A 72,089-nucleotide genomic window follows, 5' to 3' on the forward strand; every position below is an offset into this window, starting at 1 on the left:
GTGTGAGAATAATTTACCATCCTGCACAGCTCGACTATTTCTCATGGGGAATTCATTTAAACCTAGCTCAGTTTTTTCTCCAGTACATTACAGAGAAGATGTACCCTCAGATGTTATATTCTATAGGTTTATTTTGCAAGATGATCTGCCCCAGCAGATTATTGTATCTAAACAGCTTAGATGACAAAACCAGGACTTATGTCTTCATAAACTCTGTTTGCTATCCATTCTGTTCAAATAAACTGCAGGAATATGAGGCGAAGTTAAAAATGGTCACTGTAGCTTTATCCTACAGTGTAATAAAAATGTCCCTAATTGAAAGTTAGTGCAAACCCCTGAAGCAATTTCCTTCCACTGCTTTTTACATGATTCTCATTGATATCAGAGCACCCAGAAAGAGAGGGCCTTCTTTTGTGAATTTATCTTTGCTTTTGGCATGTTACTCTAAAATCTGCTTGATCATTTGTTAAGTATTTCCTTCAATACTGAAAAGCAATGCAAAATGCATATTTATTAAATGTAGCACTCTACTACTCTTCCCTTTTGTTAAACTGGGCTGGAAACAAGAGAGAGAAATTGCTCTGGCTTCTCTGCAACGCATAGGATTCATGTCACTGCAGAGTCTGGACCTTCATTTTCAAGAATTCTGTTCCATCATGATAGCTTAATGAACACAAAACACCAGGATGTTAGTTTTACAGCAAAGTTGAAGTTTGCCCTGTAAAATATATGGCTATCAAAACTTCTGACTTCTCTAATCACTGCACTCAGTATCTTAATATTTCTATACTTGCATAGCTTGGCTGGGGAGTCAGCAACACAGAAGCAAGATTTCTTAAAAGACATCTAAAATTGCAAGAAACAATTTTGTTCTAGCTGTAAATCACATTTTTAGTTACACATTTGAAACAGATCAGACAAGCTGCACAGTACACAGTTGCAAGCATAAAGTCATATACTTCTGAATGCTAAAAGTTGTAGTCACAAACATTTGCTTAGGAAAAGTTGGGCCTAAAACTTAAAAACAATTTAACTCCCTTCTACAAATCTGCATACAAATTACGCATTGGAAGCAAAGATAAGGATTAAAAAAAAAGGAAAGCTACAAGTTGGATTGAATCTTGAAATGATTTTGTTTACTCAGAGATGATGTCCCTGAGTATTTGGAAATATTATAGTTCTTTTTTAAGTGGGACGGTCCTATGAGATTGTTGAACAGAGTGTCTCTTAAATAATGCTTACATAATCACTAGTATGTGGTTTCTGATGCTATTTGACCACTCATTTTTTATAAATCTAGAAGTTCAGCTTGCTTTCATCTAAAAATAAAATAAACATCAAACCTTAGGTTGATGCTAATACTTGGACCTTTCAGTCATAATTTGCTGAATATCTGTGCCTCTTTGCAACAAATGTTTATTGTAGTGGTTAGTTAATATTTCTTACAACAAATTTTCTTCTATTCTTAACGAATTATAGACCATAGTTTTAGCAACACAGTTATTGAAGCAGATAGTGTTTGATTCAATATATTAGAAGCCTATTATATTCCTACATCATAAGGGGATAATAATTGCTTTCTTATTAAAACATGCTTTTCATTCTGACAGTGTTTAATGCCTTTTCTGAAATCAGTGCAGCAGCATAATATTGACAGAAAAGCTAAAGGTTATGTGGACAGCAAAATGTCACGTGTTAGCATTATACTACATAGAAAGGTTTCCATTTATAGATTTCATTATTAACTGCATTTTATGTTCAAAATATTTAATCTTTTTTATCACAGAATCCCATGTTGACCTTCATCTTTAGGAGGATTTAAACTGTGTACAATGCTGCTGTTCAATATCATTATTTTAGCTTTCCTGAAAATAGTCTATTAAAAAACAAAATGAAAATGTTGAATTGTTATTAATTTTCTTCCCTTTCTGTCATGGCTTTTTTAATTTATTTTTTTTTTAAGAGCGGGATCCTGGCTGGTTAGGATATCCAGTACTTACATTGCCTTTGTACAGACCATACTGTAAAACTGTAATTGTGTAAAAAGTAGAGACTTTAGTGTCTCTGCGTGTTTCAAACATATTCATGATAAACTTTCCATGTACATTTAGGAGTGAAGAACAGTAAACGTGTGATCAAAGTGATTGATTCTCCTACCAAAATGAGCCTTAAATAAAAAAGCACATTTGAGGTCACTTTTACAACGCAACCACAGTATATTATTACACTTGTGGTGTTGTTCTAAAGAAAGTTTTTTTCCAACTAGGTGGCCACAGGCTTTCTTCTGTTACCTTATTGCCTGGTGAGTAGTACAAAATAAAAGGACTTGCCAAGATTTGTATTTATATGCTTCCATAAACTAGTGTTTCTAGAAGGCAGTTCTTCAGAGACTGCTTTGGTTTTTTTGAGAAATGCTATTATATAAGCATATAAAATTCCTTTAGGAAATAAAATTTGTAAATGGAAAGATAAGAAGATTAAGGGGACAATCAAGAAGATTAGTTCACTAACCTTGTCCAGATATGCCCCCACAGTGTAAGTTGGCAACGTGCCACCGATTCTCATGTAGGTGTGCCAAGGCAGCTAAAGACTTGACCTGCTATATTCACATTTCAACTTAATTTAAATTGACCCCATCATATACCTGAAATAAAATTTTTAAAAAATTAAAAAATCACTAGTACGTTATTAGAAAGTTCAAGTGACACAAACACACAAAGTACAAGACAGCTTAGAGATACCAAGGCAAGCTATTTTCAAAACAGTGTGTAGAAAATGGGTTAACAGGTAATACTACCAAGTGTCTTGGCGAATAAGAAAACTAAACCCACTTTAAAAATTGCATGGCTACTTAACCTAAATTCTACTGACTGCCAATGTGCCTGAATGTCTTCATTACACCTGAAAAGAGGTTTTGGTACTTAACTGCTATATACAAAACAGAATAAAGTTACTGGAATGCTGACTGCTGAAGGGCATATATGCCCGTGATGTCGGTTGCAATCCATGGTCCCTTGTTACGTACCTATGCTCAGGACAATGGAGAGGAAATTAGATGCCTACAAACTGAGTCACGAAAAATACCCTGTATGGAACATATTGTCCAGCCATTCTGATATGCTAGAAAGGCTTATGGCACAGTTCTTGCCTCTCAGTTCTTGTCGTTCTCTCAACTAAGAGGAAACAGCCCACTTGGAAATGATGAAAAGATTCATAAGGGATTACATAATGCTGGAAGAGACCATGCCTCAATGCCTGTCACTGAAACACTCTCTTACTCGTGCTTTCAAAAAGTTTCAAGACATGTGTCATCTAAAGAGTCGGTAGATGAAGCATATTTCAGTGGAAGACCCAAAAGATTTGGTGAATCTTGAATACATATTACCTTAAGCCTTTGACCTACTAGTAAGCTTCATTTCATCATGCTCATTCTGAATAGGTTTATATAGTGCCCAACTGCTTGGAGAACACGTGGAGATAGCAATGCTGATTAACACGGGTGCTAGAATGACTCAAGGAACTCATTCGCAAAGGTTCTCTTTCTCAGCAGTTAGGACCAGACAGAAAAGACACTGGAGGCTAAATTATTTGCCTTAGTAGCTAGAAAAATGTCTTACAACCATCATCTTCCCTGAAGACATCTTTTCCTGTTCTAATTTGTGACCAGTCCATATTCATGATTTGACAGCAAAGGCACTCATGGAAAATGACTGTAGGTCAGGTGAATCCAAACTGAATCTGGAATATGGGTGCAGGTTAAGTTTGATGCAGGGACTGAAGGTATTTGTTCCTTCAGTTAATGACTTCAAATTCCAATTAACATTATGGACATGTGTTATTAACAGAGACTAAGATGGTCAGATCAGGCCAATGATGTGATTTAAACAGACGAGTAATAATGTTCTGTTCTGAATACAGTATTAATCAGAACAGGACAAGTTTTTCACTTTTATTTTGATGGGTTTGATATTGTCAGCTCTAGGACAGTTTGTCTTCTTTTTCTGCTGACTTAAACAGTCTGTGTAAAAATACAGTAACCAGCTGGCATTCACATACTAAGAGGAAAAATAAATTCATTTAATGGAAGCATTTGCTATCACTTCAGCTTTTATCCATTTTACACAGATCAGAAAAAAAAAAATATATATCCAAATCCATATCAAAAAGAACATAAAGCATTATCTATGCAAAGGACTTTCTAAACAAAGTTTACTAATTAAAATACATTTTCCAATAATCAGAAGGAAACTATTTTAGCCTGCAAAAATGTTTTCCAGCACAGTGATGTAAACCATATTACAAACAAAGCCCTCTCAGAATGGCTGTTGATAAGTTCTCAGACTTTTCTTTTTCATAGTAAAATTAATAAATAACTTGCGATGCATAGTGGATGTCTCTGTTTTGCTCTTCTCGCTGCATGGTCTAAGGGCTATTTAGAAATTCAGAAAAGGACCTTACAATGAGGCATGCATCTGCTGAAGGAAATGCATCTGTGCACTCTGTTTATCTACATGAATTTCTTCATATTTTACAATGTAGACAGATTAAAACAAGGTGCTGCAATTCTAATATGTACGTATTTAATGGGTCGCTTCTTGGTGAAAATGCAACCTAGAGTTATTACAAATGGCCCACGGAATTGTTTTGAAGTTAATGTAAATTTTGTGTCTTAATGGATACATTTTTGTTTCTAATAAAACCTTTCCGTAAGCAAAATTAATTTTAGGATTAATAGTCAATGATAATTAAAAACTATTTAAGATTAGTAATATTCATCAGTTTATGTGAAATTGATTTCAAGATGTCTGGTCATGCCCCCTTGGACAGAAATCTGCATTATCATTTCAATTACCCAAACACCCCTATGTTTTCAGAAAGGAACGAGCACAGATTGACTTTGAGGAGAGGAGTGAGAACTGAGCAGTCCTGGCTCTAATGTGACCCAGAACAAGCGCCTTAAACACTGGTTTAGTCTCCTGCTGTTCACATAATTTAAAAGACAAGCAGTGAAAGTATGCTGACACACTAAGATACTCACAGAAAAGATTCTAATTAACCAAAAAACCAGTTTGTGCTTCTATTATAGCTCTTGGGTAGGTAACAGCAAATATAGAAACAGTTCAAGGTGACAACCACCAAAAAATCTAAACTATACTCATTTGATCAATTTAAGCTAAACAGCCTATACATGCAAACGCAAAGGTTTCTAAGAGTCTGAATTAGGTAGTCCGTACACCGTTAGCAACTTTCTTTTTTTTCCCCCTCTGCCAACCTCTGACCTCCCAAGAGTCTTGCGACTCACGTTGAACTTGCAACGTAAGACTTTCCTCACTAGAGGTCAGTGTTGGGCTGACAGAGGCGCTGCCACTGTACACGAATAATGAACGTTAATTAATCCTCCAGCCACACAGAGATGGAGGCAGGAGGTTGATACTAATTTTACAAAAGATCAGGAAACACTGATGGCACAGCAGTTTTCAAAACAACAAAAGCCAGAAGCTGGAAAGGAAAAAGCCAACAATCCTCACAGATATGTAGGAGTTTTGCAAAGAGTCATGTTATTTCAAAAGCTGCGTGGTGCAACTCCACTGCAGAACCAGGCCCAGGTGCGTCAGTAGAGGAAGAAGGTGCAAACTGCAAGTCAGCTTGCCAAGGCAGCTATTAGGGATGATGGGGACTGTGTGACACAGCAGTTTGTCAGCCAGAGAAAACTAAACAGGGAAAGAGGTTCACTTTCTGACTGCACAACATTTTGGATACCCATTTGTGATTAGTCAGCTATTCAAAAACCTGTTTGTTGATCTTTGCAGCGACTTGAAAACTTAAATGATAGAGGCAAGGGAAAAAAAGGAAAGACAAACCACTTTTCCTTGGCTATTTCTACCATGTAGCCACCTTATGACCTGAAATATGCTGGAGCAATGTGATTGAAGCTGCCTGAGTTATGCTGAACTGAATTTAGTGGCAAGACTTTTTTTTCCCCTGCAGTTATTTGTTTTCAGTCATTTGTTTTCATTCATTTGAGAATCTGGTCTGAGGTACTGCCTGATGGTCTTGGATTTTGCGGAACTATTTATGTCTTTTTGTCTGGTAAATATGATGTACATACTATTGTTCTGCAACAAACGTGCAAATTTTTATTTTTTTACTCTTTAGAAAACAATAAAAATGAAACACATTTCAGTCACTGATACTTCTCAGAAACTTTAAATACATTCCATTTGTTTCCTTCAGTGCCTTTCACAGTACCTTTTACTGTTGGCACCCACTGGCATCAATGGAATGGCAAATGTTATTTTGGTATTTCTTTTTACTAACTGCTGATCCTCAAAATGTATAGAAAATGCCTAGAAAATGTTGAGGCATTAGAATACACATAATTTCCATGTTTTATTTAATGTTAAAAGGACTCTACCCAGTATTGCTATTTCACAGAGCTTTTAAAACCCTGTTAATTCATTTTCTGACTGATTTTGCTGACTCAGCAAAACCTAGTGCCTTTCAGGAACTCCCCTATCAGATGGGTAGGTTACCCTAAAAAAGCAGTAAAAAAAGATTTGTATTGATCAGAAGCTACTCAGGAAAGAAATCTTCTCCTGGCAAGTGTACATCAACAGTTTCTATAACTTTTCCCAAATAGATCAACAAGGTAAGCTGACTTTTCTTTGATGGGAGACTTGAAGCCTCGTGAAGAAAGGTGGATGTGCATCTCTCTAATGAGATTTCAACACCCTAAAGGGATAAAGAATATTTTCAGTGATGTATATCCAATTTAATAGGGGCTAGTTCCCAACTCAGAAACAAAAAATACTTCATATTTATTCTGCTTCCTGAAACTGCTCAAGGGCATCTGAAAATCCTGGGACACCTAAAAGAATATAACCACTAGTATTTTTACAGACTACTAAAATATGTATTTTCCAGATACAATTTTATATATTAAAGTCACCAAAATGTATTTTTGGTTTTAGCCAATAATTTAGAAACTTAAGCCCCAGAATTTAATCTCTTTTTCTTTAAACTGTTGTGCTCTAAATAGAGGTTTTCTCTTCTGCTTTAATCTCCTAGACATTTTTTCTGTAAAGGAATCCTTGGTCTTAGTATTTCCATTTTTTCCCCAGTGTTATTTTTCTACTTTTCTTGGAACCTGCTTAAAAGACTTTACTGACTTTGCTTTCAGATTCATAAAATTCTCCCTTTCACTCATATTATTCATTCTTAGTTGTATGAGGAAGTATACTTACAAGAAAAAATGTCCATCTTTCTCTCCTGTTGTCTCTACAGATTCATGCATTCTGTATGCCATTCTCCTTTCAAATTAATGGTACCAAATAAATTTCCCTGAATAAATGAGACTAATAAGTTAATGGCATTGAGTATTTCAGAGAAATGTCATCCTATTCAGTTTCATGGCAAAAAAAGGCCTTGAAAATTAGTGACAAAATTTTGTGCAGTTGTTGAAGACACATTAAAAAAAAAAAAGAATGGTCTAAGACACCTACCTGAATCTGAAATAGATGGCTATATAAAGCAAACAATGAAAATATAGAGGTTACTCTTTTTAATAACAAATTAAAGAAATTAGTAAATTAAATAATCTCTTAAGTATTCATTTTTCATAAAAGGAATCAGTTCTTTTATTTAGCTATACATCTGGCAGGCAGCAGGGAGAAAAACTATTACAGATGGATATTATTGTTGTCATTAGTCTCTAACAAAAATAAGTACATCTTTACTTAGTTTTGTTATATGTTAATTAAGTTCTGCTTCAAAAAATTAAAATAGGACATTAATAAAATGAACTGTGGGGTTCACTTAGAAAGTAGAGATATTTTTATAATCTTTTTTACCAATAAATAAATCACTTTAAGAATAGCTAACCTCCCAGAAATGCGAATGTCAGGATAACTGTATTTAAAAGTACACTAAGCCTGAATATTTGTACTAAATTCCTAGTAAAGTCCATGAAAATACTGTCTCTGTTTTCAGTGGAAGTTGCAAATATCCTAAGATCCCTCACCCCAACTCAATGGAACATAGAGCATCAGATCCATCTGTGTTTAATGTGCTAATATCAAAGTAATTCTGTAGATATGTTTTGTCACACACTATAAAAACATTAAAGGGCAGGTACAGATTTCCCAAACCAAGAGATTGGTAATGAAATGTTCAAACCATTTTCACTGTTGGATATTAGCCAACAAATTAGATTGAGAAAAACATTACGTTTCTTCTCCTGATAGCTGGGGATAAAACCTTTTCAAGATTTTATTATGTCCTGATTTTTCACTAAAGATGCAAAGGTATAAACTGGGTAAAAGACGCAAATAATTTTTGTTCAAAGTTGCCTTCTTCTCTTTGTTAAAATGGATATTGATACAACTTAATAGATAATTTACAATATTTTGCCCAGCTGTACACTGGTACATTGATTTCTTGATCTTGCATCATTGATGAATGCAATTCCATTGAAAAGATATGAAAAATGCCTACAGCTAGACAGACCTTTCACAGCAAAGAAATGAGACTAAGAAAATACGCTTTCTGCAGTATATTGAAACCATCCACTTCAGTGAAGTGTACATGTTGATACTTAATTGATTTTGCTGCACCTGAAGAGAACAACAAGGCTCACAGAACTTTACCATTAAGAACACTTAAGCCCACATAAATTGTGCTTCAGTTTTGTCCAGAATTCTGTTGCTGCTGCACTGAGAAGCTGCTTAGAATAAGCCCCAAGAGGGGAAGAACTAAAACAAATAAGCATTCCTCAAGTCTCAGGCACCATAGAATTGTTTCGTTTACTGGTGGTAGGAAACATACTACTCGGCATCTAAAAATTAAGGGCTTGATGGCTTCCCAGTTTATTCCTTCAGGTTCTTAAAAAACGTTCTTATTTACAGTAGATTTTCACATGCAGTATCTGCATTAGGTTTAGCTTAAGGCCACAGCAGTGAAAGCTCTCTGCCTTGCAAAGGTGAATGATAAGAAAAAGAAAATCAGAAAACTAAGTCTTAACAATTCAGAATATTTCATTGGATTCTAGACATCAAAGTGTGACCTGGAAAAGAATCTCTGAAGGATATAACTACATAATTTTTTGGAGAAAACAAACCAAGTACTGGAAAGGACATTTTCAGTATATTTGAAGAAAGGCAAATAACTAAAGAACACAGACAAAACATCCAAGAGGAAAGCATGAAAATCTGCATTGTTAGGTTTCAACTGTTCTATACTGGTATCTCAAATGACAATGATACAACTATGGTACACCTCCCCAAACTCTGTTATTATATGACCTCCACAATGTTATCTTTTAGACTTGCCCTAAGATTACTCCTTTATTCAGGATATATGAGATAAGTAATATTACCTTTGGCATCCATGTCTTCTCTGATGAATATGACTACCCCAATTTTTCCAACACTAATCAGTCTGTTGATAAGTAACTTATTTCCATCACTAAGTAATCAGTCACTATTGGAGCTTCAGAGAGAAGAGCTACTATTATGCAACAGGAGATACCTTCCCAACTCTAAGGAAGAAGATGGGTACAGATCTACCAGCAAAATGCAATCATATAAACCATCTAATTTCACTGTTTTCACCAGCATTTAACAATAAATTCTTATTAATTTCACTTTTCAGGAATACAGAAGAATTCATATACATTTATTTAAATATGAGGCAGATTCTGAACATGTATGAACTTCAAACACAAGAAAGAATTAAAGGAATTTTAATCTAAACAAACCAAATTGTTTGTTTGTTTAACAGCAATTCCATTAGTCTATGATTTTATTGCTCCTATTTAAACCAACATAATGCTGGAATATCAAAGTCTATATTTATCTTTTAAATTCTGTATTATGTACACAAACCAGTACTTCTAAGACTTCAAGAAACCTGATCTTGAACTTCAGATTTATTTAAAATCTCCAATTCTCTGTTGCCTTCACTGCATTTTATAATGTGTCAAAAGAGTGAATTTAGCAAGAAAATGCTGCCTGAAGTAGAACCTTAATCACCTTCCAACAGCCAGCATTTTTTTTTTTAATTCCATATGACTACAACCTATGTCTTCTGTTCCTTTCTTCACATCTTCTTCAGGTTTTCAAATTGTATACAAACACCTATAAGATTGCACTGATCAACTACTGCTAAAACTAGAAGTCTCCACTCATTAAAGCATGTTGAAGAGTACTACTGGTAAGAAGAGGACAAGACTGACTAACTGTGAATGATCATCAAACCTCTTCTATCCTCAAATTCGGGATCAATATACAAACAAGCTTCAAGAAGCTAACAGGTTAATGATATGGATCAGGTGTTAAAAGCCTGGAATTACAGTAAGAATTTTTTAAAAATAGAACAGAATGAGACTAAGTCACCTACTGGAGAAAACAATGGGTCACTAAATAATATTGGCCTGAATCTATGTTCAAGGCTAAAATGTGCCATTAACTTCCCCCATTTTTTTGAATGTGTGAATTAAATCACTTATTCTAGAGAGAAATACACATAGATGGATTTCTACTATACATCAGTCCTTTTAAAAGTGCCCTAATGAAGTCCCATTTTAACGGAAATGTTAATTTACACTTCTAAAAGTGACTGCTGTCATAAAATCAGGGTTGTATTTTGTCTCCATTGAATACCTCAAACATAATTTTTAATCATTATGTTTGCAAAGATACTCTATTATTAATAACAAAAAAAATTCAATAGATAACATTCCATAAGCAAAGTACCTCTGATCGTTCTTCTCTGCTGACAGAAATACAGATTTTTAAGTCAATTAAAGTCTGTTCATTCGTCTGAGAGAATAATATTTGTTGGGTATTTCACATATTCACGATAAATCTATCTACAGTAACTGACTGGATTTTGTTTGAAAATATGCTGCAAAGCATTAATGAATACACCAATGTAATGAGCTGCAGCTGTTTGTTGACAGCAGTGTATAGTATATTATGAAGATAGTTACATCTCTGATTAGAAAAGTCCTTTCTCACACCTTTGATTACTAAGAAAAGTTAAATTTTTGCCCATGAGACTGTTTTTTTAGTCTACTATGTAAGAACTTCAGTGACTGACAAAGAAAATGTCTGACTATTCAGTTCAATTCAAGACCAACTTTATTTGCTTCAGAGCCAAATTCTCCTTATACTGTGCTGGTCAATTTTCAAGATCATACAAAATAAGGATAGCTCTGAAGGATTTATAAGGCCCAATACAAAAGTTGATTGAGAGAATTCTCCTTCCACAAAAAAGAATATGGATGAGGATTTTGAAGAGCCAACAACATTGCGTGGTAGTCATTTGACATCTTGCCACCGATTCAGAAGTGCAGTCACCCATTTCACACTTTTTACCTAATGCCAGTAGCAGTTTAGGACTCCAGAATAGTCTTGACATCAGTTATTTCTCTAAAGACAAGCACTTTCTTAACAATAAATATATGAAAATTATTGTCAGCCTTATCAAAACCCTTCTCTCAGAACTGACAGCTCCATTCTGTTGGTTCCTTTATAGAAAAAACCAAAACAAAACAACACAACATAACACCAACAAGCAGAAAAACCCCATACAACTCAGAAATCACCCAAACACCCACCATGAACTTTTCTGGGAGGAAATGCTCTCCTAAGAGACTCTCCAATCTTCTCATTCATTTTTTTCATTAACATACATGTACTCACTCATCCTCCAAAAGAAAATAGTGTTTTCCTGGTCACAAAGAAATGGCATCTAATGGGTTAGAGTTTCAAAGCTATTTATGTACCCAAGACAATTGATAGGAAACTACTTGGATAGTAGATAATACCTATGCAGGTTACGTTCTTGGCTCCCATTGGAAAGAGTAATGAGTTATGCAATAAAAATACACTTTGGCATAAATTACGCCAATCTGCCACATGCTGTTTTCATATTACAGCTGTAAAATACACTACATTTGTCCAACAGTTATTGCTTTGAATCACTTCAAATCTCTTGATCTGGGGCCAAAACCCTTAGTTTTACCAAGGTCAGTGCTTAACATTTCATATGGCTTTAATCAATTTTCTTTTTCTACAGACAGCTCACCATTATTATTGTCATATGATTTTTACTGAAAATTTTTACAAACCAGTAGTATTATTTCCAGAGCTGATAGGTCATGAAAACCCTGAAGCTCTCATTAAAATTCACAAACATTCTCATGTGGACTATTTTACCCTATACATATATATATATATATATATATTGCTGCAGGGTGGCTCAAAATATGACAGGTACAAAGCTAAAAATATACCTGAACAGCATTTTAATTTTGTATTTCTCATATTCATATTTCAAAAGTGTTTTCTTTCTGCAAAGTAATTTCTAATAACAACATTACAAACATTTTCAGATCTATAAATAATTGCTAATCCCTCTCCAGGTCATAAAGTCTTTAATTTCTTTTGAGATATATCTATCTGCAAGGGGTTTTTCCATTTTAAAAACCATATTTTCTTCTTAATACCTTGTCCTTAGTGCTTTTTGGAGAAAGGGGGTTTAGGATTTCATTCAAAGCATATTCCTGAAATCCTTGTCTACACATAACGTGCACTCTTTATATTGAAAAGAAGGCTGGCTCTAATGCTCACTGAAGTTAGAAAGAACCTACCTTTGATTACTGTGGTCCTAGCTTCACAGTAAAGGTCTCCTTCCTTTTTTATACTAACAAAGTCCTGCCTTTGATTATCCTTGGCTTTGCTTTTTAACTTTCCTTTATCCCAAAGGAAAAATCCTGGAGACTGGATTTGATGCCTCAGAATTGTGTTTTACTCCAGTATTACAGATAAAATCCTGGAAAAAAACTACAAGCAAATTAATAGAAAATTTCAATTGATTTTAACGAGGCCAAAACTTTATCCTACATATTTTTGATTTCTTTCCATTTAAAGCAATGAGACCTTTAATTTAAACAATTACATAAACATGCACAAGCTTCTCAATTTAAATATTATACAGCCAAAAATCTATTGTTGTAGCCTTGAGATCCCTGACATAGACCAGTAAGCTAAATTCAAACTTTTGAAAATAGAGACAATCATTTGGGCGATAACCCACATGTATAAACAATAGCAAAAACTTTCTGTGATAACTATCAGTGATAGCTCCATACTACACTGAAGCTCATGATCTCAAGCAACACCCTATAGATTCAATATTCCTTGATCTTCCTCAGAAGCAGCTGTTTTGAGTGCAAGGCAGCTGAGGCTGTATGGCTCTTGAACGGTTTAAGTACCACGCTCCCAGACCAAGGTTGTACCATTATCAGACAATTCTGCTGGCACAGATTTGGCTTCTTAGTAAAGCAAATACCAGCTGTGAGAAGCAGCAGTTATTAGTGACTCTTCAGTCTAAGATTGTGGAGTTATCCTGGTATGCATCTATCCAGCCATCCCACTATGAAGTGGTGGGAATCATAAATATCCACATGATCTAGTTCAAAACACTCCTCTTGGGCTCACAAGGTGTTATATGTCATGCTGCCTCCAACAACATTTTGCAGGCAGCTTGTAGAATCAGGTAGGCTGGGTATTTCCAGATAAAACTAGGGAGGCACACTCACATTGGCCTTACCCTATTCCCATGTCTATTTGCCCAGAGTCATGGGGAGACACCAACCTTGGAGATATCCAGAATGTGGATAAGCAGAGCCCTGCTAACTTGATCCGATTTTGAAGCTGGACTAGATGAGTGCCACAGAGACCTTCCAACCTTAATTATTCTATGATTAAATGATTCCATCAAAGTATGTGGGAAATCTCCATGAAGTGCCAATCCATAACTCCATCCTGCAATATTCAATTTACCTGTTCTGCTCAGAGTTCTAATTTTAGGTATCCTAATTTTAAAATACTCTTGGGCATTTTATAATTGAGGAGAAAAAAAATTAAACTCTGAACCTAGCAGTTCCTTCGGGAAAATCAGAAACAATAATTAGTTATGCTGTAATTTCATCACTATACCCATGATTTTCCAAACATAAGAGAGTTTAACTTAACAGTTAGATCAGGGTTGTTAGGTTTTGCAGTTTTAGTGCCATTCTGGTGATATCTGAAGGTTGATTTGATACTTTTAGATGCAGCTTCTAATGTCTCCCTTTCATTAAAAGAAACATCTCCTTTGGGCAATATGTTATGCATGGGTTAGCATCAGAAAAACAGAAATAATCTTTTCCTTTTAAAAAAGACTACGTTCAACATTGAGAAACAATTTATATATCTGAAATGTTTGGGACTGGCAATACTATAGCACAGTAAATATATATGAACATTGGTCACTTGGTATTTTCCACAGACATTATTTATCAAGCTACCATACATTTTTCTTTCAGAGATCATGTATTCACCAACCATTATCTACCTACAATAACATTTGGAGTGTGTAACATACCCTGGCTGAAGACAGAAATGCTCATTTTCCTATTTTAAAACCATTCCAATTAAGAACTGGCACCTCAGATTATTCTTTTGTAAATTCTTACATGGAAATATGATAGAGATCAACTGAACCAGAAATAGTATAACTAAAGAGGAATTGCTTCCAATTCCTCTTCTGTAGCCAGAGCCTGTTATGAATTTCAATATGAAATACAGATTAATACTGCCAAAAACGGGTAGGTCCTCAGTATGCCAATCAGCCTTCACTGGCAGTTTATTCATTACCCAAGTGCACAATGCAAGATGCATCCAACAATATCATATATACATTAAGACTCTATTTACTGTGCATATGATACAAGATTGCTCCACATATATACTGCAGATTCTCAAGAATCTCACATTTGGTCCACACAGCTCTTAGACATCTAGAAACCCAACAGATCACTGTTCAAATAGAGAAGGTAAATCTTCAGTTACAATACAAACCAACTGAAATACTTCGTTTGCCTACAGACAACAGTGAAGTTCAGTAAATTACTTAATGGGGTGGGGCAGAGCACACAATAATGTTTTAAAAACAGAGACAAGAGAATTTTTCCAAACAGCCCAAGAGTCAGGTGAAAGCAGCTGTTCATTTGCTCTAAGTGGTAGATTGATGCCACTAAGCATGAAGGGAGAGGAATCTTTCCACTTAGGAAGGGAATTGTCTTAACTTTCATGGGAGAAAGTGTCAGCAATCAAGAGCCTGATTCAAAACAAAGTAATGAACAGTTTCTAGAAGCCAAGCACCCTCACTTCACACTGAAACCCAAATGCAAGCAGTTCATTCTGTACCTGGCAAAAGTCTGTCATGCCACAAGCCATAAGAAGGTGCAATATGTCTATTTAAGAGGAATCAGGGTTTTTCAACCTTAATTAGTAAAACTGGCTTATTTCTGAAGAAGAGATTCCAAGTCAATATAAAATAGAGATGAAATATAAAGCCATTTTATACTGTTATAAAGTGTCTTGGAAACTTAGAGCAACTAAGAACATAGTATATGTTTCATGTTTTTCCCCAAAATATATCTGTATTTGGGAAAAATTACAAGCAAAGTAACACAAATGTACACTTATAAGGGACAGCAATTTCAAACCATAGGTACCAGCACCTGTCATTCAACCCTGCACGGACTGATGAGAACCAGAATGAACTCTGAAATGCTAAACTCCAGGTTTGCTGCTCTGGCAGCACTCCTCTTTGGCTGATGACATTTGACCGATCTTAGTTTTATTACCTACTTCCCTGGTGAGGAATTACAATTAGTTATGATGACGCTTGCCCAATTACAAATATAGCAGATAGAATAATCAAGCAATAGAAGGACTAGATAACTTAAGGTTATTTTGAATTTAGAAATTATTGAAAATTACTCGGGAAGAAAGAAAATGCATTGCCAATCAGAAGCGTCTGCGATTACAGACATTTAAATTACTTAAGTGATTTTCAAAATTGCCAACATGAGTTGAATGCCCAGATTTGGCAAATCTCAATGTGATTTACTTGTCTAGATAACAGCACCAAAAGAATGAAGACTTGGAAGACTTATACCTGTAATTAGCCATACTCTTCCTCCAAACTATTTTGCAAACTGCACTTCATGACATGTTTACTACTAAAATGAAGTTATATTGTCATAGCACCTAGGACAAGAACAAGGCCATATTGTGCTAAATTCTGAATAAATTAAGGAAAAAGGTGATCCTTGATCAGATGGCTTAACATAAGAAGTACTTACACCTTGCATGTCCAAGACCAATTGCAGATTGCAGTGACATCTTTTGACTGTTCCACATCTTGAAATTTCACATTAACCAAACCACATTGAGAGGGGAGAGTAATGCCCTTTAGCAGCATTACATCAGAATGGTTTCACTAAGGCAAATATCTGAAATACAGATTTTGCCCTTGCTGAACATCTAGCTCTGAACAGCTCCTTATCTACACAAAAAGAAAGGATATATAAGAAAAAAACTTTTTTTTTTTTTATTAAATGCTCACACTATAATCAAAACTGGTTGGAAAGAAGTAAAACTCTGTATACTGGGAAGGGAAGAAACAGCAGAAACAGTTTCACCCAGTGGCAGCTTGCCACTAAACCGATAACAGGCAGTTATATAAAATGGACACTCTACATAAAACTTCATTGCCAGTTTTCTAGCTCTAAAGGGTTGGTGCTTGACTTTGTCAGTGCTTATGGACATTGTACGGCCTATAAAGTTATTGGATTAGAAAATATATCTGGAGAAAATATGGCTCCTAGTGCACGCTGTAGTTTGAAATCATCCATATTCATTTTGATGTGCCTCCATAAAGACGTATGATACTTCAGATGCACATGTTGGCAAGCCTGAGAATTTTAAAAAGGCTTTACTGAGAGAAGTGGCATGTTCAAACAGTGGAAAATATTCCCGAGTTTGCTAGGGGCCTGACTCCTAAATAACAGAAAAAAATGCCTAAAACCAGAACCATATTGTCATGCAGTTCAATGGTTTCCCAGTGGGTGGTACATGAGAAAATGGGCTTTAAACTCTGCTTCTGCTTTAAAGTACAGGAAGGGGATAAAGTATATCCATGAGTGGTAAAATATTTCCCCATGAAATCTAAAGAGAAGCTAGTCTCACTATAAAATTACATTTTAAAAGTGAAACATAGTAGAGTTTTACCCATGAAACTTAATAGCATTTTAAGACCAATCCATCTCCAGCTGAAGAATATGGACTTTCCCAGAACTGAATGGGAACAGAATCAAGTATCAAACTCTGCACTAGCAGAGATAATTTTCCCACCCTTTATTTAATGACTTATTAAAAGAACTGAAATCAGTATCTGTTTCCAGGATGTTTATGGGAAATAATAACCAAAATCACTTCACCAAGCATCTTTATTATCCTTAGTATGACAATGTATACCAGACAATCATAGAAAAAGTCTAATTCAACGACTTAAGTAAAAAGCAACCTGGACGAGTAGTAAGCATGGAATAAAGTACCATATAGCCTTTTATCTTTAGCCTTGAAAATGCTGCTGTTTTGTGTTTTCTGTAATGTTTTGTGTGATACAATCACTGATATGTCTTTGAAAGGCCAGTCTATTTGGGTCAAGGAAGACACTAAGATAGGGCCAAGGTGAAAGTTTTCATTTACCAATATTTGAGTGGATTAGCAGAATCAGAAATTTGTTTTGTCCTTAATGCTTATAGTAAAACTATTATAGTATTTCTATTCTCAAAAAATCAGTGTCAATATCATACCCGTTATGTAAAGTCACTATCGAACAATATGAATAATATTTAAAGACTTGGGTTTAGTATGCAAGAACCCATGATGTTACTGACAGTAAGTGATAGCTTTTTGATAGTAAACAGTTTTAAAGAGAGAGCCCTAAATTTATAGCAACACCTCCCCTTTGATGTCAATGTCAATTTGATGGATCATGATTACATACTCAAATAAAAAGTTAAAAGGACATTTCAAATATGGCCAACCTGAACAGACGAATGGAGGAGTAAATAGAGCAATATGACTACTAAAACTGACAGATAATTGACCACATTATCATCAGCATCAAAACCAGTATTTGTATCATACAGCAGTGAGAGCTTTCTTCAAATGAGTTTACTAAAGCAGAAGCCAACAAAGAGGAAGACTGCTAACTGGTCAAGCCAAGCCAAGTCTTTGTGAGTTCTGGTCCTGTTCCCTCAGCTACACTTTTATAGATGAGCTTGTTGTTGGCTTGATTATAGCATTAAACAAACCTGATGTACAGTATACCATAAAACATACTATTTTATTTTTCATGTATACTCTAAGGTTGGGGAGTGCCTGAAGCTTTCACTGAGGTTGAATGTGCACTTCAGAAATAGCTTTGAGAAATCGATAATTCAGGTAGCGCACTAGAAGATAAACTATGTTTCATTTTGTTTCAACAATTTCACTCTAGTTTACAGTTCTCCAGGGTCCAATAGTACTGAAGCAACTGTCTCCAGAAGCAGGTTTTCTCCATAAAGCTCAGCTCTTCTTTGGCTTAAGCCTTTCTGTGTAACCTTGACAGGGATAGACTTCCTCAGAGAAAATTGCCACTCCCTTCTTATTTCAGAGAATGAACTATAAATTGGCTTTAACTTAACCCCATAATCAATATGTAATATTTCAAGTATAGTAGATATATGGTGCTTTGGAAACTGAGCCATCAATGCACAATAGTCTGGACACTTACAAGCAGATAACACAAATTCTGATCTTTTATTGCCAAGTGTTTTTCAAATAAATGTTTTATGTTTAGAGCTTTGTACCTTATAGGTTGTGACTGCAAAGTCAACTCTACAGATTAATATCACAGATACCAGCAAAATAAACTTCCTAAAATTTCTAGGAAATCCTAGAACTTGAATGACATTTTCCAAAGACCTCTTTATTAAACAAGGTAAGAAAGATGTATGTATTAAGTAAAATTGCAAGAAAGTTTTTTAAAAATTGGTGCTGCTGAAAAAGCTACATTAACCTGAACATTGTACACGCTATAAAACTATAAGAACAGAAATCCCATATTGTCTATTAAAAAAATTTATCAGCAACCCTAAAAATTTATTTCTTCTACAGCATAAAACATAATTGAAAGGAATAAACAAAGAGGAGTTAGGTTAATAGTGCACAGCTATAGAACAAACTTTACTCTAAAGAACTGTGAACAGGAAATATAATGAATATGTTTTAAATCATGCTGCACAATAGGAATTTACACAAAAAGCAACACTGAAAAAGTGTTGCAAGGGAAATGATAATACTTAATAAACCAAATTTTCATTTTCCAGGTGTTTTTATAGATAAGTCTGCTTTTTACTGCATGTGCTGTATGTTTTCTGGTTTGATTCTAAAGTTAGGATGAGTTTGACTCACTTAACTTTTTCTTGCTTAGAAAACAGTGAAAAAAAAATCCATTCTGCTGAATTTTTTTTAAACACATCAAGGAACTTCCTCCTAAGTTTGAGCATTTTGTGAAGACATAGCTTTACACATCATATAATTCATGTATAACACGGTTAATTTTATTTCAAAGACTGAATGTATTTGAAGCAGAGCATGAGGCCAGCAATTGCATTCAACTCAACAGACTAGGTGGCAATTAGGCCAGCATATACAATGTTGAAATTGCAAGGAAGGAGAACTGATATTTGCAGATATAATAATAGAATGCAATTGATCATAGAGTTTCAGGTATAAAGGAAAATCTGAATAAATGTAAATGTTGCTGTAAAACAACATCCAAACAACACAAGAATTAATATTTTGCTGCTGTAAGATTAAACCATGTTCTTAAAATAGAAATATGGACATGAACCAGCTAAACAATTTCAGACTCAAAGCAACCATGCTACTAAGAGATAGACATATACCTAATAAGGGGTGTGGAGATACATAACATCTGCATTATACATCGTCTATAAATCTTAGGAATTCATGGGATCAAAGTTCTCAGCACTGGGAGAAGGTTACCATTGCTGAATGTTTTGTGGAGAAGCATGCTAAAAGATCCTAGTCAAGCATCCTTTCTTATTAATTTCTTCTATACTTCCAACACACAGGAGATAAAGATCTCCACTGTCCAAGTAATGAAGAGACCAACAATGAACGGCCTGTCTCTCACAGACGCCCTGCTGAGAGTTTGCAGAGTGCCTTGTTACACAACCACCACACACTGAAGGCAGCTGTCTTGTGACTGCACACCCTGGACAAGGTTGCAATGGAAGTACTGCTCGCTACAACCCATTTGTGCAGCATCGGCACAGACACTGCCACGGATGCTTGTGTTTCAAGATGTGCTAGAACTACTGGACATGGTCAGATTTTTCTTTAACATACAGATGACCATAAATCTCTTTTCTGGTCATTTTTAACTCTAATAATTCCCGTCTCTCTGGTCTGCACAACTCAGCTGATGGTAAGAAGCATCTAACTCTACAGGTTAAAGGTCTATGAAAAATCATACCAGTAGAAATAGTTTACAACTGTCTAAAATATTTCTGAAGTAGTTTGCTACAAAATAGATTTCATTTACAGAACATCCTGTTGCTGTGGGTGGAACAAAAGTTTTACAGGACCTTATATAGGATAATTAGCCAGTCATTCAAACTCATACCAATATACTTTGTGCCACATGTTCATATACAACACTGTATAAAACCCAAAGCCTTTTTCTTTTTAAAGCAAATTATGGCTGTGAAGAAGAGGGAAAACACTCATGTGAAGTGAATTATACAACTTTGAGGAGAGTAAATTCACTCTATTCATATTAAAATAAGTATTCTAGAGCAGATACCAGACCTACTTCTCAAGAAACCAAGAGTTTTCTACTTATATGGAGTGTACTGAAATCTAATGACTTTCAAAAATTACCCATGAGGAAAATGGGGCAGTTCCCACTGACTTCAAAGCACTTTGGACCAAACCCTAAGGAAGATTGGAGAGCCTTAACAAAGACAGAAGACTTGGATGGAAATCATTTACTAAACTGGTATTTGTAAGGGGTAAGAACAACAAAAGTTGTTGGGTTTTTTTTTAAAAAAAAAACAAACAAAACAACAGTTGAGCATCATAGAGGAGTTTTTAGCAGTTTAGAAAACATCCCTGTAGAAAGATAGTTGTAGATAAAGAATAAGGTACAGAGAAACACAAAGCTATTTCTAGTAGGAGGAAACAGAATTCAGTAATTTATAGTGGTCCTGATTAGAATTTTAGCATGACTTTTATCCTGAACTAGAAGGAGGAGGAATGTTAAGTATAAATTATCCATGTGGTCTGAATCAAACTTTCATGTTGAATTCCCTAGCGTTTGCTGACTTGTCCTACTTATTTCAGAGTAATTTAAATGTGTTCTGTTAAATTAATTTTATTTTAAAAATCCAAGCTGTTTTTTCTATTTTCTATTTGAAATATCACACAAACTATGTCTCACTCACTGTCTTATCTCTCACAGAAAAGTACAATGCTTTATTTTGTACAAAATGATCAAAACAAAGCATACAGAAGGCTAAATGCCTGTTACCTGAAATAGCCTGTGTTTCAAACGGATCCCATTTCAAGGTAAATAAAGGCCCATTTAGCAAGTCTGGCATTTGGTTAGCTATACAATTTACCTTGCTGCAGGTCATAGCTTTCAAGTTATCGCAGAATGATAGCTTGCATGGGCTGTTTACTTCTTAATACAGTACATTGCACTGAACAAAGACAAAGCTACTTCATCCTCAAAATGTCTAGCAACTGCAAAAGATATCATTAACACATGACACAAAACTACTTTCAAGGCAGAACAGTCCCATGGATCCAAACTATAGCTCTGCTGCTGCAGAGGCTGACAAAACTTCTGGTTGCCAAAAAATCTTTATGTATCAGCTTTATAACTGAACTAGATGAAATATAGCACTGTAGGGAAAGTCTAGATGAAATAGTTATTGATTAAGGCAGCAATCAGAAATGGCATAGTCTTGAATTTATTTCTCGGTTTTGTCACTGGGTTGTTTTTGAAATTTCACAGAAATCACTTTCGTATCTGCCAGGTTGGGAGGAGTGTACCCTCCAATGCTTGTGCAGTACCTGTCAGGAGGACTGAGGATAACAACAAATAATTTACCCTTTGAGTAGCATGAGTTGTAACATGGTAGAGCAAACTCATGGTATGCACATAGCTCCGAAGAGCTGGATTCCTTCCCCAGCCACCATATACCAGTACTTATGATTGCATAACAAATTGTCTGCAGAGGTTCAGCCATCAAGGAAGTCATCAGCAGTAGTACCTGGTGGGGCACAGCTGGCTCTACTGAACGTTGCTAAGAGACAACGGAAGTGTGAGATCTTGGTAACTAGAGCAAACACAAGGGCGATTGTCACCAACTCAGCCTGTTCTTCAGCCTTTAGGTGCTTTGTTCTGTGCCTGGTGAACATGCTAACACACAGCTGACTGCTGGTCTGACAGCATAAGATCACATGAAGAATAAATATGGAGTTTGTGCTTATCTTAGGAGTTGGAGAAGTACTGTAGTTCTGAATGTCTCCTGTACATAGGAGATCAAGATCCCCTGAATGTCTCCACATAACACATGTTCAGCTTTCACAGCACTTTTGGTGCATGCAGTTGGATTCCTTTTGATGGAAACTAAACCAGCAGCTTTTCCTTGAAAGCAGTCCAGCATATGGCTGACTAGCACAAAGTCCTCCACTGTGCACCTAATACCTTTTCCCTTCATCTTCAAACCATATATTCATAAGGTGACAGTGGATCAAGGGACCACGTAATCACAATAAACCTTTGAATCACATATAATAAGGATATGCGTAGTCTCAGCAATAACTGCCTCAATGTGGCAAGTTATATTGTAATGAAATACCTAATGTAAATAAAGCCACAATTTAACTAATTTCAAGATTTGCTACGTGGCAAATTCTAGGTCTCTGTGTCCATTTCAAAATTCGTTGTCATGGGAGTAGTAATGAAAAATTTAAAAAGTAATCTATAAGAGCACACATTTTTCAAATTGCTCTGATGATTTAGAAAGAGTACCAGGAAACAAACAAACAAAAAAAGGCATTATTCACAGGTAAGTGTAAAATTCCCATTTCAGTTAAGTGCTGGGAACATGCTTTGGTAGAACATGTTTTATTTAAGATGGTGACATTTTCTACTCAATAGAACCCGTTTCGGACTGAAGTAACACTATTAACTTGTGGGTTTAAATCAAGCTATGAATGACAACCATCCCTCACATGCCTTTCTCTTCTGAATATTTTTTCTACGGTTAATCTTTATTCCACAAAGGTCTTTTTCTTCTGTTATGCTTTGCGCTGTTCTTCTAAAATTCTTCTTTTTGCCCAGAGACATCGTTTGCTCTATAACTTCCAAACTGCCATAATTTGCCTTGCTGGGACATTCTGATTTTCTACTACTTCCTCAGACATACAGGGCCTGACTCCCATTTTATTTCCACCAATTTGTACTGCTGTTAACTACCACCAATGAACTTTCTCATAGTTTATAGTGATACAAAAGGAGTTCTGCACAACTGAGTTGTCTCTGCTTCTGCTGCCATTAACTCTTCGTAATTGCCTAAAAGTTGTTGTCTGGTTTCTCAGGACTGTAGTTAGATGGGCATCCTTCTAGTGACAAGAGAAAGATGCACTACCCAGTAGCTGCTGAATAACTGAACACCTAGGGAATATTTCTGACAGAAAGAAAGGCTTATAAATTGAATGGCTATGAAAAATGAAAGCATAATTGAAGCCTGTTGATGCAGATTAGAGGGAGGCTCCTATGATTAAATTTTATGAAAGATGAGAAATATATCTCAAGTGATCATTTGAAACTAATGGGAAATATCTTCTCCTTCAGAAAATGAGTCCTGTTCCCATCACACCCTTTTCTGACAATTTAGCCTCAGACTTCGTGTTATTTCAAGCAGCCACATAAATAAGTACGGAAAGTAATTTTTATTTCGTAAATTAGGACCTTTTAGAAGTAAGTCTTACCCATGGGTCTGTATTATGAATAAGCAATATGCGAGCTTGCATATTGCTCTTTCTTCATACGTATCCATTGAATCACTGAGAAGTAAATTTCCAGGGGAATTTATCTATAACCTAGGTCATTCCTTGGACAAGCAGTGAACAATCTGGAGTCAAAAAAAACCCTTGTCTACATAAAACATTCATTGAATAGCAAACACAGCCTCTAAAACAGCAGCATGTTCACGGGCTATTCACAGTCAAGACAAAGGGCTGATTCACAATCAGGACAAAGACAATTGGGCACCACAGCTTGTTCAAGCAGCTGTAGAACAAAGGGCCTATAGGGAGACTTAGTTTTAACTATTTTACCAATAAATAAAATACATTCTGTACTGACACAAGGGTCCCTGGGTGAACATTCCAGGTCCTTCCTTCTGCAGCGGCCTGCACTTGCATTATAATGAAAGAAAATACAAAATGAATATAATTCCTTAGAAGCACAGAACTGGCATATTGTAAGAAAATGTGAATTACCTTATTCTGCAGTTATGACCATATCAGCACTGTTTCCAGGTGGTTTTTTTGGGTTTTTGTTTTGTTTTGGTGTTTTGTTTTGTTTTTTTGCAAAATCATTGATAGCAATTCCACTACTTGAAGACACACAACTGGGGTAGACTTTCCATAACATTTTCCTGAATTAAGTTTATGCATATTTATGACTGCTATTTACACATTTTGTATATCATAGTCCATAATACAACAATAGTTAAATGCTTAAAGAATTTTAAATGTTGACAGAACACACCATTTCCTTTATAAAATTTCTAGTGCCTACAATACTGCAAGTCAACAGATGTCTGCTTTTCCATTGGACAAGACTATGGAAATGTTTCCTTCAAGAATAAAAATTTTGCATAGAATCACTACGTTTAGTGGCAAGAATGAGACAGAATGACTGGCTATGTACTTGCTCTTATGAATTTCAGTGAATACTGCATTTTTGAAGGGCATTAGCAAATGATCATACTGTTTCATTCAAAAGAGAGCGAGAACCATATACTGCAGAGAAACTGGTCCCATTGCTTAGGGCTGTTCTGGAGAATATAGATCCTACAGTGATGAGGCTGGAGTAATACCTGGATGGTTTCACACCTATTCTAAAACATATCAGTGGAGCCATGGAGAATCCTATCCACTGTTATTCAGGATCCATGGAGAATCCTATCCTCTGTTATTCAGGAACAGAGAGTATGACAGAAAGGCAGTTCCATCAGCTTTCCAATGAGAAGGAGTGTCCCCCAATTCCCAACTACATGTGCCAACTAGATTGTGTAAAAGGAAAATCCTACCAATTCCCAATGTTGATGTATTAGCATTGAAATGCTAATCTGGACATTAATTAATGTTAAATTAGTTACAGTGGAATAAAATTACATCAACATAAAAATCAAAAGAGCTAAGCATAATTTGCCACTTAAGATAAATATTTCTGCTTTACATGGGAATTGTAACAAATGATTTTTATGTCAAGTTAATTGATGCCAAATAACAGTGAAATTCCCTTGGAAGTGAATATTACATTCACATTATTTCCAATAAAAAAATTAATTGCATTGTATGCTATTAACATAAGAATAAGATTCCCAGTCTGTACATTGAAAATCAAAATACCGAACCATACACTCAGGGTAAAGCAATATACCACCACCATTTCCCCATCCAGAAAAAAACGTGAAATACAAATTTTAAAAGCTCTACTTATATTTAATGATATTTGTGAAAGTACCCATCATTCCCAATGGAGGTTTTCATCTCAGTGAACAATGGATATTGGCTTAAGCCACCTAAAAATGTTCTTGGCAGTTAATACTTGCTTTGATTTAATGAATCTAGTCAAACACATAGTAGGCCAAACTGATCTCTCACTGCTATGGCATTTTGCCTTCTTCAAGTGATGATTATCAAAACCTGATTCCAGTTAATATAATTTCTTCCCTGTAGTAGAAACAAGTTGAGGTTTTTTTTTCCTTCTAATAATTTTTATGAGTTCTAAATAACTTTGACAGCTCTTGAGGATAAGAAGAATTGTAATAAAGTTAGATAAGCATTTTTAAATAGCCTATATCCTTAATGGCATAAATATAACCTGTCTTATAAGCAGTATCTATATCTTATATGTAGTTTTACTGCTGTTACATAAAGAATCCACAACCAGAAATTCTTCATCTCTGAATATACTTGCATTAAAAATACAGCATCTTAAATACAAGCCATGTGTCTCAAAGAACTTATATTATTAGTTTATGTGCAGCAATTATTCATGAAATGTAGAATTAATTTGATGCAACTCTAGGTTAAAATAGGTATTCAAGACACATGGGATGAATCACCACCATTTTCAATTGACTGTAGAGAGAGTCTAGTTGGAATTAGACAAGTCAGATCTCATTTTGACCTTATAATTTTTCAAGTAATAGTGAGGCCTCCAAGACTTTTCCAAGCCTAGTTTTGTTAGAATACGTAATTTCCTAAGTCTTCTTTCAAAATTCTGACTTACAGTCCTGTAGACTTCAGTGAGCATGAGTGATTAATGAGTCTTAATGTTCAGGTGGAAAAACAGAATTACCTAGCAGTGGGTCACTACATCAATCATCAAAATGTATTTTCATTGCTTGAAAGAGTTTAAGGTTAGTTTAGGGGAACTGCACACACTTAAAAACATAACACACTGCCTGGAAAAACATTCTCATCCACCTCCAATTCAAGATGTCACATTTATTTTGCCGTTATACCTGCAAAAATGAACTAATCTCCCAGAACCCCTCAAGAATAAGTTATGGTTTAATGATTAAGTTTTCTGCTATTTTTATTGGAAAGAAGAAACACCAAATCCATGACATAAAAAGCATCAGACTATTGAACTATATTGTTCACAGGTATTCTGAATAAGACACTGACCTTCAATGCTGACTTGGTTTTCCCCTTTGATTTTATTCCGCTTAGTAAAGTATTCCTTTTTAGATTCTCCTCTTAATTGGCAATATAAAAAATAATAGCTAAAACTAGATTTAATTAGAAGGATTTTGGAAGTTGCATTCTATTAAAAATTGTCATAATGAACTAAAAAAGCATTCTTTACTCAGATAAAGAAGCTCTTTAGCACCCTAGCACATAACTATAATAGATTGGCATGTTACTATTAGAATAAACCTCACTGGAGTGTGCTTTTAACTCAGTATGGACACTTACACACACACACATACCTGTAAGTTAAATTTGTTTATGAAAAATGAACCCAATATTTTAGTCATGCAAATATATACTTTTTTTTTTTCCAAAATCAACAGACTTCCTTTCCTCAGTCTATCCTTGTCACTGATATTCAACCATCTAAACTAGAAAATATTACAAGAACTATGTTATGGGTAACAGTTTAAGAGTTTATGACACTGAAATGGATCTCTGCATCTGTGTATCAAATGAGAGTGGATTGTGCACCTGCTGAATATTTTCAAAAGGAAGTGCAAGCAGGGTCTTCTGTATAGTTTTACTATGCAAGCATGTAAATTGACACATAATTGCAGATTATTTTTAAGTTTATACATAATTGTGCTTTAAAAATGTAAACTTTCTTTTACCAACAATACTGAGGGCCAGATTTCCTCCCTTACTCCCACTACTTCACATCATTCTAGACCTGCAGAACAGCTATAAACTGGGATTAACAGGTTGGTTAGACAGGTTTATAAGTTGCTTTATATCCTTGCAATAGTAGATATCAAGCAAAACACAGTCAAATTTGAGCCCGAGGCTCTAAACATTATTCCAGATACAGAGCTAACCTTTTAAAAGTGGCATGTATGGGATGTCTGCCTAAGGCTGCAGACAGCTTGAAACAATCACGTGGCAAGGCATATATTATCCCCTTCATCTCAATGTAGTATTAACTCATAAATATAATCTGGCTGGATATCAACACAGTGAACAGCTTAAATGCTGTTAAATTTATTATTTTCTGGTTTATTTATCTACAAAAAAGTGTAATTTCAACAGTTAATCAGAAGATTAAGTGTATGTAGTCCTACACTTCAAGCTAGAGTGACAGTAAAACAAACTATTCCACAGATATTTCGGAGTCAGAATAATTTGTTAAACCCCAGTTGCAATAGTCCCTGGAACATTTGAAATACCATACAGGAACTACCCACTTTGCACCCTCTGAGAAGTATGTCCTAGTATCTAGTCTGTACAGACAACAGAAAACCCCTCCAATTTATATAAATTGAGTTTGAATTAATTTCTTACTTACGTTAGCAGGAAGAATAGTTCAGGCTGAGACAGGCATATTTAGTGAAAGAAGTGCTAACAGACCTTCCTATCAGAATAACAGGGCTACACACACAGCATTTCTAATTAACAGGTTGTATAAAATAGGATGTTTCTGATTTATATCGACATATTTGCTCTAAGTAACCATAATCCAGGGGAAAATATTGGGAGAAAAATCAGGAAAGATCTTGGTGTAGATGTTCACACTTATGATTCATAGATGACTAAACCACCTGTCTACCTCTTCACATGGTGTAGTCAGTTAGCAAACACCAGGGCAGATCCAATGGATACACACAGAGGTGAAACTTGCTGGATCCTACCTTTGAAAAATCAAATCTATAAATAGTGATGGAAACCATCATACTTGGCTAGTATGGTTACTAATCAGCAAGATCTGGCATATTGAAAAGCCTGAAAACTAAAATAGGAAAGCACTAGAAGCAAATTTTCTCTCCTCACCTGCCTAAACAACATTCACCTACAGCTTCTGCAGCTCCTTTCCTGACTCATATATAACTTGAATTAAAAATAACACTATTAAGATTTTTAATAAATGTGTTTTCATTATATTTCTTATACATCGTCATTTAGTGTAGGAGTCTGGACCGCGCTGGGGGAAAGTTAGTGCAGGCAGAAGAATGCAGGGACGAAGACAAGGCCAGCAAAATAAGGCTGGCAAAAACACACAAGATAGCAGATAAGTGAGAAACACCTGTGGTCAGCAAAAGCACACAAGCCTGAGCAAAACACGGTATGAGACAGGGGACTTTTTGGCAAGTTTTGGGCTTTACGTGCTAATTGCAATTAACCAATGCAAATGCTTGTAGAGGCGCATGAACAGCGCGTGTAGATGACCTGTAGCCTATTAGAAGATAGATGAGGGCGTGTACGGAACTTAGTAGAATATAAATGTAACTAGGGCTGGAAAAATAAAGATGGACGATCTGATCATCACATTGGTGTTGTGTCGTTCCTGTTCCCGCATGGAGAAATAAGGACCCCGGCTAATGTTGACCCCGACAATTTAGTATTCTTTGGGACCAAGCTAGGTTGTAAATGAACTAATTGAAACAAAGTTTCAGGTAGCATACTTAAAGCATAATAAAAGTTTAACCTAATACATACATTCCTACACATACCAACTGAAAGTTTTAAGCAGTAGTAAAACAGAAATGAACTTGCTATTAGTCTGTTATGGTAATTTTTGACAAAAATAAGGACATATGTAACCAACTCTAGTAATGGATTTTTTTTGTTTTTGTTTATATATATTTCTGACACAGAGTAAATATTCATTAATTATATCAACAGAAGGTAAAGGAAAAAACCACTCCTATTTAAGTTCAGTTTACTAAATAAAAATGTACTTTCATTCATTCTGTGAGAAAAAGAGGAACAGAGATGAGAAGGTAATCAAGTTAAAATGTGTTAATAAACAACATTTTAGAAGTATTATTTCCTGTGATTGCTGCATCTAGTCTACACGCAATAGGGGTGGATAAACATCATGTATTTTCTCTCTGGGATACTACACCTGATAGTGTTTATTTTGAAAAAAGGTTACTAGGAGGTTGTAGGGAAAAACAGTAGCTTTTTAAACTTAATTTACTTAATTTTTTTTAAGCTTAGATTTAAAATCAAAAGTGGTCTTTCTAATTTAATGCCATACCTATGCTGCATTTCTTTTCTTTAAAGCAATAGTCAGCAAACTGGAAAATCATTGAAGCTCTCTGCTATATTCACTAGAGTGCACTACTGATGATATGTATATGTGAATAAGCAAAACCAGTCTTTTTTTTCTGCATTCTTTTGAATCATATTTCATCTGTTAGTGGGACATGGAAAAAATAAAAATAAATTAAAAAAAAAAAATCAAACAGCATTGTGAGAGCACTCACTATCAGCCTTGAGAGGTCACGGCAAACAAGAGGTTCTCAATGACTGGAAAAAGCTAATCACAACACTCATGGGCAAAAGGGATTTACAGGCTGTCACCCTAACCTCACTCTCTGGAGGGTTATGGAGCAAGTCTAGGAGGAAATCACTTTCAGGCTTATGATAAAATCATGACTAGAGATACAAGCATCATGTAGAAGTAGAGAGGTGATAGTCCCCCTGTGCTCTGCACTGGTGAGGCCACACCTGGAGTATTGTGTTCAGTTTTGGGCACCTCAATATGAGAGAGATATCAAGGTGCTGGAACAAGTGCAGAGGAGGGCAACGAAGCTGGTGAAGGGCCTGGAGAACAGATCCTATGAGGAGCAATTGAAGGAGCTGGGACTGTTCAGTTTGAGGAAGAGAAGGCTGAGGGGAGATCTCATCACTCTCTACAACTCCCTGAAAGGACATTGTAGAGAGGTTGGTGCTGGTCTCTTCTCACAGGTAATTAGTGATAGAACAAGAGGGAACGGCTTTAAACTGCAACAGGGGAGGTTCAGATTGGACATTAGGAAAAAATTTTTCACAGAAAGAGTGGTCAGACAGTGAATAGGCTGCCCAGGGAGGGGGTGGAGTCACCATCCCTGCATGTGTTTGAGGGTTGTTTAGATGAGATGTTGGGGGATATGGTGTAGAGTAGGGCTGATGGTTGGACTCAATGATCCCAGGGGTCTTTTCCAACCTGAATGATTCTGTGATTCTGTATAACTTACCAAGGGCAAAGCATACAGAACAAACCTAACTGCCTTCTCTGATGAGATGACTGCATCTGTGGACAGGAAGAGAGCAGCAGATGTAGTTTAACTTCTGAAAAGCTTTCAGCACAGTATCCTATAGTAAGTATCCTTGTAGTCCAGCTGGACACGTAGATATACTTGTGAGATATAGGAGGGAAGAAAAATTGGTTGAGTCACTAGGTCCAAAGGGTTATGATCAGTGATACAAAGTCCATCTGGGAGCTGATAACTAGAGGTAGGAGATTACCTGTTAAATGGAACTCTGATAGAAATCAGTGTTTGCTATGTATGAAATATTTAGTATTTGTTATATTTTTACTTCCCTTTTCTAGTTTAGTGTTAAGCATCCATTAGCAAATACAGATGCTAGTACAACTTCAATATCAGATTGAGCTCAGAACTACTGAGATAAAGTAAAAATGCTTACTGATGAATCATGGTAATGCATTTTCCTAACAAGTGGAACTAAATGTAACTCAGTATAAAGCTACCTTTAATATGAGGAAAGAAGATAGATTATTTTTTGAATCAAAATTTGATGAAGTACCTAGAATAAGCTCAAGAATTATGCCACCAGAAAGTTTTAGATATTACTTCCAGTATTTTATTTCCTTTATCACCAGGAAATCAAGAAACTTATTTGCCACTACAAGAGCATACAAAAACGTGAAGACAAATTTTATTTGCTCTTAATGCTCTTCCAAGGCAGAGAATTAAGAACTGTCTGCGACTATATCTTGCAGGTTACTTTTACATGCACAAGAACATTTTGAAAATACATATCTTCAGGCAAAAAAACTTCAGAAGATAGATCAGATTCGTTTTCAAGATTTCCATCTATTATAAAAGAAACCTTTAATTCTTTCATCTTCTATTCCATTTCTATTGCTCAAACTAGCAAGTCACAAAACACTTGAGTCAATGCATCCTGGCAAATTATCAAACGCACTCCTGTTTTATGCTTGAAAACATTCATGTTACTCTATATTCATGGCCTGATGTTCCAATTCCAAACATTTGGTTCACAGGTGGCCTAAATATGTGGATGATATTAATTGTTCCCATTGTCAAGCCAAAACCTCTAACCTGCAAAACTACATGCTTCGTTTCTTGGAAGTACCATAAAAAAAACCACGAGTCTCTTGTTTTTCTTCTGAACATACCAGAAAAGCTCTCGAGAGGATCATTTCTGCCATTACAGATGATCCAAACACTACAATATGCACTGTAATGTTGGTTTGTCTGTCTTGTTCAAAAGCAGAAGTAAAGAATTTACAGTAACCAATCCTAAGAATAAGACTGACAAATACAGATGGATTATTTTACCTTATTTTAGGACCCTCTTAGTTATTTACATGTCAGAGTTGAAGTACTTCAAACTCGGTTTGGAAAACCTGTGGACTACACCTTTTAAAATCACATCCAACAAAGCTGAGACAGTGTTTGTCTGGAAATCAGTTATTTTTGCTGAGTGCATTTTGATCACTTTCTTCCAGTTAAAAGATTTTTCCAACAAAACACTTGAAATTTTGAAGCTAGTTTTTCATCTATCAAATACATCTGAAGTGTAACAAAATAAATAAAATTAGCAAAATATTAAGAGAAGCTCTTAGAAACTGAAAGTTGGTGGCTGTACATTTACCATAATGCACTGGAGATCTTAAAATGTGTAACAAGTAGAAAGTTATAGTACAGGTAGACATGAAGGTCGTGCTCTTCTAAAACCAAACACAACTAACCTCTGAAGGAATATAAGGTCTACTGTTTTTCAGCATGCCAGGTTAACACTGTTAAGTGCTCCATATTTGCAATGCTCTTATCAGATTAAGTGAGAAGATTCTCACGCCATTCTGAGATTAATCTGTACTTTGCAGAATAAGGCTCTTAATGGTATTTGATTCCATACTCATCCCCCACTGAGAAAGGGATTTGGGCACTGCAGAAAGCCAGCCACGATTAAATCTGGGTTATGCATCACTGATTAAATGTAAACAAGTCTTTTATGCACATTTACACAATGCAAAGCTTTTGATATAGTTCCAAAATAAAAATTGCTAAAACTTTGCAGCTGTAGAATCCATTTAATAAACTATAGCTCCAAGAATTGTTGCCAAATTTCCAGCTACACTTTCAGGGTAAAATTTGATTGAATATTTAAAGAATAAAAATGGTCATGCTGCATCTGTGAGAAAGCATTAGTGCCTCTGAAAATAATTACGGTTGTGTTTTAGCAAAGTACTTAGGATAAGACCCAAAAAGTAGATCATTTTGGGCCACAACAACCCCCAGCAGCGCTACAGGCTTGGGGAGGAGTGGCTGGAGAGCTGCCAGTCAGAGAGGGACCTGGGGGTGTTGATTGACAGCCTGTTGAACATGAGCCAGCAGTGTGCCCAGGTGGCAAAGAAGGCCAATGGCATCCTGGCCTGTATCAGAAATAGCGTGGCCAGCAGAGACAGGGAAGTGATCTTACCCCTGTACAAGGCACTGGTGAGGCCACACCTCGATTACTGTGTTCAGTTTTGGGCCCCTCACTACAAAAAGGACATTGAATTACTCAAGCGTGTCCAGAGAAGGGCAACGAAGCTGATGAAGGGTCTGGAGCACATGTCGTACGAGGAGCGGCTGAGGGGACTGGGGGTGTTTAGTCTGGAGAAGAGGAGGCTGAGGGGAGACCTCATCGCCCTCTACAACTACCTGAAAGGAGGTTGCAGAGAGCTGGGGATGAGTCTCTTTGACAAAGTAACAAGCGATAGGACAAGAGGTAATGGCCTCAAGTTGCGCCAGGGAAGGTTTAGACTAGATGTCAGGAAGTATTTCTTTACAGAACGGGTTATTAGGCAGTGGAATGGATTGCCCAGGGAGGTGGTGGAGTCCCCATCCCTGGAGGTGTTTAAGGGTAGGGTCGACATAGCGCTGAGAGATATGGTGTAGATGGGAACTGTCAGTGTTAGGTTAATGGTTGGACTGGATGATCTTCAAGGTCCTTTCCAACCTAGTTGATTCTGTGATTCTGTGAATATCCTAAAGTATATTTTAAGGAGGTTTTAGGTGTCCTAAATCTAAAAGTAAGCCACAAAACCCAAAGACAAAACCCAGTTTTGGCAGAAAGCTTAGGAATCCAAAGTTCTGTTCTTCCTTACGTTCTGAGACACCATGCTTTCAGCTAAGCATCCACTACTTAATAGAAACTACAATTCACAAACATGCAGTCTCACACACGGGCTTCTATGAGAGCCAGTCTAATAGCATAGCCTCTGTCTTCAGTATTCACTGACAACTGATTTGGCTGTCACCTAAACCTCATCAGCAATCTTGTTCCTCTGAACCCTTGTTTAACAGGTGCTTACAATGACCTGTTTTACAATCACAGACAATAAAAGTTCCAAAGTATTGGGGCCTGGGCCAAGGCAGACTTTCTAGGGTTTGTCTGCAGCTCCACTATAATGACATATATAAAAGTGAAAACGCACTTACAAACTTTCAGAATATTGTATTACGTCTTGAATTCAAGCTCTTATGTCCCGCTGATTCGCGTAAGAATCCTCACAAAAATATGCTCTCCAGTGATTGAAATAAACTTCTAGGTACACCTTAAAAAAACCTGAAAGTGAACCTCTGCCACCTTGTCCCCAGTAAACTACTGTCTACCCTAGTGGTACCTACAAAATGTACATACTGAATTTTTAAAGTCTTTAAACTTTTAATATCCCTCCAGAACTGAAAATTTAATTTTGGAAATGCATAGAAAACCTCAGTTCTGGCAAGTTTCATTCAGCATTTCAGTGTCCAGCTTATGCCTAAAGCTGAGAAAGGTTCACATACTACTACTCTTCAGAGTGTAACTAAATCACACCTACAGGATCAAACACAGTTCTCTTTAAAAAGTGAAAAGAACAAACCCAAAACTTTTTGTGCAATAGTCTAGCTTTTGCAGTAAACTTTGGTGAGGGAGACCAAAGTGCCTATCTACTTTTTGCCCAAGGTTGCTCAAATTTCTGTCTCCCGAGTGAGGACTCTGACCAAGTGTCTTAGGGCTAATTTAGCATGGGAGGCAAAGAAAGCCTTTCTCTAGCTCTCATGCTGAAAACTGTGCTAGAAAGAAAACATTTCAGGAGGTACTAAAATATATAAAAACTAAGCACAAGAGAGAAAGAAGTGATAGGATGATCATTTAAGGTTTACAGAATTGCACATCTTATTTTTAGATCTGTGTTACATTGAGACATGATCATAATAGCTCTTTAAGGCCAAACTTAACAAGAGCTCAGCATTAGACTGATGAGCTGATTTTGCAATTCAGGGCATAAAACGTGTTACAGTAAATACTTTGGGATGCTTCTGGACCTCACTGCAACTACAAAGTCATGCCTCACTGCGTGACCAGTATTTAATGTGTGTTTGCAAAATTCTGAACACTCAGACAGTACTCTAAAATAGTAATATTTAGCAAGGGGAGGGGGGGAATCTTACCACAAAAAAGTAACACTAGACATGGTGATAAGTAATGCATAAATCATAAAAGCACTAAGGCCACTTACATGAAATGATCACCAACTACAGTTCCCAAAGAAATACCTCCCAGGGCCATAATGAGGTGCACTATGAGGATAGCCTGAATCTTTCTCTGAAGTGCCCAGACTTTTATTCTATAGCATAATTCTTAGCAATTGGATATGGAAACCTCCAGAGATGATGTGGGAGGCACCCAGCAATATGTAGGCACCAAATAACCTATAATACAATTTAGTAAATATCATTTGCAATACATTTTACATGATGTAAACAAAACTAAATTAAAATACAATATAACAAGCAGAGAAAGCTCATTTGGTAAACAAGATCCTTCAAAAGACAGCATTTGCAGTGCTCAGAAAGAGCATACCAATTTGAAGCAGATAAGTAAGGACTATTATCAAAGGGATAATAACCATCTCATACTTATGCATGCAGCATAATGAACAGAAAAGCACAATAAGGCAGATATGTTAGATTAGCATAATTTTATTCCACTATTCAAATGTGTAAGTTGGAAATGGGTTTTGTTTCAATTACTGCTTTTCTCCATGGGTTTTAAAAATTTATTCAAAATCCGGACTCTGTTTTATTTTGGTTTTACCCATTATCTGCAATTACCATCTACCTGGCCCCTGCTTTACCCATGGATACAGCTTTTCAATCTATCCCAACAGTCTTAAGGCCATAATAGGTCACTACTGACATTGTCTAGTAATATCTTCATGGTATTTCAGATAGATTCTGTAAAATATCCCTTTATTTGGTTATATATTTAACTTCTTCCTTCAGCTAAACATTCACTCTGTCTGAAATACAGTATCTGAAGCCTTTAAAATTTTTTTCAGAAAACTTTACTTCAGTTGGACATGTCTCCTTTAACAATTTACGTGCATTGTATTAAGTAATTACATTTTATTTTAACAGTACTGGTCAAAAAGTAATTAATGCACATGAAAGTCTAACCTACTCTATGTGAAAAAGTACTGTATTTAATTATTTTACTTGTATTCAACCTAACAAGTTGTTCCTAAAGGAAACTAATCCTCCAGAGATGAGTAGTTTAAATTTTAACCAGAAGAGTAGATAGCAGTTCCTTTAGGGAACTGTTCCAATGGTTAATCATCATTACCGTTATTGAAAACAAATACATAGAAGCCTTGTATAACTTTTTCTTTTACTTCAAGTACTGACAATTGTGCTATTTTCTTTTAGACAGGCTTGTATGGTATTTTTCCTACCTCTTACTCTGCTGTTGAAATGAAGAAGAGATAGATTGTGTCCAAAAGGTAAGTCTCACCTAAGGCACTCTAGCTAGAAAATAATTCTAGAAGGTACTTTTTTGGACTGCTCAATTTTTTTCTGTACCTTTCTCCAAGCACACCAGAACTAGACATATTGCTCCATTAAAAACCTAACTGGCATCATCTAGAGAAATAAAATTACCTCTACAGGCTCTTGCACTCATCATCTGTTTTCACATTTAAGGGTGAGATTATCCCTTTTCACCATGACACTGGCCTGAGACTTTACCTTCAGAACATCAACATTTCATTCTGCTGGAGCCTCTTGCACCCCTAACATTAGAAGCACACAAAGCAGATCTTCATTTTTAGCTTATTTTGAACCCAAACATAAGCACAATCTTTATAATTTTTCTAGCTAGTGGTTTAATAAAACCAGCTTTATCATTGCTAGCAGGAGGCCACAGGCTTTATGGTAACTATGCCTTATGTTAAGTGCATGTGACCCTAGTTCTGGCCTGATAGGCTTGTTACCAACTTGTCAGGTGAGTTGGAGTTAGGTTCCAGGTGTCTCTTGTTATGATGTACAGTTTAAGTGTGAGATAGGGGTAAAATACACACACATGTTGAAAACTCCCAGAATTAAGCACAATTCACTGTTAGTCAGCTACTGATCATTAAAGAAGTGCAATTACCAAACATTGAAAAAGACCTGCTTTTGCTTTAAAGAGAAAATGAAATTGCAGCTATCTAGAAGCAATTCTACAGCTTAAAGATCTTTTATATCAGAACAAAATATTTGTACTGACTGTATTTAACAGAGAGTTGATCCACTGTGATGTGTATTTATTCAGATGAGCTACATTTTGTTAGAGTACAAACAAAACCTGTTTATTATAGAGTTGCAATAAGGAGGCCAGGGAAGCAGAAGTGCAGGATTATTGTGTCTGATAAGATAGGGTGCTCTGGGAAAATAACTATAAGAAGAGACAATAGCCCTCCTTGTATTCTTGGGACGGGAATCAGCCCAACTACTGTGGGTGCATCCTTCCAGAACAGAGTTATCATAGGATATGGATAATAAACAAAGGTACAAAAAATGAATAAGTTACTGTAATACATTAAATAATTCCCCATTACCTTTCAGCTGAAAGGCTATCTTAAGTTATTCAATCCTGCTAATACAATTACTTATTGAAATAACTTCCAATAACACAAAATAACTAGTCAAACAGGGAGTAATAAAACTAATAAACTGAAAAGCAAATAAAACTACAATTATTCTGATCATACACTAGCATATTTCCCCAGATTACAATGTTATATTTGCATCTAAAGTAATGCCCTCAAAAGGGTTTCCTCATAAGTAGTACAAGATAATCACGTCTGTGCTATTTCTCAGAGTAGTTGAGAAGTTAATGGTAAATAACAAAAATAGTCATTTATTTACCATGCTAAATAAGATTTCCTGAGCTTGAGTTTTTGGTTTCACAACATGCAGTTGCATGGCTTCTTGTCAGGTTACTATTAGTGACTGGAGATGTTTGGTTTGGCACAGCTTGCAGTCATTGCAACTTTCTATGAAAACAAAATCATTCTTCACTGTATATATTTGCTTCTGCTCCATTTCACAACTTGATATGCTGTCAGATGGCATTTGTTCCATACTGTAAATCAATTTATTTTCTTTAGCGCAAACACAGCCCTTCCCTAAAAGGTCTGATCCAGAAACATAAGAATACTGAAATACTGAAAACATACATCATTGCTCAATGTGGTACTGATCTGTTAATATATTGTGACTTGTTTAAGGAAGGGTTTTTTTTCTCAAAACCAAGGAATTAGTTTCGCTCAAAACCAATCAATCGAAACCCAAAATATGAAACAGCCCCCCCTCTGTGTATCTGCTTATATGTATATGAAGATTATCTGTTCAATACTCTGATTTCTAGAAATTAAATGCAATTAAATAATCCACAAAAAATATGGAAAACAGTCTGGTACTACCTAATCAAAACACTTAAAGATTTTATCAAGGTTAAACAGATCCAAGGAATCAACTGTGTCTTTTTATAACATCTACCATTATGTTAGAGCAAGGCTGCGTTCTACACAACACTGAAACTCCATTACACTAAGAGCAGAGATTTATATTGAGTCTTAATATCAATGAAGAATCCATCTGATGGAAGAAGACTTCCTTACTGATCTCCCAAATATGCCTGCAGAATATGACAGAGCAAAGCACAGTACCTTTCTATAGTTATACTGTCATTTCACCATTTTTGTGCAGCTGAGCACTTAAGAGGTCTTAGCTAGGTCCCTGCACACAACACATACATGCTGTATCTATAAATATATGCTGGTCACCCATTTATTCACTTCCAAGCAAAGTGGCCAAGTAAAGGATAAGGGAACAATGGGTTTCATGACACATGGAAAAAAACTTCAAAATAAGGTATGAAATACATATAAACACATTAAACATAGACGTGCACACACACAGGGCACGGCATAATAATAGAAATTTAATTAGAGCCACAATGAAGCGTCTATTTGCAGCCCTCAGTAGAAAGTCATGCAACAATTACAAAAATACTGTTGTGAACAACTTTGGAAAATGCCACTCCTGCTACGACTTTGGTATTGTTATCTAAATGGTACAGCAATGTTTTTGGTGATACTACCAACACCATGTATTCTGGATTTATTTCTATTCAAAGAAGGCTTCTGATACAATTCTGCAACAAAAAGCTAAAGGCACAAGAGAGCACTTATTTCCCCCACCCTTTTTAATCTGTGCTTGGTTATATATAGAGAATTCCTGGCCTCTGTCATAATCACTAGTAATTCTGGAATTAATTTAACAGCGTAAGATTTCATTAGTTCTCCCCCAATAACTTATTTCTTGACAAACCTTAAAGCTACAGGAACCAGAGTGTTCAAGAACATAAACCTACAACCTCCTTCTGGAGGAAAGGATTTCTAATCTTAATACTCATGCTGAAGTCAGTTGACTTCCACGTGAATTTTTAAAACATTGGCTTTCATGGGTAATAGATGTTGATACCAATCTGGTTTGGTTAAGTAAAGTAATTCTAGATCAATAGCATTTTTTTTCCTGGGAGTGATCAATTCAATTGTTTAGAGTTGGATTCAATAATTCACCTTTCTAGAAACCAAAGATTGAAAACCTTTACATACACTGATGAGTCATCCTATGGGAATGAATGGCAGCACTTTGCCTCAGTGAGTATGAGAACTTCCAAGTCTGGATCTAAGACCCAATGTTACTGAAGGCTTTGGAAAAAAACTGACCTGTCCTTCAACTCTGAAACTACTCAAGCCAGTACCCCAGCAGTGTCATAATCATTTAGCAAACTTTATAAACATATCCCAGTACTGGAGGTCAGATATAGCCAGACACTGTACGATTATGGGTATTACAATTAAATGCAATAGAGAAACAACCCTCCATCTAATAACAGGTACTGATTCTATTATCTAGCATACACAGTCTTGTAAGAATATTTTTAAGTTACCTTTGACAGAAAATATTACACATTTCCAAAGGTACATTTACTCATAGGGCTCTACACTGGTAATCAGCAAGGAAAACAATAGCACAAGAATTTAATGCTTTTGAAGTTATTAAATATACACTAACATATCAGATGCTAGTGTTCAGGATGATTAAAAAAGCATGCACCTTTTACATGATGCATGAAAATAGATCATTCACAGCTTGCATTAAAAAAATACCTGTAATTTTGTAATAGCATGGATAGCTAGCTGTTTAACTGTAAGTGAATCCCAGGCATTTTATTGATAAATATTGGTGTAGCTCTATTAAGCTCAGTAGTTCCAAGTTAATTGACTCAGACTGAGATTGTGACTTAGGCTATTTTATGATATTTATGAAGATCAGAGAAGTAAATCATAACTACAGAATCTTGCTTGAAAGGCAGTTACACTTTTTACGCTTTAAGGAAATAATTTGACTGACCTCTCTAATCTCATTTCTAAATCCTTACTGTTGTGTCAGATAGCACATACACTGTCATACGATCCTCTGACATTAAATCCCTTAAATACAGTGATACATTACATTCCCTAATCTTTCCCTCTCAGAAGTGTACAAAAGACTTTGTTGGTGTTGGTCCCCTTCACATGAACTTTGGATGGCCAGTAGCATGCCTGCCAGGGAACACGTTCTGGCTTATTATTATCTTCTCACAGCATAACTTAAAGGGCAAGTCATAGTTTAGTTACCACATAGAAGACTTGTATCAAAGTCTAGATCTGATGACAAATTGTTGAGATACATGGTGCCTCTATTATAGTTTCCAATATATTTTGCTTATATTAAACTAGAAACAATGCTCAGTAAGAGCATTCATCCTTGTTTCAGCAGAATCTATAGCAGTTCATACAAGGCTGTGTTTAATTATGCATGTTCTCCTTTTTTTAAAGTTTTGATAATTAAAATTACTTGTGTTGGTATACTGCAAGATATACTCACAAGTGAATAGCAAGAAAGCCTTACCAGTGGCTTCTTAACATTCAGGAAATTTGTATCTCCTACTGATTTAGGAAGGCTGCACCTTTTATATGAAAAAACAGTTGTTTCAGCAGTGAAGAGTTCTCAGGTTTTAAGTCCACAATCTCCTTCCCTAACTAACAATTTATAAACTCTCTTGAGAGTGTCCAACAGTCCTGTGAAGGCCACAGAGTGAAGCAATGAAATGAGAACGGGGAGAAATTATGACTGCAGCTAAGCAGACAGGGCATTTAAGGAGGTGTGAACTTCAGTTCTTGACTTTGCTCTTAAGGTTATTTCTGATTTTGACAAATAAGCATTAGGATAAAACGTAGAACACGACTCTGTAAATACATACACAATCACACTGATAGCTCCAGAGACAAACGGAATTTTAGGGTAAAAAAAATTTCATGACTGAATCCCTACTTTATGAAAATATTCTGGATTCTGTAAAATGAAGAATGTCATCTACTGCTCACTGACATTCTCTGTTCAACAAGTGACTCAAACATCTGTTTCCTGTTAATCACCTGCTTAAGTATCATAACCAATTGAGGCCTGAACTGTCACATTAACTGTCATGTTCCTCATACAAATAAGTGCTCAGCAACCCAAAATATGGAAACGTCTTTCTTGCAGAAGCCATGGTTGAGGTCTTTTCTTGGCAACAGACAACATATAAGGATATGGAATGGAATTGGGACACAGAATATCCATATAAGACATATGACACAAATAACAATCTTACTCAAACCTTATGCTGAAAAAGCACATCATTTACTCAAACCAAAAAATCTTGCTTTAGGACCTTAAAAAAAGAGTTCAGTTTAGCCACTATTAAAAAAAAAATTTCAGTAATTCCTTGATTTTAAATCCAATTGATTTGACCAGATAATTCATAAATACATATTTCCATTTCATGTAAAAATCAAGTCCTGAAAAATATGTATAATAATAAAAGTTTCAAGAAATACTAGGTAGACAACTCTTCAAACAAAGCTGAATGTTAGGTGACCTTGATCACTAACTAGAAATAACCTTTTCCTTTGAACAACAAAAATTCTCTACATACTACACTCTTAATTTGGTACTTTTTTTAGGTATCTTAAGATAGATGATGATGATCATAAGTAAAAAATGCATATTAGTGCACTCACATATGCTCATTTTCTCTGTGGCGGGACTAGTCACACAGTAATATCTTCTGCTGTACATGCCACTATCATGAAAGTACCTAATCATTACCAGAGGCAGTTGCAGTGAAGTATAAAAATGGATCTTGCCACAGAAATTATTATTAGAGATTTTAAGGAGCTGGAGGAAATATAAATGCCTGCACAAAATCAGTGAAAGTCAATATTTCTTTCTGTCATACGAAGATGTTACAAATGTTTCCTAAATAAGAAATATCCCATTTCTGTAAAATGGTGCCTCCCTTCTGAGACACAAATTCTTCCAGCCTTAAAACGTTCTCTTCCTTACCTACTTCTGACTAATTAACATTGAGAGCTTTGGCTTTGCAGTATATCTGCCCTGCATGTTGTTAAATTGGTCAGGTAATAAGATATGACAAAACAAGTCAGGTAGTTATGAGATAATCATTTTGCCTCTCCAAGAAAAGGGATGGGAATGAGATAAAGCCAAGTGTCCTTCATGCTAATGGACGTAATTACTTAGCAGTAACTATTATCTGTGGAATTTCACATTCTTTTAACAAAGCCCGTGTTGCATGGAAGACCTATTGATTTGCATACTATCTGCCAAGGTGTACATATGCACAGAGTCTCTCTATCTGTGTACAACTACACGTTTTTCACTGCCTATACACTTGCATCTACATTACACTAATCTTTAGGAGTGATCTGAATATTGAACAGTAATTAAATGGTTTTGGTTAAAGTACAGAAATGAAAAGCTAAATATTAAGGTTCTGAAAAACTAAGCATCTAAAAAATGTCTTGAACAGTAATCTTCAATTCTTTTTCCTCATTTCCCAATTCATGTTAAAAGCTAAGGACTACCGATATGCATATCTGCAGAACACGTGTGAGCTGATGACTTCTGCTGTAAATAACTAGATGCAAAATGGAAAAAAACATGACTGAAAATATTATGAAACTTGAGTGTCTTTAAATCTAAGAGCCAATGATGAAAATGTAAATGTTGCAGATTTAAATGAAGTTCTTACTGTTGGAAAAAACAAGTAACATCTTTAGTGATTTGTTTACAGATGGACCTCAGAAGCCCCAGGGTTTAAAAGTACATGAGAGTAGTCATTTATTCAGGCTTTTTCAGAGTATTCCCTGAAACCTCCTGAATAGTCCTTTGCAAAAGTTTTTTCACACATCTGGTGGAAAGTTCAAGCTAAAAGAAAAGGGGTTTAGGGCTAGACACAAAAATCTCTGCAAATAGTTAAGAAGTCTGTGACACCTCCCACAGAATTCTTAATGCCTTCCTCTAGCCTGGGGAGAACTCACCCTTCTAAATTTCACCCAGGGCACTGTCCTAATAGCTCAGTTTTCTGTTTTGAAATGGATGAACAGTCTTGACTGTATTTTTTGGAGAGCACTAGTTTGTTCAAAAGCATGTTCTTAGACTATATTCTGGTTTACCCACTACTGGAATTAAATAATTTGCCCTCATACCCTTCTACTGAAATTCCCTTCCCTGTAAGATTCAAATCCAACAATTCTCATTCTTAGTTCTTCTGGAATACATTAATTCTCAAAAATTAACATTAATGAACCTGTGATTTTCTGGACAATGACCTCTCTTAGAATCACCACGTGCAAAACTGAACCCAAATTCAGCTCATTTTTTAAGTGGGGATTAGAAGAAGGAATTTATGACCAAATACTTATAATAAACACTGCACTCAACACTTGAACTGAAGCAATAAAAACATAATCAATTCCCTGCTTCATATTCAGCATAAAAATCTGTTTCTTTAATCTTGCTCAAGTTTTGCTTAAAATTAATCATGCATTAGTATCTTAGTCAATCTTTCCTTGACTATACCAATTTTTTGTGACTTTAGAGAAAGAAGGTTCCAAAGGGACAAATATCTACAACTCAAAACCTTTACTTGATTTGCCTATCCAGACCAAGAATCATACCTCATATGCTGAGCCTCTACTCTAAATTACAGTATGTCTATGGCTGTTTAAAAGCCTTCTAGAGTTCTTTGCTCTCTCTTGGCCCACCTGTCAAACACAAAGTGGTGTATGCAGAATGGAGTTATGGTTTCAATATTTCCATTTTCTCCAGACTTGAAACAGTTTCAGTTTTCTACTAGGTTGGTTTTTAATTCAAATACTTCATGTCTAGAGGAGAATGAATAATGAGAGAGAGATATGAGGAAGACAATGCAAGTGCACAGAATAGGTAGTTTTAAAATAATGTAAAATGAGATTTGATTATAAAACTTGCAGATCATCTTTCATATCTAATATTTTTCTAATATTCAATCTACCTTTTAATTTTAATAACATTTAATATAGTAACAGCTGAATGTTTATTTTCATTAATGCAGGTTTGTAGGCACACGGATCACCAGTATGTTTAAACACTAATCTGCAATAGATAAATCTGTTTATTTTTCCTTGGGGATAATACTGTGCTAAAATACAGTATTATTACCTGACTAATGAAAATAAGGTAGTTACGCAGAACATATAAAGTTTGCTATCATAAAACATCACTTACCATTTATCTACATTTATTCACTGCACCTATCTTTCTAAAAGGATAATTCAATATAACTAAAATCACATAATGGCTCCTGCAATCTAACTTGTTAATCATATAAAAGGCAATACAAGCCTTCAGAAATAGTCTTCCAACCCCAGCAAGTTCCAAGCCTCACCTCCCTCATCTCCTTTTCCCAAACACATTTTATTTTGGAGCAACAGAATTGTCTCAGGCAGTCAAGTACAGAAATGCAATGCTGTTACTACTAGCTCTGCAGTCTCTAGCATTTCATCACCCTGCATTTTATCTGAGGTTGGTATTTAGTATGTATAATCCTAATGCAGCAATTCCTCTACTACTGTATTCTAGGAATCCCATCTTTATGAATAGTAAATCTACTGCAGATATGTAAAGCACCCTACTCTGACTCTCATATTCACAGTTTTCAGAATGTTAACCCATTTATTCCTTTCATTTAACTGAACTAGAAAGGGCTTTTGTGTTTTGATTTTGTTTGGTTGAGATTTTTAATATGTAAGAAAGCGAGGATTCTACATTTTGAACTCTGCAACCACTAGTATTTAATACTCTTACTTTAATTATATGATCATGCTATGAGATAAATTTCTCTATAAACACATCTGTATTGTGCCAAATAAATCTACATCAGTGATTTACATTAAGCCAGTATTTACATGCTAGAATCAGGTACCACAAACCCTTTTTCCTTGTACCATACCACTATCAGTGGAGAAAAACTATACAGTTGCTGTTGCATATCTAAAAAAAATTTCTCAGCAGGGCAGTTCCCTGCATTTTGGCATAACTTTAGTATCTCATACACATAACTACACAACAGCAATAGATTGAGCAGACTATATATGCTTTGCCAACTACAGTTTCACCTAGTCAAATATACAGTGAAAAGAATTTAGCAGTCACGAAACTGCAAAACAATGAAGACAAAGTAGCACTAACACGGAAGCACAGATATGTCTGGGCTTGGACAAAGCATGCAGTTGCCTAGGACAGAGGACAAACACAGGAACAGGAGAGGACTTACCCCCACCACCTTCCATACCAACTCTCAGAATCTACCGTGGATCACAAAATTATTTTTTTCCTTCTCAGTCCAGGTAACTGGGCCATCTCTGTTCTTCTTGCTTCTTAAGCCTATTTTAGATTATTATGTACAACCCATCTGAATGAGTCAAGTCTCATAGTTCTCCCGGTATGAGTTCTCTATGTACAGTGTCTCCTCACTTTGGGGGTTATAGGAGGTTAAATTCCTTCAGTGGCATACAATTAACTGCAAATAACTGAGTCTCTTTGCCTTGCATAAGAAGAAACTACAAGTTCAGTAAGTCAGCAAGAGCTTCAATTTGCTTTTGATTTATTTTCAGTGCTTACGCTGTTCTTAATAGATTGTTGTTGGAGAGAAAGACAGTAAAAATTCCTTCTAGTAAACAATTTAGCTTAAGAATTAAAATTAGAGATAAATAATGATTCAATTTTATTGAGACTGAACACAACTGAGAAGAATGCAAATTGAAGCATCTTGATGGCAAATTAAGTTGTTTCATTATCTTTCATAAATTGCTTTGGGAGGATTCACTCTTGGCTAATGAGTATAAAACTGAAGACCGAGGTACATTTTTTTTTCTTCCCCAGGAGTTTCAGTATTTGAGGTCAAAGGGAGTCTCTCAAAGTGACTCTAACAGAGCTTAGCCTGGGCCCTTGATAGTTACTAGAAGCAACCATATTTCTCATGCTAACTGCACTAAAAAGTATGTCAAAAAACACAGCAAAAATTGATCCACTTCTAAAACCATTTAACGGTCATTCCTCTCAAAAAGCAAACCCTTTCCATGAGGTGTATTGTTTGCAAAACAATATGCACATGCCATACTAGTAAAAGTTTGAATGAATGTATATTCAAAGAAAAGTTGTACCAAAAAAAAAAAAAAATCACAGAATAATTTATGTTGAGATTTTTGAAGGTCATCTAGCCCAATATCCTGCTCATAGCATCACTCTTCAGAGAAAAAAATACAAACAGCATGATTATATTGAAAGTGTATCTTCATAAAAAATATACACAACAAGCAACTCCAGAGTCAAATCCCAAGTATTAGTGTAACAATTAATACTGTACTGATGCTATTGCTCGATAATTGTTGTCATTATTAACCAAGATAGGCGTGGGAGTAGATAGTGATTTCTAGTCTAAGATTTCTATTCTACCACACACATGCACATTATAGTCATACCAATGAAGGCTCCTAAGCCTCCAGTCCAGTTAAACCATTGACCCACAGTAATGGGAACTGGACACTCCTGAACCATCCTGAATTTCTGGGTCTTGGCTGCTGGCCCAGGCCTGTGCATGGCACCTCCATCACTGGCTCAGATATCTGCTGTGTCAGGCACCTGGGTTTGGGTGTTCTGGCTTAGGTGACTGGCACATGCCCATGGCCTTGTCAGTCACATCAGCCTCAGATTTTCTGATTTTCTGCCTATCTACATGCAATCAGCAGTCCAGTTACTACTGCATTTTGAATTCCTGCCCCAAAGGTGTTACAAAGGATGCAAAGTTATTACAAATTCATCTGCATTTCTTTACCACATCTATCTAAATCATTAAGGCAGGCTAGATATAGGCCAGAGCTTTCAAGTAAGCCTTCACTGTAACAATTACCTGTGCTTTGCTTGTTTTCCCAGCTCAGTTAAGAGCTGGAGAGATGTAGACAAGGTCTCATTGCTCTGAGCAGTGCTTGCAGGTAGGTGTCACCCTGTGACACCATTCAAAAAGATATCTCCCATCTTTCTGCATTTTGGAAAATATGGCTTTGTAAAATGAAGGTCTGCCTGTGATTTTGTTCTGTTTGCCATGTACCCAAACCTACCTTTAGATAGCTTGATGTAGGGGAAGCAGCAAAGTGTTTTGTGGTGATTGCCTGCCATAGTTGTATACAGTTGTATACCCAAGGAAGATAACAGCAACCAGGTCTGCAACTACTGAGAGAAATATGACCCACAGGTGGCATGTAAATAATTAACACTCATCTGAGCAAGCTGGAGTCGACTGACAGCCACCATGTTACACTCATGTGGAACTGCCAAAATCAGACACATTGGACCAACTGGTTTTGGCCTGCAAGAAAGCCTACATGAATTCCAGTAACATACAATGGAGATGAGCTGCTTACTCCATTTCTGGCTTCCCTTGTCAAGCAGCTCTCTAAACTGACCTCTCTGCCGCTGAGATTAAGCACTGTCAGGGACTCCTGTCATCACAGTCATCATATAGCATCAGACTCATGGTACTACATTTCTTTGGGACTGCTCAGAAGCCCAAGAGAATATTCTAACTTCTCGTAAAGTAATAGAACAAACACTTTGGTTGCAGTGTCTCCATGTGCTTTGGTCCAGTGTTTCCATACATAAAATAAATTCTTCAGATTCAAAGAAGCTGTTGTTAAATAAAACACAGAATATTGAGGTATTTCCAGAGTAAGTTTTTCTAAACAATTCCATGCATACTGGGGAGTCACAGTTGCTTATTTCTGATCTCACAGTTTGCCAGCTTCTATAATTACAATCTCACAGGCTTTGGTTTTCATCTTAGCGGTTCCACTCAAGTGGATCTCGTTACAATTTGTATCCTAACCCCAGGATGCTGTGAAGATTTAGTGTGTTTGGAACACTGATGTAACCTGTGCTGAAATCCATGCTGCTTTCATTTTGCTGTGCTGAATTCCATACTGGATTCCATATTGCAAGCTTTCTGTAGTTTTACATTATACAGAAAGAGTATACCACTGGATTTACAGGATTGTACAAAATAACTTATGAAGTACTAATCTCAGAACCTCATCTCTCAGATTTTGTATTTTTCTACTTCGGCTAAAGAATCAGTAATTCCTAAGAAACAACAAGCTGATATACTCCAAACAGCAGTCAGTGGATAACAGTGTATAAATCTGATGGCAAAAAAGAATTTGAGCTGCTGTATGCTATTCTAACTGCTTACTTTTTGAATGCATTTGTTAGTTTACTGTTATTAGATTCAGCCCTTAGAAAAAGTAAAAATCACACACAGAAGTTGCTGTCAGAATTTGTGTTATGCAAAGAAAACAAATAAGACCACTCTCCATATTGCTTATAACAATCAGTTATAAGATTTCACATACTTTCAATCCCCACATAGTAGAAACAAGATAAATGGAATCTACCACAGCCTTAGCTGTAGAAGAGTTAAAAAACAAATCCATACATTAAACACCTTTAACACTATTTACATATTCAGTAAGCTATTAAAACATGGTATACATGATCCCCAAAATGCATTTCAGACACCATGTTTCATACAGAGGCCTGGTTAAATGGACTGGTTTGCAGAACAAGGACAACAGATTAAGAAAATAAAAGACCATTTTATAACTACCATGTATCACCTCATTGGGCCACTAAGTTTTATATCTTGTCTTCAAGTGCAGCCAGCACTGCCTCAGCTCTTATGATGATAAATGAATAGTTTGCATAAGTGACCTGCACAATATTCTCTGTAAAGGCAAAGAAAAATTCCTTCCATAATTCATGCAGTGTTCATTCTGAAACTCACAACATGATAACATTCACACAAGGGTATGTGTCACAGCAATTAATCTGGGACTAGTTTAGAAGTACCCTGGACTTTGTTGCCCCCATGACACACTCAGCCCTTGTTGCAGCAGATCCTACCAGCCCACGCCACACTGTGCAAGGTGTAGGGTATTTTTTTATTTGCACTAAAGCAGATTAAGTAACACCAAAAACTCTAGCCCTAAACTGATTGTTTCCATGACTAAGTCTGCTTTTCAGCATGCTGTAATATATTGATTCCAGTAGGAAAAGCACACTTGCATCCAAAAGATATCATAGCCTCAAGCATATGGGTTAAATCTTTAGAAGGAGCAGAAAATTTATTCTTGTCATTAGAGCTAAGCTGAATTACTACACCTGAAGATTCTAGTTTTAGGACTCAATATCAAGTCTTCAAAAATAATATGTTCCTATCATTATTGATTCCTGAATCCTCACTGTAGACTGTCTTAAAATAGTTATAGGAAATATAAGTTACAGGCAAACAAATTAACTACCACAGGTCAACCATTCTGCATGGATTTTTGATGACTACATTACATTATTTAATAATTACATTTAATTCAATACTATTTCATGGGCATTTTTCAAATCTGAAGAGCTAGAGGAGCAAGACAGTCTATTTATACTAAGTGCATAGCACAACTAGACAGCAATTAATCAAAAGTTCTTCCAAATTATTTTCATTCATCCTTCAAATCAAGAATAGAAATCAATAACCAGAAATACTTACACTAAACTAGTTTAGAAATGAAGAAAATCATTACAGAAAGTTTGACATCTTCAGAAAACAAACAATCAAGTGCGGAGTTCGACAGATTAAACCTCTACTGTGAGGTTCATTATCAATCAACTGAACTTTTTTTTTCCCCCCAAACATTCAATAAAAGTCCTTCTAAATAATCATCAGGGTTTAAATTTAATAAATACCATAGAAATTTTATAAAGTGTAGGGTTTTTTTTTACACTGTTCTGCATACAAATCCTCTTCCTTAATTTCTCTTCTGGCATTCTTCAATCATTTTCCAGTTGTGCTGAGTTTGGATTAAACAGAACGTACAAACTCCACAAATGCATCAGAAGTTAAAAATTGTTCCAATATTACATGAAAGAGGATGTAATTTTGAACTGCAATAATAAGGTTCTGATCTGCATTACTTCTCATTCTTCTCAGTTAAAATTTTTACTAAAACTTTGCCGCTTTGCAAATGCCAGAAGAAAATAATCAATCTTTAATACAGAAAGGGAAAAACTTTCTATTGATTTTTGAAGTCTAATCTGATATCTAAATGTAAATTTTTCACTTCAGTAGCTTTGTTTTTAAACCATTAATTAAAAGTGCAACATATATAAGCTGTTGGTGTTGTTTCTTACTGTTTTCATCTGTTCCTATACCTCATGTGTTGGAAAAACCTGCTAGAACCCTATAGTCTTAGGTGTCTACAGTTACTGATTTTCTGTGTTGATCAAAAAACCCCTTCTAATAGATGAATCCTAAAAAGATAAGGGTATGGTCTAAAAAGATGAACAGGACCCACATTAATAAGTTGGGGAGGAGGTAGATGAGTGAATAGGACTTGCAGTGGGAGAAAGTTCTTATCAGTGAGAAGAAAACCAGCCAAGTATCTACTGAGATTGTGTATGCTTTGTCTTTCCAGATCAACTGCCCGCTTGTGCTACTATACCAAAACGGAAACAAGAAATCAGACAATACTGATGACAACACTTAACAGGTAACAGGGAAAATAGGGTATAGCACGATAAAGTGTGAGAAGCAGTAGACTGTTGCACGTATGGGGTGGGGGATGCAGACCAAAGGCTCTTATTTTTATTCCTGAGTCATTTATCCAGACAGGCTAAGGATCACTGGAATTTACAGCTACCTTAAAGTAAGCTTCAACAATAAGTCTGTGTAAAGAAAAGTTATATAGCACCGCTTTTGAAAAGAATGTCCTAGGAATTTGTGACTGCTTCTTCCAGCATGAACTACAGAGTCTTGAAAGCCTTTTAAGGACTTCTATGAAAGCTGATTCTAGGCAACATTTACAGTCCAGATGTGTTCAGCTAGAGGTGTCCTAATTGGTTGTACTGAACCCAAGCACTTCATTGAAGTTGCCCCCCTCACATATTTTGTTAGGATGATGACATGGATTTATTTAGGGCCATCTCTAATACAGATTGTAGCACTTTTTCCAAAAATAAAAGTGGTGCCAGCTTTGGTGACCAATATTGCAAGCTGTGTCAGACCAAAGGGGTTATGGAGACACGTGACAGGAAGCCTAGGGGATTCAGTTTATTGGAAGAAAATCTCAGAGGCATTGGGTCTAGACAGATGATTTACAGCGAGAACCCCTCATTAAGAGCGAAGCAGTAAATCAAATTAAATACTTTCACAGTCTAAGCAGAAAAAACAGTCAGAAAACAGCAAGCTTCCACCATAAACTTTGGAGTAAAAAGCAATTAAGTGAGCTCTAGTTCATTCATCTGGTGAACAAAGCCCAAATTCAGAAAAAACTACAAAGCTTGTTAAACAGTACATTTTGTTATTTAGCCAGAGCTTACTCAGGTTAGCAAGAAAGAAACGGCATGTCTTTACTTGCCTACAGAAGCATGTTTTGGGAAGTCCAAGATTCATACCAGCATCCCCAATAGTAAGAAAGTTTCTCCTTCAAATAATGTCCTATAGTAAACATCTAATCTCTGTTTTAAATAAAGATCTAGAACTTGTCTTCATATTCTCAGAGAATTATGGCAGTCGTAAAGGCCAAACTGGTGGTTCAGTTCCAGTATTGAAGAACCATTACTGTCTATTTGGAAGTAACAACAGGTACAGGGAAAATACAGTAGGGTCATACTAAGTAGTTCTTGAATATGTGAGTTATTCTATACATATATAACATCTTTTAACTTGAGCTTCATACTTAGTAGCTCAAGCCCAAGTTTGTATTCTAAGATACATACTACTTACACCAATACTTTAAACAACCCTTCACATTTAAGTTAAATAGCTTAATAATAGTGGTTATTACATGCATGTATTGCATTTCCCAGTGTAGCTGAAGATGTTTTTCAGTCAATATCTGTCCACAAAACAGATCTGAGAGGAAAATCTTTAATATTGTTCATGGCACCATTTAGACTCATTTAGAGATAATGTAAAAAAATGAAGTTCAATTAAAGTTCTCTTCTCTAACTCCCACTGAAAAAAACCAGCCCCAGGTTAAAACAGAAAATTAAAGAGAAATTACCTTAAGTACAAACCGCATTAAAGTCATCTTGAAGTTCAGCTGAGAGAAGTGTGGTACATACTAGCAACACTGCTATAAGCTCAATGTTAGCTCTCATGCAGTAAGCGTGATAGCTATGGCAAGGTTGATATATTTATGAAACATTAAAAAAGAATTCTTGTCAAAAGGTAAGAAAACATTTCTTCCAATTTAGATGTACATAAATTTCTAATGACCTCCTCCCCTATGGCACCTCCATATGTAAAACAAATCAAGAAATTAATTAAAAGAATCATTTAGAACTCTATTCTGCTGGGTTCCAGTCTCATCTGCTGGAAAACACTGCATGTCAAGATTCATATTAGTTTACAATTCTGTCCTCTGGGAAAAATTTTGCTTTGTGCAGAGAAGCTGCACAAGGTCTAGGTGTGATTTAAATCTGTCCAAATCCTTTGGTTAAAAACTTGATCCCATTGTTCACTGGTAAAATTCCCACCAACTTCAGAGAGACCAAGATTCTACAGCTCAGATTGTGCCTATGCCTTGTACTGATCCTGCATGAACAGGAGAACCTGGTACTAAAGGAATATATCAGTCTTCTGAGAAAAGAACTTAGAAACTTTGTTAGCTTGCTCCTTTAAAAAAAAAAAAAAAAAAAGAGTGGGGGGGGGGAAGTGACGTTAAAGAGACCTAGAAGATAATTAACTAGAGTGTGAGCAGATGCACGGATGTATTTTCTGGTATTCAGACAACAGTGAAAAAATATATTAGGCTATTCCCTGAACAACACTTGCATGTTCAACTGTATGGTATTGTACGTGTGGGCTTCTATTGTAGAATAGAACACATGAACTTTTTTAAATTGTATTTTGCAAGCATGAGGTTTACTCTTCCAACATTGCAAGACTGCTGAATACTTGCACAGAATACTTGCATGCAAGAGCAAAGTCAAGCCAGAAAAACGTCAAATAAATGTGAAAAGGAACATGTTGAGCAGCTTGGAGAGTTCTATTATGAATCGGAGCTATGCTTGGCTCAGACAAACATATTTGGCACCAGCATCAGCACTGTGTTAGTCTTTATGCTTGTGAAATAGTCACAAGTGCTATAAGGAGGGGAGAAAGTAGGTTATTTCTAATCTACCAGTTTTCCTAAACTAATTAAGTATCTATTAAAGCAAATTGTGCTTACTGAAATAATTTTTAATTTTTATAAAGACAAAATGAGCAGGATTCGCAGAATAACTCATACTGCTTTGTTCATCTATACACATCAAATGAGCACTTTTTTCCATCCAAATAATCTCCAAAAACAAACAGTCCAACTAACTTGGTTATGAAATCCATGCAGTGAGATCTCAAGAGCTGAAATGCAGGATCACTAATACATGGTAGTCTGATGAAATTTTAAAAAATCAGTTAAACTTTTACATCTGTAGTGTCTCAAAGATCTTCCATCACCAAATAGGATGTAACCTACTCATCACATTTTAGAAAGGAATAGAGATACAAATAAGAGAATTGTTACCAGGTTATGTCTAAGCAGAGCATGCAAACTGTTTTAAACAGCAGCCAGCTGAAAGCTGGCTGCTTAAGGACTAGACTATATTTGAGTATTAGTGAGTCCAGAACTCAGTCCCATCTTCAAATTTTTACTAATAAATCAACTAGAGAGTTTAAGTCTTCACCTTGATTATAATGCATATTACCTTATTTCTTGAGTAGAACCACTGAATTGTGAGCCAACCTTGTTGGAGTAAGGAAAATATAAGTGATGATAAGGTGACAAACTTGTGATTTCAGATCACAGCTGCACATAGCAGCAGCTGTCTCCTTTCTTAACTTAGCACCATTTACATTATCACAAGGTACAAACCACAGTCATATGAATATGCAGAAAGCCAAGTGCAGCATTCAGATCAGCCATTCTGTCAGTTTGTCAAAGAACAGCTTTAGCCATTTTTCCACCTAAAAAGTCACTATAATTTTCATTATGCTTTTTTTTTTTTTTTTTTCTCCTTCAAACTTGGTCATGGCACTTCCAAAACAAAACTTGTGCTACAGTTCAGAATGTGCAGTTTCAATGGTTAACGCAAAAGCTATAAGCTCTTTGAAACTCCCTAAACTTAGTCTTTCTCAGTAAAAACAAACAGCTTTTCTGACTTACAACCTCTGCAGTTGTTATCAAACACAATTCAGGATCTTAAGACTTAAGGAGAAAGTCCTCTATATTAAATGAGAATTGAATATAAGTGATGAATATATACCAGTTTTGACCTGTTCTTCATATTTGCCACAGCCACCTCCAATTCCCTAAACAGCCACAGCCACCTCTGATTCCCTGAACAGCTTTAGCAACTATTTCCTCTCCGTTTTCAACAAAACAGACACAAATCTCCACAAAATACTAAACAAGGAAACCAAGTGCTAAAGAAGCTTATTGAAGCCAAGCGTTTTACAGCCTGGAGAGTTGGATAGCTGTCAACTTCCATAACGGTCCCTTACCCGAGTTAGTACCAAAAAGGTATGACATTTGGGCTTGCCTGAGAACTAGAAGAGATCTAAGCAGAAGATACAGTCCCAGAGAAGCAGGGTCCTGAATGAGATAGATTTTTAAAATGAGTCATTTTGCAGTTCAATATTCCAATGATACAACAGACAGAAAGAATTATGTAATCAGAGCCTTTGCCAAGGAATGAGAGCTGGTAAGCTAACCTATGCTCATCATAATGGTCTGTTATCAGTTCAACAAAATTATTTATTACTAGGACCTATAAACTCAAAAGACTTTTTATAGGTGTTCATTTTTCCACAACAGACTTCATGGTGACAGCATAAGCAACTGAAGTTTGTAGCTCAAATGTGCCACACGTATAAATCAATAGCAGATAAATTAGTTGTCAGGTAGTGAGATTTCAAGCTTTTTACCTTGTCTGTAGCATTGGCATTCTTAATGAGCTTTTTCCATAGGAATGCTGGAAATTAAAACCAAGTCATCACTGCTTCCTTAGGTGATGTCACTAAGGAACACACAATCTTTTCATATCACTGAGAATGAATTTCCTTGGTCCTGCATGGCTCTCCTCAAAGCCCTTGATAAGGGCTTTCTCCCATCCCCCTCAATTTCAATGTAAATAAACACAATATAGTTACTTGTGTATTGACAGCATCTCAGTATCCTCTGAGCTCAGAAAAGCTTTCAAAATACAATGCTTCCTGTGGGGCATAAAGATCCTTTCCAGATTGTCAAAGGAAAGGTTATCTGCAATGAGCCAGAGATAACTCTTTGGAAAAGAATGTTTTTCTTTCAAGACCTCCTCCCCAGGAGAGCTATTTTTCTTCACTTTCTTTAACACTTTGAGCAGTTTCACTATTTGTTTCCCCTTATTACACTATTACAGTCATCACTGCTGAAACTATGCTGTCCTCATTTTGCAGGAGTATTCAGAGTAGAGTTTTTGAAAATTAAAAAAGTAAATTACACCCTACTTGGAGCCAAAAAGTACCTTGTAAACAAAGGAAATAAATATCCATGCTGAAGGTCTCAGCTCAAATAAAACTTTGAAATCCACTCCTCCTCAGAGCAATAGGAGTTGCAAGTACCTGAAGACTCAGGGCTTCTGCCTTGACACTGTCTGTACAAGCTTTCCCAGAATCTATTACATGAACTTCACAGTGCAAACCTCAAACACAGTATGGATAACAGTTATACTGAAGCTGTGGACCATGGAGGTCTGGACTTCCTAACAAAAGGACTTTCAGGAAACCTGACTGAATTTTGCCATTTCCATCCCACTTCTCATCACCAGTGCCAAGCTTTTGCAAAAAAAATCTGTGACCACGTAGAGATCTCACTTTTTTCCCCGCCATTCCTTATCAGGTGTAGATTATAGCTGATGCATTTGAGGTTTTGAAAATATTCAACATGACTCACATGTAGGCTTCAGTCTTGGGGTACCCTGGGAGGCTCCCGTTCCGTCTTCTGTGTCCAGCTTCTTCATAAAATCCTTGTTGCTTAAATCTGTGCCCAGTGCACGCTTCGAGTGAATAGCTGTTTTCTGTAGAGAGCGCCTACCAGAGCTATACTTCTCCATACCTATAAGAATAAACGCAGTTATTAAAGAAGGGAAAACCAACCAAACAAAAACACTACCCCACAAACACCACCCCCCACGCCACCAAAAAAACCCCTGTTGATTTTGCTCCTCATTTTGTTGGTTTGAGGGTTTTTTCGCTCATCCAGAAGAAATCTACATGTACAATATATATCCTTTAAGCATAGGTAAATGGATATTGCCTAAATGGGTGGCTTGATTGGATCAAAATTTCATCTTGAGCTGATGCACATTATAGTTATTTCCAGGTTGTAGTTAAAACATATATAAGCAGTCTAAGAAAATACAAGAAAAGAGCACCACATTTTAGTCCCCCTCCTTCTCAAAATTCTTTGCCCTTCAGTGTTCTCAATCTCCTTTTTTTGGTTCAATTTCTTGTTACAAGTAGTAAGATGAGTATTAAATAATAAATTGGCAGATTTTTAACAACTAGGCTAAAGTATTTCTATAGCCTGCATACAGATTAGGAATTAAATCTTTCAGAAGGATTTTGTAGCATTTGGCACATTAAAAGTATCAAGAATATTCCCAGTATATTTAGACAAGAAATCTATCTTGTGTGCAGTACTGTTAGAATAAAATTTATTTCTGATGTCCTTTTTTTCTTTAATAATAACAAAAAGTCAAGAGTGTATACACATTCACTATGTTTTTACCCTCAAGAAATCAAGACCATCATTCAAGCAACAGAAAAATGTGAAGAAAAAGATTTGCAGAGTGTCTGTCACAAATATAATTATTTTGTGTATTAAGTTACAACACTCAAGCACAGATGTGGCAGCAACATGAAATTTAAATCATGCCTAAGAGCATATGTTAGCTTCTCAGAACTTACTGCCTGCTAACAAAAATTTCCTTATGTCTGTTCATAAATTAAGGGCTTTTTAAAGTCTCTAGGATATATAGCCATAGGTATAGCTTTCTGGAGGTTGGAAGAGCATCAGCTTATCAAGGGCATGAGAAATGATTGAAGAATACAGCATTTACCATTGTGTGTCCATGCACTCATGATAAGGTATACACATGAAAGTGTGTGGGTCCCTCCTCCTCATGTATAGTATTCAAATCCAAACTTGAATTTTCCAAAGTTAATGAAAGAGTAAATGTTTGAAAGATGCTACAATCCACATGCCAAGGTGGCAGGAATAGTTTAACTTAAGCTTTTCTCTGTTTGGGAATATGCTAGCGTAACTCTTATTTGTAAGTGATTACATTTAAACAAATATAAAGGAAAACAGCGTTTGATCTTGATTCAGGAATAGAAAGTTGTCATTTCTGCAACTCTTACTCATTTGTGCAATCCTATTGTAATTATTCTGATCAACTTCTAGTGACTGTGCAGAATATGGGTTTCACATTATACATCTGAAAGAAATGTATCACTAGAAATTAACAGCATGTAAACTGAAGCTGAAGAAATGACAAAAAAAGAAAGAGAGGAAAAAAAGAGGTAGGATTAAAAAAAGAAGTATGCAAATTTATTTACCTAATACCTTGAATAGGATGTTTTAAAAAATGCTGAGATTAAAACAGACAGAAGTATCTATGGGAATTTTTTTTTATTATTAGAGAAAGAAGGATTTTAGTATAGAAATTTTAGTGCAGAAACAAGGATGACTACAGGCTAGTCTCACCTATGTGCCCAGCAAGATGATGGAGCAGATCCTTCTGTAAACTCTGCTAGGGAACATGGAAAATGAGGAGGTGATTGGTCACAGCCAACATGGCTTCACTAAGAGCAAGTTGCGCCTAATGAATCTGGTGGCTGCCCATGATGGGGTTTCAGCATTGGTGAATAAAGGAAGAGTAAGTGACATCATCTACCTGGACTTGCACAAAGTTTTTGACACTGTCCCACATGACATCCTTGTCTCTACATTGGAGAGACGTGGATTTGATGGATGGGCCACTCAGTGGATAAGGAATTGGCTGGACGGTCACACTCAAAGAGTTGCAGTCAACAGCTCGATGTCCAAGTGGAGAGCAGTGACGAGTGGCGTTCCTCAGGGGTCGGTGTTGGAACCGGTGCTGTTTAACATCTTTGTTGGGGACATGGACAGGGGGATTGAGTGCACCCTCAGTAAGTTTGCCAACACCACCAAGGTGTGTGGTGCAGTTGACACGCTGGAGGGAAGGGATGTGCCATCCAGAGGGACCTGGACAGGCTGGAGAGGTGGGCCTGTGCAAAACTCATGAAGTTCAACAAGGCCAAGTGCAAGGTCCTGCACATGGGTCAGGGCAATCCCAAACACAAATACAGGCTGGGCGAGGAGTGGATTGAGAGCAGCCCTGTGGAGAAGGACTTGGGAGTAGCAGTGGATGAAAAACTGTGAGCCAGCAATGCACGCTCGCAGCCCAGAAAGCCAACCATGTCCTGGGCTGCATCAAGAGAAGTGTGGCCAGCAGGTCGAGGGAGGAGATTCTCCCCCTCTACTATCCTCTTCTGAGACCCCCCCTGCAGTTCTGTGGGGCCGCCCCAACATAAGGACATGGACCTGCTCAAGTGGAACCAGAGGAGACCACAAAGATGATCAGGGGCTGGAGCACCTCCCTTATGAGGACAGGCTGAGAAAGTTGGGGTTGTTCAGCCTGGAGAAGAGAAGGCTCCAGGGAGACCTTATAGCAGCCTTCCAGTGCTTAAAGGGGGTTACAGGAAAGGTGGGGAGGGACTCTTTATCAGGGAGTGTAGGGATAGGATGAGGGGTAATGGTTTTAAACTGAAAGAGGGTAGATTCAGATTAGATATGAGGAAGAAATTCTTTACTGTGAGGGTGGTGAGACACTGGCACAGGTTGCCCAGAGAAGCTGTGGCTGCCCCCTCCCTGGCAGTGTTCAAGGCCAGGTTGGACGGGGCTTTGAGCAACCTGGTCTAGTGGAAGGTGTCCCTGCCCATGGCACGGGGGTTGGGACTAGATGAGCTTTAAGGTCCCTTCCAACCCAAACCATTCTATGATTTCCAAACCATAGAATTTTGCACATATAATACTACACACTAATATTGTACAATACTAGAATCTGTTTCTGTCACTTGGTAATTAATGAATTTAAGTCTTAAAGGCATTTGTAAATTTGCAGTGTTATAGAAAAGGAGAAACACTGAATATCAAATCCTATTATTTTGGAGGATAGAAGTACTTGGTTTAGGTGAGAGTGGTACCACCACGATTTCATTTATTCATTCGTTCATTCATTCATTCCTAAGTCATTTAATACTCCTCTCTTCCCAGTGACTGCTAAGATTATCCTTCTCATTTATTTAATGTTTACTCTACACTCCAGAAACTTGCCATTCCACATCTGAGCCATCCTGTTACAATCTTGGGCTTTTCACCTCATGCCCTTATCTTGTCCTTTGGCACTTCACGCTAGGGAACAAACGTGGAACACTGAAGATAACTAAAAGCTGCTTTCACATCATTTATATTATTAACTAGATATAAGAAAGCATACAAGACTGTAAACATAACATTTTAGGAAACAGAAAAAGCCCTCAAAGTAGTCCAACTGCTCTCCCCCACCCCACTTTTTGGTTTTTTAATCAAACCACCACCAATATAGATCCCTACATATAGTGAAGAAAAAAATCCTTACAAAACCCGCTGCATTCAAATTCAAAACATTGTGTTAAAATTCACAGTACTTCTTGAAAACCACAATACAATGATAAAAAAAATCATTACATAACATAATGTATTAGAAATCTACTAAAATGTGGATCTGATTTTAAATTTTCCTGAAAGGCTTGAATTTCCCTTTGAAAATGAATTTTAATTATGCGTTTATGTCAAAGTAGGCATTTACAGACACACGCAAGGAAAGTGCACTGCACTCAAAACACATTAAAACATGCTTCTGGTCTTATCAACCAGAAATCATACAACAGAGCACTGCAATAACTAAGCTATTATGTGAATATGCCAAATAATAACTGGAAAAATCAGAGCTTGGGCAGAATCTACTGTTTAGTGACAACACCACGTGGAACCGCAGGATCAGTCTGTGAAACTGTGCTGAGTTTTTGGCTAGTAATCCATCAACACCCAAACAAGAAGAGGCTCCATTCCTTTAAAATACAGAACTGTATTGTCCATTTCTGACTCCTCTTGCTCTCCAGCTCCTACCTTGCTTGGAGCTCAATTTTAACACCATGGGAGGAGACAAGTTGCAACTACCACATTAACCACTAGCATCAATCTCCCATTACTACTTTTCTGTAGAACGAGTAGTACCTCACGTTATACTTTTCCTTTTGAACAGAAGGAAATACGCATGCCAAGTCTGATGTTACTAACCTGGCAGAATTAGTCTAGTGAATTTACTTGATACAGCCTGCAGTTGAGAGCCTAAGACTGTCTTCTGATTGTTGCTACAGTGCTGAAGTTCCTGAATTTATTAGCTTCAGTAGATGTGTCAAGAAGATACCACTAGACAGTTCCCTGATCGAAAAACCTTAGATCAATATCTTTGATACAAATCAACGATACGAATCAACTTCTCATATACACACTAAGTCATCCATTTAAGTTTCAGTTGGTGTCAGTTTGACAGACCACTCTAAATGCGAAGCATGTAAATCAGCAACAGTGAAGATGAGCAGCCATGGTCAATATTGTCATGAGATAGAACCACTGCTACTGTGCGTATGCCTGAGTAATCAACTGTAATAAGCTTCCACCCTCCCTTTAACTGGCAAAGAAATCTTTGCCTCTCCCCAAAAGGGGAAATGTACTTGAGTTAGTTTATTTTTATTTCACATTCAGCCCTCTTTTCACAGATAATACTTATGCTGTAATTCTACCATGGTTCATTTACATGCAGCTGGAGATTTGCCCCAAACTCAGGATGCCTAATATACAGTCTCACAATGCTTCTGGCTTCTGATGACGTGCACTCACCATTGATTTCAATGCCGTTATTATAGAGAGAACCTTCCTCCTCCCTTAATTTTTTTGAAGTATATAGAGGCAGTTATTTATACAGTCTTTTACAGTATCTTCTGACAGGCAGATCTTAAACCATGATGGTTTTACACAAACTAATAGCTAGTGCAGCACAGGCCTCAGATCATGTTAGATGAGCCTGGAGTACTCTGTGAAAAACAAACACTGCCATATCTCATGGTCAGAAAACAGCAAAGAGTACTTAGAGTCACAGTACCACAGTAGTTTTAGTTCATTCCTCTGTCAACTAAATAAATAATTCGTAGGTATAATTACAGTTAAAATACATGGAATTTGGAAAATATATATTCTCCCTGTATCAGAAAAAGCCGCCATCTTTGGAACTATTTACTAGGAAGCCCATGAAAAGGCTATGACTAAAGGAAAACAAATTTAAGTGTATTTATAGGAAATAACATACAATTAATAATCTTTAATATCTTAAAAAAACGGAAACATTTTTATTTTAAAACAATCATTACCCTCCACAGGATATAACATCCAAATACTTTCAACATAGCTCTGTGGAGGAGTTAGGGATATCTGAATTCTATTCTATTCTTAGTGTCTGATTCTGCAGTATTTATTTTAGTTTTCTTTGTTTCTACTCCTTCTTGTCTGTATATACCTTTGCACAATGTGCAAAGACAGATTTTGGGCTGTCTAGGCATTACTTTAAAACTAAAACGTGTTATATGTGAAAGTCATTACAAAACCAGAAAGCACCCCATCCACACAAACTATTCTCGTCCTTCCCAAATTCCTCCAGGAAATCAGCTCTGCTGTTTTGCAGAGGCATCTCTCGGACAGATGTTGCTGTTTTTTAGAAATGCTAAAAAAAAGTGATTGAGAATGGAAAACAATCTATAAAAGACAATAATACAATGCCAAATAAGTGTAATAGGAGACTATGGATAGATGCCCTAATATTGGACAGTAAAAAAGAAGGCTGGTATCTTTACGTACCTACACAGATATCTGGATGATGTTATATTTAAATATAATGGAGTAGTTCTTCTCTACAGGCATATTTAGTGTGCTCTGATTCATAACCTTCTGTTAAGAAACACAGCTCTATTAATCTGATTCAATTCTAGATGGAAATAATTTCATTGAAATAATAGATATGGGAGAGTAGCAAGTTTTCTTCATTTCCTCTGGGAATTAATAAATTTGCATTGTTTTGTAGCCTGACCTTCTTTACAATTCTACTTTGTTCACATCCACTTATGCTTTGCATTTAAATTGCTTACTGCATTAATTGCAGCTTTCTAATTACTTCCCTCACATACTCAACGTATCTATATGTTGTGTTTCTATTCTCACATTAAAAATATAAACTCCTTTGGAAAGGGATTAGATCCTCAGTACGTGTTTGTGTGCTACCTGGCATGTAGGAGTTCCAAAACCATACCTTCGCACTACAAATGAACCCCCTCCTTACTGAAAATGCACATCTTAACTTTTGATGGCTATTTATATCTGACCCCTTGCAGCCATACTGCCTCTGCTCATAAATTCTCTCTTCTTTTGTTCCCTCCAAAATTTCCTACCCATCTTAAAAGCTAAAACAGCCTTATGGATCAAGGTCTATTCAGAGCTGCATGTTTCTGCAGTAACCTTTAGAAGAGCTAGTTGTTGTGTCTCAGAACAGCTGAGGATCTGAATTCCAACTGTAGTTCCTTTAGTGGTATCTAGCAGTTCTTAGTTATGGCATCCGTCTACTTGCAGGCCACTGATTTTCACAGAATTTACAGAAACAGCTCCGAGACCTTGATCTCTCCTTGAAATTGTTCATGAGCTTCAAACTTTTTTTAATCAACCCAGACAGACAGCATTTATGTATTAAAAAAGCTCAAAATAATATTCTACTTGCATTAATGAGAAAAAAATATTTTTTTATGTAAAACGCATGAATATTGTCCAAACCACCTAGCTATATATATAAACACTGGTTACTGACTATACTCAAATAATCAGTGAATATATTAATTTTCAATATTAACTATGTTCAATGCTATTCAAACCACTGTCTGTAAGTCCTCAATCAAGTAAAAAGCCATACTATAGTACTTAAGTAATGTCGTGGTTTAACTCCAGCCAACAACTCAGCCCCACACACCCACTTGCTCACTCCCCCCAGGTGGGATGGGGGAGAGAATGGGAAGGGCCAAAGTGAGAAAAGTCATGGGTTGAGATCAAGTATTTAATAGGTAAAGCAAAAGCTGCACACGCAAGCAAAACAAAACAAGGCATTCATTCACCCTTTCCCATCGGCAGGCAGGTGCTCAGCCATCTCCAGGAAAGCCGGGCTCCATCACACATAGCGGTGACCTCGGAAGACAAATGCCATCACTCTGAACATCCCCCCCTTCCCTCTTCTTCCCCCAGACTTATATACTGAGCATGACACCAAATGGTGTGGGATATCCCTGGGGTCAGTTGGGGTCAGCTGTCCTGGCTGTGTCCCCTCCTGACTTCTTGTGCCCCCCCGGCCTGCTCGCTGGTGGGGTGGGGTGAGAGGCAGGAAGGCCTTGACTCTGTGTGAGCACTGCTCAGCAGTAGGAAAACATCTCTGTAATATCAGCACTGTTTCCAGCACAAATCTAAAACACAGCCCATACTAGCTACTATGAAGAAAATTAACTCTAACTGAGACGAAACCAACACAAGTAATCAACTACACACTGTAAAATAATTATCAAGTGAGCAAATCAAAGAGCTCATGATCAAATGAATAGGTTAAAGGCTATTTATTCAAAACATTATGCAAATATATAACAGTATAAAAACATCTGCAAAAGATGAAGTCACTTCACAGGTTCATAAGCAGAAAATTTCTTGTGAATAATAATAATGAACTCTGGCTCAAGTTTTTACATCTAGGAAAGCCATTTCTGTAGTTATAATATTCAAGTCACATGTACACTGTGTGGATCTCATGTAACAGTATTTTCTACAGGAGGTTTCCACTTCTAATTTTCATTAAGAAGCACAACACAATTCACACTTCAGTGATGTATCAACACCCTAAGTCTTCCTCCCTCTGACATTTCCCATTCCCCCATCCTCCCTGCTGTGTATTCCCTCTTCACCTCAAAGGAATAGCACTTTACACTCAATCTTCTTTGAATTCACATTACTTGATCTTGAGCAACCAGAGACAGGCACGGTATCCCAAGACTAATTCTCACCAATTCTTTGTACAATGGTGGTACTTTCTTTGTGAAAGACCCTGCTGAATACATAATAAATGTGTGTGTCTCAATCATCCTATGATCTGCTAATACACTTTCTTGTTCCTCAGTCATTTCCTATGAAAAGATTCTAGCCATCAGTAGGAACCTTGCTATTAGTTTCAAGAGCACAGACTTTTATTTGGGGATGAAACATTTTGACTGTAATACATCTCAAGGACAACCAGTTTAAAGGAAAAAACAGCACTGAACCTCCTCCTCTTTGACAGTGACACTCAATTCACATTAATGAAGAGAGCTATCCAGAAAATGCACAAAGGACCCAAGGCTTCAGACTGTTTTCTTATTATGCATGTTTAACTATGTAATGGGGAACAGGGAAACAAAGCAAAATGAAAAATGAAACCCGCTTATAACAGGGAAAAGTCATGTCATGATACCCAGTATCAATACCAATTACAAAACCCAGTATCACCTAATACAGTTGGTTTTAATAAAATCACCAGCAATCTGAATTTTGTACACAATCACAAATAACGTTTCACAGCAGTTTCCTAAAACTATTTATTGTACAGCCATTGTTACAGTATTGCTCCACTAGAGCTGCTGTTAGATGCAATGTGGACTGACACATCTGTGACAAGAGGCTCCAGCATTCAAGGAAGCGAATGACAACCCGCATACTCACTAGGACTGAAATAGAACGATACCAAGCAAAAGTTGCTTCAAATCATAGCCCTTCCCTTTCCCCACTGTTTTCATGCAGCTCTTCTCAGCTTTCCTGAAACACTTTCTTATTCTGATTTTCAGAACAAAATTATTCAGACACAACTATAATCTACTATTAAAGATCACATATTTAAAGAAGTTAAAAACTTAGAAGAATTTTTCAGAAATCTTGAACCATGTTTCGTAAAAATGCATTAAAAAAATTCATAATATGAACACCACCATGAACATTGAAGAGCAGAGTAGAAATTAAGAAGCTATCTGAATAAGCCAAAGGATTGTGGTAGCTAAAATCAAGTCCCTGGTTTTATAGCTGTCAGCAGAGAAATCAGGATTTTGGTTCAGTGGCCAAATCTAAAATTGAGAACATACAGACGGGAATCAAAATAGCAGCACTTTTTGCCTGACTCAAAATTATGGATATTTTTGGTGGACTAAAACCAAGTGTTACACAGAAGTTGATTTTGGTTTTTTCCCTTCAAGTAAATTTATCTTCTGTACCACTTTCATCATGCAGCTCTAGATTTTTTAGTGATGAAGAACAGGGCAGAGTCTGGGACAACACACACTGTTCTAGGATCCAGATATACTAATGATTTTCCTGCCATCAAATTTATTCTAACTAGGTCTTAGGCACTAGACTCTTCAATGATTGTATCCTGATATTGGAATACTTATATTTCTTAATTCTAGCAGCCTATTTGTAATCAGTTCATTGACTTTCAAGAGGATCACTTTTGTCCAACTTATTTTCCGAGTTATCGTTTCTATGCATTAAATTTTCCCTGTATATTTCACATTCTCATTTTCCTTTAAATATTTTATACTGCTGACATAAAAAGATGTTGCGGGCAGCAGTACGTACTTTTAAGGAAAAACAAACCACCACCCAAAGATCCCTGAAATGTGTGTAATATTCTCTACTGAGATAACAGAAACTAATGTAATTGCACAGCAGTCTGAAGGTTAATAAGGAAAATTTTCTGTCCCTTCCCCCCCACCTTTGAAATATTCATATACTTAAAATACCTGTTCCTGAACCACAGCTTTATTCTTTTCCTTCTACATTTTAGCCTACAAGCCAAACTGTAAATTCCTGGTATACATAATTTTCACTTTGTTTCTGCTGTTTGCCAGGTTGCAACACCAGTTTACAGATAAGAAGAAAAGTTAAGTTGTTTTGTTAGAGAAACCTTGGGGTTAAGACCCCAAGGGACACCAAAAAAAACCCCAAAACCCAACAATCCCACATATCTGAATTTGGTGCTTGTATGGTTTTTTTTTCTCTTGTATTCAATGCCTTTTAAAAATTATTTTAGAGTCATTACTAGTAATCTTACAGAGTCCATAAGATAAAAAATAGCAAGCAAAAGAGACGTCAAATCATAGCATGAGAAAAATCAGTGCATTTTGAAATTCCTTTCAGATATCAAAATGATAAATGCCTGAACAATATTAAATGGGTAGTAGAAAGGTGTGCCTCTCCTCAAAACCCTTTAAAGAGTATAATTTTTTTTCTTTCTTGTCTACAAAACCTAATAGCAATAGAGCTGTGGGTACCTGAATCCCAGACGTAAGTTATTCCACCCACTTCTCATTATTCACAAGCATTTAGGTGTCTTGTTCTTCCAAATACACACAGGCACAGCATGTCAAGAGACCTTTATTCACTATTGGAAATATCTAAATATGCTTACCAGCCATGCTAAGAGATTCTTTAGGTTGTGGTGTATAATCATTTAATAATGTACAAAAATCTGGCCAGAAATGCTAATGAAACTTATTAGAATTTAGAATTAAAATTGAATTTTTAGGATTTAGAAAATTTAGAATGCCAGTGACAAATGGAAATATAAGTAGCACCTTAATATTCAGTACTAGATTGACCATTCCTAAAATACGATTATCTATTTTTGTGTCCACAATTTAGGAAGGAAGTTGGAGAGTTCAGAAAAAGCTAGTAGTTAAAGGGCTGGAACATCCTTTATTACAATTTTTTTTTTTTTTTCTCCCAATCATGACAGTCTCCAAAAGCTTCTGTATGTTACATTACCAGAAAGAACGCTAAGAAGGTAAAGAGATTATTTGATCACAGAGTACCTAGGTGAGAAACAAAACTTGGATTAAGGGCACTTGTGGTTTTATAATCTGTAACTCTGAAGAAGGCAAAAAAGTTGGTCCCAGAGACCTCTAGCAAGGGCTGGATGAAGATTAAAGTCTGTGCAGTAGCCCACCAAAATTGTATGCATTGAAAACAGTTTTGATGACAGATTGTATTCAACATAGGATAAGCAACCTTCAACATGTTAGGAATTGCAGCAAAACCCTGGTTTAGAGATAATCTTATTCACAGTGAATAATGGATCTTTTGGTTATTTTCAAAGGAATTAAGCCAACTGGGGAAAACAAACTGTGTTGCTACTTACTGTCAGAAATGGTGACAAAATATTGCCACTGCAAATATCAGAAAAATTATCTATTGAAATACTTTTTAATTGTTTGCTATACCTAAAAATGTCTATTTGATGCTAATATTCATCTCAGCTGTGTTAGAGCTCACTGTCAAGACCCCATAACATTTAAAATTACACAATATGTGTGAGCCTGGAGCAGTAGGGGAAGACAAAATCTTACAAAGATTAATTTTTATTGTAAAATGAAGATAATCTACCACCTCTTTCACTTGATCTGTCATGCTGAATAATTCAGACCATGCTGAATACTTCACTAGTTTTTCTGCTTTTCCAGCAGTCAATTCCAAGGGATTCCTTATTGAAATCACTGAACTGAGACAATGAACTCTGCACAACAACATGTAACTGATATAAATTTGCTCTGTCAACATGCAGGGATTCCAGGGCCTGTTCCACAGTAACAGTCTCTTTTGGAGTACCACGAATAACAGAAAGTATTTTTAAGGTGAATTCAAGAGTTGAAAAATGGGAGGTTATCTGTGTGTTTGATATACGTAGGCCACGCACACATCTGCCACACCCACGACTGCCCTGGGTGTAATCGTGTTTGGCCAGTGTTGCAATCAACATTTCTGATCTCTCCTGCCACAGTGAAAATGCATGAGGTACTACCTCTGCCCATCACTTATTAGGGATGATTGCATTCCTTGTACCTGCTAGTGTAGCCTCCTGTGTACAAAGGAGCCATTCCTGGCAAATACTGATGTAGTCTAGCTCCCTGAGCAGGGAAGCCTTGTACCAGGAAATGACAATTCAACAAAAAATAGACTTAAAATGCAGAGGGATAAGCAGTGTGGAGATATACCTGCACACCCGATGTCAGAGGGCTGCAATTCAGAGCCCACCATGAGGACCTGAACTGACAGTGGACACTTTTCTATCTTAGTAAAATGCAGTGAGCAGCCAGACAGCAGGAGCAAGAGCACACCCTTTAGTTATACCACAGTGGAGTAGTTTCTGGTCTTACAAGACAGGACACGAGTACATCTGCTGTTAGAAAGCACAGGTGCTGCAAGCACAGCACAACGACATGCAAGCACACTGTCTTTTTCAATGCCTAAAGATCAATTCTTTATTTAACCAGATCAACCTAATATACAAAATCCACTCAACCTGCTTGCATATGAATCAAGATGATTATAAAGCTTCTCTATTTTAAATACCCTTCTATGCTTCTATTCAGTTACCATTATCTGACTGCTACTATAAGAAGAATCTGTCTCCAGTTACAGTAATTACATGTTTTGTTGATTTTTCATAACCAAGAAAATAAATTCTCAAATACATGAATTAATAATAATTATATCTAGGAAAGTACAGCTTCGGTGTAATGACATGGTAATTGGAGTATTATGTCCCTAATATAAAACCATATGCTAAATATAAAACCTCTGACAATACACAAGTAAACTGATGGCTACCTTAACATGACTGGAGAACTTCATTATAGCCTGCAGTGACCCGTTTGAGTAACTGATATGGACCCTGCCTCAGTCCTAACAGTTACTTTTGTAAAAAGTCATCTTATGCCTTTCTCATTCATTTGGAGTAGACTTTTCCTATTTATTCAGTAATAAAATTATTCAGGCATTAAGCAGTCTTACTGTTTTGCATGGCAGTTGTTTGGCTGTATTTAACTTTTTTTCCATTTTACTTGTCTTTAACCTATGACACAAAATTCACCATTTTTTAAAATAACTGTCATTGAGATCAGTTAAATAAGGAGACACATAAAAGACACATGCTTTGCACTACTAAAAATAGCAATGCTTTTGTCCTTTCTGGTTTATATTACACTGCAGGGGATGAATTTATGCAAAACAAGAACATGTTAAAATTTTGTGACTCTTCTGTTGACTTTCCCTTGAAGTACTGTTCTATGGAGGCAATCATGTATTCTTAATACTGCTTTTTAACTTTTACTTTCAGATCAGATGCACCTGAAACACACTTCTGAACTTCAAATAACATTAACAATTACCTAATAAATATTAAGTAATGAAATGCTGTGTCATTATACCAAAGAAAATGCCAGTATTCAGTTTTCAGATGAATTTACTCCTTTTACAAATTCCAGAACATTATAAGAAGCAGCCATCTTAGTTCATTTTAATTAACATACCATATTTCATAACACAACATTTCAACAGCAAATTATTTACTAGCAAGTGAATACAGTTACAAGTTAAAACTTTGCAACTTCTCTGTCAAAGACTTTTAAATATTAACAGCTCATTCAAGCCAAAATATACACATTTATTTCTTATTCTCAAATATATCTTTATTAATTAACAATGCAGACTGGCTCCTCAAACTGCTTTTCTGGAAGGATAGAAGAAAAAGCCCACACAAAAGTTGTTTAAATAATATGACGTTAACTAACACAAGAGTTCTTTGCTGTATCTATATCAGCACAATTTCCAAGAGCTGTTCAGATACAGACATTAAAAACAACAATAAATGTATTTTGTTAAAACACAGATGCTGTCTATCTCTTCAGAAAACACCCCCCAAAAAATATCCATCAATACACTATGATTTTGTTTCCATATATACATTCTTAGCCTTGGGACTGGCTTTTTCCCAGGCCAATTTCATGAAACAATTTGAAGTCTTACTCATACTGGTCAACAGAAATTGGCATCCCTTTTCTTTTTTGGGTGGAATGTCCTCAGCATTATCAAAAAATATTTTTAAAAAGCCACTGGGGACTGTTTGTCCTTGGTAAGACTCTACAGAGTGTGCAGCTGCACAGCAAGAGAAAGAGAAAAGAGGTGATGCTAGCAAATATCAATAGGAATCTCCATTAATAGCAGTTTCACTGCAAGACGTTTGTGACACGGTCATCACTCATTTCTTTCTAGAACAGACTTCAAGGTGGTGAATCGGGACAGTAATCGAACTGTCCAGGTGTCAGTAACCAAAGAGCACTACAAGAGTGTCACACAAGCTTCCTTCCCAGCACAACCAATTATAACACACCTCTGGTGGGGCAGAGCCCTGACTAGATTGTGATAGCTGAAACCAAATAATTTGTTGTGTCTTTCAAATGTTTGTGAAGTACCTTATTTAGGGTATTGACCTTTAACTGCTTATATTTGAAAGAGGTTGTTCCATGTCTCAGCAATTCTAAGGTAACATCTATTTACCACAAATCCGTTAATATTTCTGCACCCTCAGCGTCCAGCACTGCTCTTGAATCAATTCTCACATTCCCCACTAAAACCATAATCAAATTTGAAATGGCTTTTTAACTTTTTCTATAATGATATTCCCTTAGAAATCTGAAAGCCAAATTTTAACTTCCATACAAGGTTTTATGTTTCTGTTTGGCATATTTGTCTAGCACCAATTTCCTTTTTCCCCCTGTTTTTTCCTACTAGCACATAAGATAATATACCCATTTCAGTACACTCCAATGCTGATGCACCAGCATAATGAGTGTTTTTGCCAATGTACCTCTGGGGAAAAGTGTTAGTAATTAACTACAACTGCCACAGCTGAGAGGACACAAAGAAAGCCTTTGTGTTGATTTCATGAACACTCCAGCTATCTAATAGTCAAAAAACACTTCTGCTTTCATTTTATGTAAAGTATAGAATTTCAGAAAAACATTTTACTCCATTTTATGCACTAGAAAATTGTATTAAGTGCAAATAATGGACAGAGCATGAATTCAGGAGGCTATCACAGCTTCCACAACAGTGTTTGGGTGGTGACTATTGCTGAGATATCCAAGTCTGTATTAAACTTTCTAACAGTCAGTATCTATTCAACATACAACACAAACATGTCTGTAAGCATATCTGGG

Source organism: Strix aluco, chromosome 8 (assembly GCF_031877795.1).
Source record: "Strix aluco isolate bStrAlu1 chromosome 8, bStrAlu1.hap1, whole genome shotgun sequence".
Taxonomy (NCBI): domain Eukaryota; kingdom Metazoa; phylum Chordata; class Aves; order Strigiformes; family Strigidae; genus Strix; species Strix aluco.